General features: G+C 43.9%; 7 protein-coding genes, 2 long non-coding RNA genes, 2 other non-coding genes and 1 pseudogene across 11 annotated transcripts; 7 read left to right on the top strand and 5 right to left on the bottom strand.

The window, feature by feature from the left end:
* Positions 1-15585: 15585 nt before the first annotated feature.
* On the bottom strand, positions 15586-28717 carry LOC123399938 (annotated as a pseudogene).
* A 1009-nt stretch (positions 28718-29726) lies between these two features.
* On the top strand, positions 29727-32330 carry LOC123441853 (endo-1,3;1,4-beta-D-glucanase-like). Its single transcript, XM_045118057.1, has 7 exons — positions 29727-30134; positions 30248-30269; positions 30834-30957; positions 31377-31467; positions 31572-31661; positions 31795-31895; positions 31987-32330. The coding sequence occupies exons 1-7, from the start codon at positions 29855-29857 to the stop codon at positions 32155-32157; spliced, it is 879 nt and encodes a 292-aa protein (XP_044973992.1). The 5' UTR covers positions 29727-29854; the 3' UTR covers positions 32158-32330.
* Positions 32331-32486: 156 nt separating this feature from the next.
* LOC123399928 (carboxymethylenebutenolidase homolog) lies at positions 32487-33253 on the top strand. The gene is made up of 3 exons (XM_045094322.1): positions 32487-32514; positions 32718-32818; positions 32910-33253. The coding sequence occupies exons 1-3, from the start codon at positions 32487-32489 to the stop codon at positions 33078-33080; spliced, it is 300 nt and encodes a 99-aa protein (XP_044950257.1). The 3' UTR covers positions 33081-33253.
* Positions 33254-34610: 1357 nt separating this feature from the next.
* Positions 34611-35017, top strand: LOC123441864. The gene is made up of 2 exons (XR_006630454.1): positions 34611-34665; positions 34757-35017. It is a non-coding gene; the product is annotated as an uncharacterized LOC123441864 (long non-coding RNA).
* Positions 35018-35256: 239 nt separating this feature from the next.
* On the top strand, positions 35257-35941 carry LOC123399923 (carboxymethylenebutenolidase homolog). Its single transcript, XM_045094311.1, has 3 exons — positions 35257-35284; positions 35489-35589; positions 35681-35941. Exons 1-3 carry the CDS (start codon positions 35257-35259, stop codon positions 35849-35851), a joined length of 300 nt encoding a protein of 99 aa, XP_044950246.1. The 3' UTR covers positions 35852-35941.
* Positions 35942-36180: 239 nt separating this feature from the next.
* Positions 36181-36864, top strand: LOC123399913 (carboxymethylenebutenolidase homolog). The gene is made up of 3 exons (XM_045094298.1): positions 36181-36208; positions 36412-36512; positions 36604-36864. Exons 1-3 carry the CDS (start codon positions 36181-36183, stop codon positions 36772-36774), a joined length of 300 nt encoding a protein of 99 aa, XP_044950233.1. The 3' UTR covers positions 36775-36864.
* Positions 36865-38304: 1440 nt separating this feature from the next.
* Positions 38305-38711, top strand: LOC123441847. Its single transcript, XR_006630452.1, has 2 exons — positions 38305-38359; positions 38451-38711. It is a non-coding gene; the product is annotated as an uncharacterized LOC123441847 (long non-coding RNA).
* A 239-nt stretch (positions 38712-38950) lies between these two features.
* Positions 38951-39634, top strand: LOC123399902 (carboxymethylenebutenolidase homolog). Its single transcript, XM_045094289.1, has 3 exons — positions 38951-38978; positions 39182-39282; positions 39374-39634. Exons 1-3 carry the CDS (start codon positions 38951-38953, stop codon positions 39542-39544), a joined length of 300 nt encoding a protein of 99 aa, XP_044950224.1. The 3' UTR covers positions 39545-39634.
* Positions 39635-45493: 5859 nt separating this feature from the next.
* On the bottom strand, positions 45494-45566 carry TRNAE-CUC. Its single transcript has one exon. It is a non-coding gene; the product is annotated as a tRNA-Glu (tRNA).
* A 2441-nt stretch (positions 45567-48007) lies between these two features.
* Positions 48008-48080, bottom strand: TRNAE-CUC. The gene has a single exon. It is a non-coding gene; the product is annotated as a tRNA-Glu (tRNA).
* A 1316-nt stretch (positions 48081-49396) lies between these two features.
* On the bottom strand, positions 49397-51594 carry LOC123441836 (cytochrome b-c1 complex subunit 9, mitochondrial). Its single transcript, XM_045118048.1, has 3 exons — positions 51354-51594; positions 51209-51256; positions 49397-49755 (listed from the first exon to the last, which is right to left on the bottom strand). Exons 1-3 carry the CDS (start codon positions 51444-51446, stop codon positions 49705-49707), a joined length of 192 nt encoding a protein of 63 aa, XP_044973983.1. The 5' UTR covers positions 51447-51594; the 3' UTR covers positions 49397-49704.
* A 3584-nt stretch (positions 51595-55178) lies between these two features.
* Positions 55179-56031, bottom strand: LOC123441828 (predicted GPI-anchored protein 23). Its single transcript, XM_045118042.1, has one exon. It carries the CDS (start codon positions 55882-55884, stop codon positions 55396-55398), a length of 489 nt encoding a protein of 162 aa, XP_044973977.1. The 5' UTR covers positions 55885-56031; the 3' UTR covers positions 55179-55395.
* Positions 56032-69824: the final 13793 nt, after the last annotated feature.

Here is a 69824-nt window from a genome sequence, read left to right as displayed (position 1 = left end):
CGCAGTGAGGGAGAGCCTCCATTAGTGCAAGATGATGTCGCCCCCATCGAAGAAGCAAATGTTGATGATGTAATGGAGGAGGAGGATGATGACGACCCTAACTAGTTTATCAATACCGGCTATGACGATGCTCGGCAATATGACTCAGACTATGAGCATGCAGATGACTTGATGATGCCTGATTTGCCGGAGCTGGAACGTCCGACGGCTGATTGCAAAAGTCTCTCTTCATGCAATCCTCGCAAGAGACGCCTCCAGATGTCGCCTCTACCCAGCAAGAACAACACAAGGGCCGTCCACTGATAATTAGCCCGACGACGCTGGGGGATGTGGTTAGGGAAGGTATGGCGGGCTCAATACCGCCACCCACCAAGAAGCCAAGGAGGAGATCAGAAAATAAAGGTTGTAAAGGCGCCAGAGTTGCTTCAAGCAGCCACCCAAAGCCCCAGGAGGTAGACAGGATACATGTCGTAGGTGCGGAGCGTTTCCATGTTGTCGGCCACTCGATCCTACCTTAGAAAGTGGTAGAGAGCATAATGAACAATGATCTAAGGAGACTTCATGATGATGTGCTGGCCACAAAGATTCAACTTCTCAGCTCGTAAAAACCAGGATACCCGCTTTACCCGGTTCAGGTTCCGGGTGCGAGTGGATACGTCGACACATGGCCCGCGGAGAAGTCCATCCTGCGATTTGACTACATCTACGACATGTTCCACATGACCAAGCTAAATTTTCAGTTCATCCGCCTATATGCGATGCATCTCAACTACATCATCAGTCGCGAGAACATAGAATATACGTGCATCGCGGACCTATACTATATGCACGAGAGCTTCTTGGCACACTACAAAGAGCGTCGTGACTCTGCGAGAAAATAAATCAGCGACTTCCTGGTCGCTAATAAGGACAAGGAAATGATTCTCCTGCCTTATCATCCCACGTAAGTTATCCTCAGATATCCTTTCGTAAGTTTTGATCATTCCTTTGCAAGCATGGAGGAAAATTTGAGCTCCGCTTATTTTGCGCAGCGGGGGGGGTCCTCATCTGTCTGTACCCACAATACTCCTATGTTGTGTATTTGGACTCATCGATGAAAATCAAGAAGAAGGATTACACGCACATAAAGAATGTTCTCGATCGTGCCACTTTCACCTACATCCTTACTGGTGGATATATCCAGGTGAAGAATTACAGGAATAAAGCGCCGGCTTTCGGCCATAAGACCAACTTTTGGTGCATCCAGCAACCAAACGGTAGTAGGGCTGATGGATTCTACCTCATGCATCACATGATCGAGTTCAGAAGGGATAGACAACGCCTTCACATGTCATATAATTCCGGTGATGCCGAGATTCTCAGCTGGGACACAAGCATAGGAAGCACATCGGATCATCGAATCCGAGCTGAGTTTTATAACATCCAGTATGAACTTGCCCAGGTGATCATGAAGCAGGTCGTTGATCAAGGAGGGATGTTCCACCATGGGCCAATGAGGCAGGAGACTGTTCGAGATGTGCTAGTCGCCCAGGGTCTGTACATGAATCCTTTCAAGAAGCTCGGGTGCTTCATCCGTGAATATGAAGATTGGAACTTCGACATGGAATAGTGATTGACGATGACAATGTGTGTGTTCAGTTATAATTAATACTACTAGTCTTTATATGAACTGTCGTACACCGCTCTAGTTAATTAGTTTGTGTATGAGGAACTTCGTTATTTATATATGTTTACTGCTTGTGTTTCTCAAGTACATTATGTTTCATATTATATATCGTTGAATTAATCAAGTTATGATGCAGGTACATAGATCGGAGATGGAGAAGGACGGCTATGTCGTATTCATTGGGAGGGTTCCAGGAGCGTATGACCACTGGCCAGACGCTTAGGCCCAGCTGAATAGGTACTCGGGCGCTAGCCACACAGGGTTCGATAGCAGAGCCGAAGCGGAAATTAGTTACTTGAGGTGGATGCTACGGCAAGAGATGGAGCAAAACTGGTGCCTCAAGAAGTACTACATGGTCGCGCTCTTGCTCATGCTGATTGATCTTCTCTTTTATGTGATGGTTTAGATAGGGATGATGAAACTTGTGGGTATGCCATGACTTGTGTGTATCGCTATTTTTGAAATTTGATGATATTTGTGTTGGATAATGATGATGATGGTATAAATGACGAGCTACTTTATGTGTATGATGTGATGACAATAATACTTGTTTATTATGATATGATGAAACCACTATATAGAGCATGCACAAATACGTAGGGGGCATAAATACGACGGGAATTAAATTGTGAAAGCAGGAAAATTAGCAGTAGCGCTGGAAAATAACAAGTAGCGCTGGATTAGTAGTAGCGCTTTATTTTTTCCAGCGCTACTGCTAATGCGTACACCAGTAGTGCTTTATTTTCAGCGCTACTGCTAACAGGTTAGCTGTAGCGTGATGGTAGTAGCGCTGGCACCAGCGCTACTAGTAAGGGAAAAACCAGCGCTACTGCTAGCATGTCTCCTACTATTGTCCTCTGCGACTTATAGAGCATGTGTACACTTACAAACATATCAGTCTCTAAACCTATAAGTCTTCAAACCACCAAAATTACTAAGGGGCACTAGATGCACTTACACAGATGACCCCATGGAATGACGAGCTGATCATTCAATTCTATGTAACTATTCATTTCTATGGAGATGGTTCTTTAGTCTGGATGACTGATGGTCACAAGTATGAAGCCACAATTGATGAATGGGCTACTATCATTGGTGCCCCCAAGCAGGAAGATCGAGATGTAAATGTGTACTCAGAAGCGAAGGAGAGTCACAACTCAATGGCCAATATGTATAAGACAATTCCACACAACTACTTAGCTAGTCACAAGACTGGTTCTGTGTACTTTCTGCAAGCAGGCATTCCTACTACAAACACTAGTCTGAGACGCACCCTGATTCCTAAATCAGGAGATGAAAAGATGATCAAAGGACATTCCATCAATCTTCTGAGCCTGATAGGCACCCATACCAGATTCAGAGTGATGGATTTGATAGTAGAGACTATCCGGAGGACTGTTGCAGATCAGAAGAGATCATGTGGATATGCTCCTTAGATTCAAATGCTTATCAATGTCAAGCTAGGCAAGCATGCATATCTACTTGATTGTCCCCATCTACCTCTTCAGCCAGAGTTTGAAGACAATGAAGTGGTAATGGATGACAATGATCCCAACTCAGTTGCAGCAAGAATGGCAGCAGAGGCAGTAGAAGATGAGGCTGCTAGAAATAGGCCACCACCGGTTCCACAGCTCAAAACTCAAGCTGAGCAAATCCCATTTCTAGTTAGCTCTATCCAAGGCATGGAGAAGAACATCCATGAGATACTACAAAGTCAGAAAAGCTCTGAGAGAGTCGTGGAAACAAAGTTTCATGACATGGATGTGAAGGTTTGTGAGTTGACAACTATACTCAAACAGCTTCAACATGAAGTTGACTCGGTGGAGATCTCACGCTCAGATGAGGAATATGAAGATTATGATGAGGAGGAGGAAGAGTCTCCTCCTACCACTACTACTCAATTCAGCACCAGTCCTAGGTCAGTTGTTGTACCTGCTCAGGAGACAAGACAAACATCTTCAGCACAAGCTTTAGCACCAGCTCCAGATCAAGCACCTTCTGTATCAACTCCTCCAGCTCCAGGACATTCAGCAGAAGCCTTCGCGGATGCTCTTCTATCGACTCCATCATCAGCAGTCGAGAGAGACGAGTAGTTCTATACTTTTGAACTTTTGGTAACTTGTTGCCAAAGGGGGAGAAATGTATAGATCATAGACTGAGAGAGAGAGAGAGAGCTTTTGACCTTATTTGCTCTCATTTGGTGTTAAAAACTTTGGTCTTTTGGATGACTTTATCCTATCCGTGTGATTGATCATGCGCTTTATATTGTTTGATGCTACACTATTATCTATTAGCTATCTTTGTGATGATCATTCACATATCTTGTTGGTGCCATGTGCATTGTTATTCATTCCTATTTTGTTTACGCACCACCAAGATGTATGTGACATAGAAGAGTGACCCATGATCCTAATCGATTGTGCATTTTCATTCAGACACAAATTTTAAATAATTCATAGATTTAGGGGGAGCTCTTGCTTTTCACATACTTCTCAAAGGGTTGATGCTAATCATGATTATATCTATTGTCGAAACTTTGATCTATATGTTGTCATCAATTACCAAAAAGGGGGAGATTGAAAGCACAACTGCTCCCTAGGGTGGTTTTGATAATTGATCATAGCATATGCATCGTTGGACTAATATGTCTTTCCAAGTATATTTTGGAAGAAGTTCAAAAGATGATATGGCTTAAGGTTTATGTGGACATGCCCCTGGATGCAAGAAAGGAACAATGTTGGCTCAAGCCTCAAGATAGAAGACTCTTCATTTTATATTTGTGAGAAATCACTTTTGAGTCCGACCCACCGAGTTTGACCTCAGACAGAAACCCTAGCCATTCCCACCAAATTGGTGCAACCGAAACCAAGTCGGTGCTACCGAGTTTAGTGTGACCAACCGTCTGTTGCCAAGATACACAAAATCGGAATTTCCGAGTTTGAGTATCGGTACCACCGAGTTTGGCCATCTGGTCGTTATTCACCTTTTCGGTGCCACCGAATTTCATATATCAGTCTCACCGAAATTAAAAAGTTCACACCTTTGTGCTAATCGGTACCACCCAGTTTTCAACTTTGGTGTCACCGAGTTTGCCCTTTTGTGTGTAACTGTTGGATTTTGGTTGTTGCCTATATATACCCTTTTACCCACCTCTCCTTCGTGGGAGAAGCACTCAGAACACACACTTCATTCCCACATCCATTTTCTAAGAGAGAACCACCTACTCATGTGTTGAGACCAAGATATTCCAATCCTATCATTTGAAACTTGATCTCTAGCCTCCCCAAACTGCTTTCCACCAAATCAACCTCTCCTACCCATGCATATTCTATGAGAGAGTGATTTGTGTTGAAGATACTATCTTTAGAACCACAAGAGCAAGGAGTTCATTGATCTACCACATCTATTACCTTTTGGAGGGTGGTGCCTCCTAGATTGGTTAGGTGTCGCTTGGGAACCTCCTACTTCGTGTTGTGGAGTTAAACCAAGATGTTTGTAAGGGCAAGGAGATCGCCTACTTCGTGAAGATCTACTGTGAGTAAGGCTAGTCCTCCGTGGACGGAAGTCATGGTGGAATAGACAAGGCCGCTTCTTTGTGGACCCTCCATGGGTGGAGCCCTCCGTGGACTCTTGCAGCTGTTACCCTCTGTGGGTTGAGGTCTCCACTAACATGGACGTACGATAGCGCCACCTATCGGAACCATGCCAAAAATTGTTGTGTCAACCTCATGTGTTTGATCTCCCTACCTTACTCCTCTACTTTGCACTTGCATGTTTTACTTTCCGCTGCTACACTATTAGAATTGCATGTGTAGGGTGTACTTGACCTGCTATAACTTTCGTAGTTGCCTCTCAAGTAAATTTGGGAAAAGGCAAAAAAATTATCTTGTTGATGTTTGTTGTGTACCCCTGGCAATTGTGCCAGAAATACTCCTACTACGGCATGTTGGTATTCCCTCGAAGCGGAAAGGGTGGTGTAGCACAGCGACGGTAAGTATTTCCCTCAGTTTGAGAACCAAGGTATCAATCCGGCGGAAGAGTATCTCACCAACCTGCACAAACACAAAAGCTTGCACCCAACGCTATGAAGGGGTTGTCAATCCCTTATAGATTGTTTGCCAAGTGAGAACTGAAAGTAACAAAGTAACAAAGCAAAGTAAAAGCGGAGTTGTAAACGATGGATGTGCATAGACCCGGGGGCCGTAGTGTTTACTAGTGGCTTCTCTCATGAAAGCAAGTAGACGGTGGGTGAACAAATTACTGCCGAGCAATTGATATAACTGTGCAGAGTCGTGATGATATCTATGCAATGATTATTTCTATAGGCATCACGTGTGAAACAAGTAGACCGATACTTTCTGCATCTACTACTATTACTCCACACATCAACCACTATCCAGCATGCATCTAGTGTATTAAGTCCATAGGAACAGAGTAACGCCTTAAGCAAGATGACATGATGTAGAGGGATAATCTCAAACCAATGATAAAAACCCCATCTTTTTACCCTTGATGGCAACTGCTTGATGTGTGCCTTGCTGCCCCTACTGTCACTGGGAAAGGTCGCCACATGGCAGAACCCAAAACCAAGCACTTCTCCCATTGCAAGAATCATAGATCTAGTTGGCCAAACAATGCCCAAGACTCGGAGAGACTTACAAGGATATAAAATCATGCATATAAGAAATCAGCAAAGACTCAAATATATATCATAGATAATCTGATCACAAGTCCACAATTCATCGGATCTCGACAAACACACCGCCAAAGAAGATTACATCGGATAGATCTCCATGAAGATCATGGAGAACTTTGTATTGAAGAACCAAGAGAGAGAAGAAGACATCTAGCTACTAACTACGGACCCGTAGGTCTGAAGTGAACTACTCATGAATCATTGGAGGGGCGATGATGATGATGAAGAAGCCCTCCACCTCCAAAGTCCCCTCCGGCAGGGCGCCGGGAAGGGTCTCCAGATGAGATCTCGCGGAAATGGAAGCTTGCGGCGGCGGAAAAGTATTTTCGAGGCTCCCCTGGTTTTTTGCGGAATATTTGGGAATATATAGGCGCAAAACCGAGGTCAGGAGGCGGCCAGGGAAGCCACAAGCTTGCCCACCGCCGCCTCCCCCCCTCGTGGCGGAGTGGGCCCTTGTGGGCTCCTTGGGGCCCACCTGGCCTAACCCAAAGTCTCCCTGTACTTCTTCCGTTCGGGAAAAAATCATTTCGGGGTTTTTCTTCCGTTTGGACTCCGTTCCAAAATCAGATTTGAAAAGAGTCAAAAGCACGGAAAAACAGGAACTGGCACTTGGCACTGAATCAATAAGTTAGTCCCCAAAAAGATATAAAAAGGTACATAAAACATACAAAGAAGACAAGATAACAGCGTGAAACCATCAAAAATTATAGATACGTTTGAGACGTATCAAGCATCCCCAAGCTTAACTCCTGCTCGTCCTCGAGTAGGGAAGTGATAAGAATGAATTTTTGATGCTTTCATGCTACCTAGTATAGGTGTGCTTCGTAATTCCTCTTATGTGACGTGAATGTTTAGATCCATTAGATTCAAAACAATAGTTTGCTATTGACGTGGAAACAATAATAATTCAAGCAAACTAGCAAAGTAATCATGAACTTTCAAAATAGCAAGGCCAAAAGAAAGTTATCCCTACAAAAGCATATAGTCTGGCTATGCTCTATCATCATTAAACAACGAATTTAAATCATGCACAACCCCGGTATTGGCCAAGTAATTGTTTCACACCTTTACTTTCTCAAACATTTTCAACTCTCACGCAATACATGAGTGTGAGCCATGGTTATAGCACTATATATGGTGTGGAGTATGGTGGAGGTTGCAAGACAAAAAGGAGAAGATAGTCACATTAACTAGGCATATCAATGAGTTCTGGAGATGCTCATCAATAGATATCAATGTGAGTGAGTAGGGACTGCCATACAAATGATGCACTAGAGCTACAAGTAAGTGAAAGCTCTTAAAGAAAACTAGTGGGTGTGCATCCAACTTGCTTGCTCACGAAGACCTAAGGCAATTCTTTGAGGAATCCTATCATTGGAATATACAAGCCAAGTTATATAATGAGAATTTCCCACTAGCTATATGGTAGTGAAAAAATGAGAGACTCTCAATCATGAAGATCATGGTGCTCAAAATGCACAGGTGTGGAAAAAGTGGTAGCATTGTACCTTCTCTCTTTTTCTCTCATTTTTTTTATTTTGGTGGGCTCTTTGCCCTCTTTTTTATGGGCTTCTTTGGCCTCTTTTATTTCCTCACATGGGACAATGCTCCAATAATGATGATCATCACACTTTCAACTCAAAACTTAGAGCAATTATAACTCTATATGAAATGCCTTTGGTAGTGTACCGTGGCAACGATCTAGCATGGCATAGTCATCAATGGAAACATCATGCTAGCTATCTTACGATCATGCAAAGGCAAGTAGACGTGGTGGCACATGTCATGGTGGTAGTTGCATGGCAATATATCTCGGAATGACTTTGAAAAAGCCATAGTAGGTAGGTATGGTGGCTGTTTTGAGGGAGGCTAATGGTGGGTTTTGTGCACCGGCGAAAGTTGCACAGCACTAAGAAGATAGTGATGGTGGAAGGTGAAAGTGCATCTAAACCATGGACTCAACATTGGTCATGAAGAACTCATATACTTGTTGCAAAAGTTTTATTAGTAATCGAAACAAAGCATTCAACGCATACTCCTAGGGGAAGGGTTGGTAGGAATAAACCATCGCGTGATCCCGACTGCCACACAAAGGATGAGAATCAATATACTAATCATGTTCAGATTTCATCACATAGCGGTTCACCATACGTACATGCTACGGGAATCACTAACTTCAACACAAGTATTTTTAGATCCACAACACCTTACTAGCATGACTTCAATATTACCATAACCACAACTCAAAACTAATTGAGATGAATCAAACTTCTCCAACTATTCAATGCACATGAAGGAGGAAGTTTTCGTATCCCTTTGGATAACTACCCCTTTCGAGACTACTTTCAAAGCATAGATCAACTACCAAGCCACGCACCGTTGCGCTCTAAAAGATATAAGTGAAGCACATAGAGCAAAAGTATCTAGCTCAAAAGATATAAGTGAAGCACATGTGAGCTGAATTGTCTACCATAAGATATAAGTGAAGCTCGACAAAATCACGGCGTGTGCATGTATCTCTCTCTAGGTGTGCAGCAAGGATGATTGTGACACAATAAAAATAAAAGACTCCTATGATACAAGACGCTCCAAGCAAAAACTCATAACATGTGGTGAATAAAAATATAGCCCCAAGTAACGTTACCGATGGATTGAAGACGAGAGAGGGGATGCCTTCCCGGGGCATCCCCAAGCTTAGGCTTTTACGGCATCCTTGAATCTCTTGGGGTGCCTTGGGCATACCCAGGCTTGAGCTCTTGCCACTCTTTATCTTTTTGTCCATAAGAACTTCACCCAAAACTTGAAAACTTCACAACACGAAACTTAAACAGAAACTCGTGATAACATTAGTACAAGAAAGCACACCACCACTTCCTTAGATACTGTAGCAAACTTAAATTCTACTTGTGCTGATGTTGGGTTACTGTACTTTCAATCTTCCATGGCTAATACCCCCGATACTATCCATAGTTTCATCAAAATAAGCAACCAACACAACAAAAACAGAATCTGTTAATAGCAGACAAGTCTGTAGGAATCTATATGTTTCGTATACCTCTGTTACTTCAAAAATTCTGAACAATTACGAAAGTGTGAAGAATTTGTGTAGCAATCAGCAGCAAAAAGTATCAACTCAAAAGATCTTACAGAAAAAAATGAAAATTATTTTCGTGACCAGAAAGTTTCTGTCTTTCCCAGCATGACCAAACGATCATCCTCAAGACTAATCATAACGGTTTTGCTTGGCACAAACACAAAAAAAGAAACACAAAAAACACAATCATAATAGAATTATGAAAGTGTGGAAAACACAAAACAGAAAGAAAAAGGATAGATTCGTTGGGTTGCCTCCCAACAAGCGCTTTTGTTTAACGCCCTTAGCTAGGCAATCAATGATGCTCTCACAAAAGACAAGAATTGAAGCATAAAGAGAGCATCCTAAAGCATGTGAAAATCACATCTAAGTCTAACATACTTCCTATGCATAGGCATTTTATAGGAAAACAAATTGTCAAGACAACCAATAGTTGCCATATGCAAGGAAGAAGAAAGAGACAAGAGTAATCTCAACATGACGAGAGGTGAATTGGTAACATGAAAGTTTCTACCAAAATATTTTCCTCTCTCACAGCAATTACATGTGGGATCATATTCAAATTCAACAATATTGCTATCCCATAGGATATTTTTTTCATGATCCACATGCATGCAAAGTTGACGCTCTTCAAAAATAGTGGGATTATCATCAAATAAAGTCATGACTTCTCCAACCCCACTTTCAGTATTGTTGCAAATATCATATTCATCATGAGGTTTGAACAAATTTTCAAGATCATAAGAAATATCATCACCCCAATCATGATTATTGCAACAAGTAGTGGACAAAGCAAAACTAGCATGCCCAAGCTTAGGGTTTTGCATAATTTTAGCATGATTTTCACTAATAGGAATTATAGTGAAATCATTGCAATCATGCTTTTCATCCAAGGAGCCCTTGTGAATCACTTCATGAATTTATTCCTCACAATTTTTAGATTCACGCATCTTACGCAAAACTCCAAAGGAATAGGCAATTTCCCTCAACTCAATAGCAATTTGTTCCACACGAGTGGGTCTCTTAAAGAGACTAGCAAGTGGATGAGGATCCATATCACTAGATTTTCAGCAAGCGAAGATGCAAGCATATTGAGGGCACATGGCGCACAAGCGAACAGAAAGCAAGCGAGAGAAAAGGGCGAACGAAAAAGGCAAAGGAGAAAATGGTGAAGGGGAAAGGTGAATGAAAACGGCAAATGTGAAGTGGGGGAGAGGAAAACGAGAGGCAACTAGCAAGAAAAGTAAATGCAAGAGAAGAGTTTGTGAGACCTACTAGGATAGATCTTCATTTCTCCTCCCCGGCAACGGCGCGAGAAATAGGCGTGTTGTCGGGAGAATATTCTTCATGATCCTCCTCGGCAAGCGATCCTCTTCCCCGGCAACGGCGCCAGAAATAGGCGTTTTGTCGGGAGAATATTCTTCACGATCCTCCTCGGCAAGCGATCCTCTTCCCCGGCAACGGCGCCAGAAATACTTCTGAAGTTTGTTGTGTACCCCTAGAAATTGTGCCGGAAATACTCCTACTACGGCACGTTGGTATTCCCTCGAAGCGGAAAGGGTGATGTATCACAGCGACGGTAAGTATTTCCCTCGGTTTAAGAACCAAGGTATCAATCCGGCCGAAGAGTATCTCACCAACCTGCACAAACACAAAAGCTTGCACCCAATGCTATGAAGGGGTTGTCAATCCCTTATAGATTGTTTGCCAAGTGAGAACTGAAAGTAACAAAGTAACAAAGCAAAGTAAAAGCGGAGTTGTAAACGATGGATGTGAATAGACCCGGGGGCCGTAGTGTTTACTAGTGGCTTCTCTCATGAAAGCAAGTAGATGGTGGGTGAACAAATTACTGCCGAGCAATTGATAGAACTATGCAGAGTCGTCACGATATCTATGCAATGATTATTTCTATAGGCATCACATCCGAAACAAGTAGACCGATACTTTCTGCATCTACTACTATTACTCCACACATCGACCGCTATCCAGCATGCATCTAGTCTATTAAGTCCATAAGAACAGAGTAATGTCTTAAGCAAGATGACATGATGTAGAGGGATAATCTCAAACCAATGATAAAAACCCCATCTTTTTACCCTTGATGGCAACTGCTTGATGTGTGCCTTGCTGCCCCTATTGTCATTGGGAAAGGTCACCACATGGCAGAACCCAAAACCAAGCACTTCTCCCATTGCAAGAATCATAGATCTAGTTGGCCAAACAAAACCCAAGACTCGGAGAGAGACTTACAAGGATATCAAATCATGCATATAAGAAATCAGCAAAGACTCAAATATATATCATAGATAATCTGATCACAAGTCCACAATTCATCGGATCTCGACAAACACACCGCCAAAGAAGATTACATCGGATAGATCTCCATGAAGATCATGGAGAACTTTGTATTGAAGATCCAAGAGAGAGAATAAGCCATCTAGCTACTAACTACGGACCCGTAGGTCTGAAGTGAACTACTCACGAGTCATTGGAGGGGCGATGATGATGATGAAGAAGCCCTCCACCTCCAAAGTCCCCTCCGGCAGGGCGCCGGGAAGGGTCTCCAAATGAGATCTCGCGGAAACGGAAGCTTGCGACGGCGGAAAAGTATTTTCGAGGCTCCCCGGGTTTTTTGCGGAATATTTGGGAATATATAGATGTAAAACCTAGGTCAGGAAGCGGCTAGGGAAGCCACAAGCTTTCCCACCGCCGCCTCCCCCCTCGTGGCTGAGTGGGCCCTTGTGGGCTCCCTGGGGCCCACCTGGCCTGGCCCAAAGTCTCCCTGGACTTCTTCCATTCGGGCAAAAATCATTTCGGGGTTTTTCTTCCGTTTGGACTCCGTTCCAAAATCAGATCTAAAAAGAGTCAAAAGCACGGAAAAAGAGGAACTGGCACTTGGCACTGAATCAATAAGTTAGTCCCCAAAAAGATATAAAAAGGTACATAAAACATACAAAGAAGACAAGATAACATCGTGAAACCATCAAAAATTATAGATACGTTTGAGACGTATCACTTGTCAAGTAGTCTAACCACCCCACCCCCCTCTAGAGATACTTCCGATCCTACACCTGGGCTCGTGGTTGCCTGAATTTTTGCCGGAGACCGGCGGCGGCGCTACGGCCACACGCGAGCAGGAGAGGCGGCTCAGGCCAAATTGAGGCGAGGGGGAGAGAGCTTTGGACTCCGGGAGGTTGTTGAACTGCTCAAGGGGCTCGGGGTCCCTTTTATAGCTGATCAAGGTGATTCCGCGGCGGCTCCCGGATAAGAACTCCGACGACATCTTCTGTGGCAGCACAGGAGCGGCAGGCGCAGGCTGGTAGGGAGGGCAGTGCACGGACAATGCAGGGGAGGGACAAAGGGGCAACTGGAGCGCTAGGACTGCTTGGGCGGCTCCGGCCACTGCTGGGGCGGGCTGCTACCGAAGCGTTGTGCGGCACATGATTCGGCGTACACTGGTCGGGGCTGTCAGCAAGGAGATGATCCAGGGGGAAGGTCCAAGGGAAGCTGGCGCATGGAGAGGGCTCGAGCGGTGATGGCCCCAGCAGATGCGGCTAAGATCAATGGCAAGCCGCCAAGGCAAGTACTGCGGCTGCTCTGAGCATTGCAGGCCAGAGGCGACCAATGGTCGGGCATGTCAAGGCGATGTGCGGCTCTGGAAGCTAGCCAAGGGGATCAAGCGGGTGGACGCAACAGCTCGAGCGTGTGCGTGCAAAACGTGCTCTCTGGGCATGCTCTTGGCGTGCACGGTGAGTGTTCGACGAAATGCCAGTGCATGCCAAATGCCAGTTCAAAACACCAAGTGGATCAGAATAGAAAAGAAAATGGTAAGCTCAAATTTTCCAAAACACTTGGTTATGTTTTTGCATAAAATTGATCCACGGACATTACGTGTCACCTACAAGTTTTTGTAGAATTTTTAGAGGAAGTTATCAAAAGGTTGCAGTGTAAAAGAGACCCTTAAAAGAATTGAAAAGCCTTTTTCAAATTAATTAAACTTGGCAAAATATTTAGAAAAGGCCTCCACTGAAATTGTCAAAAGGGAAGAATTGTTTGAATGCAAGCACTCAAGTCCCAACATAATTTTCAAAAACTTCTACTTGGAGGAGAACTTTATAAATAGAGAAAAGGAGTTGTTCTGAAATCAAAGGAAAACCATAAATTAGGATTTAAACAAACATGGTCAAATTTAAAAGAATATCCCCATTTAATTTCATAAATAATTAAAATGATCTCAAGCCATGACTCAAACACCAAATGATCTTTAAAATGCCACTTGAAAAGGAAAGTTTTTGGGAAGAGGCTTTGAAAAGAGCCATGAGACAATTTATTTCTCAAAAAAATATATTCTAGGCAATATTTCAATTTATAAAAATATGATTAAATTTTTGGGGTGTGACAAGGGACAACACGCTTGAACACCACGGTGCAATTTGCACGCATTGTGGTGAAAATGGTTGGACCGGAGTACCTCGGAAAACCAACTCTAGAGGACACCGATTTTTTTGGTCAATTGGAGCATTAAGAGGATTCCCAGGTATACTTTGTCGTGTTGATTGCAGGCACTAGGAATGTAAGAATTGTCCCAAGGGTTTGTGTTGGCACTATCAAGGTCACGCCAAAGGTGCCATCATCATACTTGAAGTGGTGGCATCGAAGGATTTGTGGATTTGGCATGTTCTTCGACATTTCTGGTTCTAACAATGACATCAATGTGCTCCAACAATCTCCTTTGTTCAAGAGATGTTCTGATAAGGAGGCTCCAACGTGCAACTACACAGTTAATGACCACAACTACAACATGAGATACTACCTTATCGATGGTATATATCATCAATGCAGAGTGTTTGTTAAGACTATCCCGATCCTCGTGGTAGGAAACAACGTCTCTTTGCACAAGTGTAAGAAGGTGTTAGGAAGAGTGTGGAGAAGGCATTCAAAGTGCTACAAGCTTGTTGGGGTATTATTCATGAAACTGCAATGACATAGGAACCTGAGACACTTTTGCAGGTCATGACATGCTGTGTAATATTACACATCATGATTGTGGAGGATGTGAACAAAGAGGCAGCCTGGACGCATGATTTTGAGAAGTACAGAGTTCAAGTCCGCCTTCTGGAACAAGAGGGGAAGAATGTTGCCAACTTTCATGAGATGCATCGACAACTTTGAGCTCAACAGGTGCACATGAAACTTCTCGGTGATCTTGTGAAACATACGTGCATCCGTGCTGAAAATCATTTTAGTTATGTGCATTATTCATTGTTTTGATATTTATATGGATGATCGATGTGTATTTGTATGCATGGAGGGTCTTCCGCTTGCTTACGAATAAGGATATTTATGGGCGAGCGTTGTCCGAGGACAATCGTCTCCATGGACATACAAGGAACTGGATTTTCCCAGTCCAATTATAAATGCCTTACATCACGATCCTGTAGTTTAGCTGCCTAATCCGAAAGTAACTTTCTACACCTCAGCTCAAATGCTCATGATGTAAACAGTACAATAAAAATTGAAAAAGATAATACAATTTTGTGGCATATTTTATGAAATATTATTTGTGCATGCAAAATTTCATAAAGAAATCATATTCGTGGAAGTTGTGGCAAAAACAAAACAAAATTAGAGCTCCAAAATGCGTTTGAAAGTAACCTTTTTAAAACATCAATTTTGCTTTTTTTACCACGTCTACCAGTAATATGATTTCGTGATAAAATTTTGCATGCACAACAAAAAAATTCTAAAAGGATGGCACATAAAGGATCAGAATTTTTTTGAATGCTACTTTTTTTTTATTTTACTGTTCACATGAGGAGCATTTGTGTGCAGATGTAGAAACTCCACGTCCTACATAATCAGCTTCGCTAGAGGCTTTCTCTTAACATCCTATATTATTTTGTTGTCTGATGTTGCGAGAAATTTGATTTTAACACACAGTTTACTTTTCATATTGATCATTTGCCCCTCCACCCCAGATTAACGGGTGAGGCCAGGTCCACTGGCCATTGACATAATCCGAGTCAAATCATCAAACTTTTGATAAAATGTGGTAAATCATCTAATCGCAATCGAACTGAATCGAGGCGCGATGAGGTGCTCTTTTTTTTGAGCTTGAAATATGGGGATTTATTCAGCAGAAGCCCCGGCAAAATCTTCCTGCAAGCAAGTTACAAGGAAGCTAGGTTGCACATGCATCCAACACTCCGTCACCTCTCGAGTGCTAGCATGTTTTGCACACAAGTGGGCAGGCGTGTTAGCTGCACGATTACAATGCTGAATACAAAAAGAAGAAAAGAAAGCTACGTTCTCCCCTATTTCATCCATGATAGACGCCACAACTGAACGAGAATTGTCGCGCAAATGCCATAGCTGGACCAGTTCCAAGCTATCTGTCTCCAAAACCACTTTTGAAAAACCACGCAGGCGAGCAAAACGGACACCTTCCCGCAATGCCAAGGCTTCAACTACCAGCAGATCTGTTATTCCTCCAAAAGGTTTGCACCAGGCGGAGATAAAGGCCTGTTCCGAGCGAGCAACCCCTCCACCTCCACCTCTGCTATGCTGAGATGCCACACTGCCATCAGTATTAATCTTGATAGTACCTTGATCTGGTGGCCTCCACCCATGCCCAGGTAAGGTGAGCGCCTGGTTGCGAGGGATGTCCAGCATCGCTAGGGCATCTCTAGTCAAGATCATCGACTGGCTCGGGCTAACAGGACCCCTGTCGTGCGTAATATTGTTGTGCGAAGTCCGAATAGACCACATGATCGACACCAGTTTGGCCCTCTCCGACTCCGAATACCGCTGGTCACATAGAATATCAATCTTCCATGTCTGGGGGTTCACATCAGGTCGAGATACTTCCAACCAATCTGGAGCTATGTCCCAGAATTTCCTTGCATGGGAGCAATCCAGTAAAGCATGTCTGAGAGTCTCGTCTGGATTAAGGCAAAGCTTACATGCACTATCATTAGCTATATGCCGGTACTTGAGGACGGATTCAACAGGAAGAATTCCTCGCAAAACCCGCCACCAAAACACTCTCACCTTTGGAAGCACCTTGAGCTTCCATAATCTTGCCCACATCTGCTGTTCTGACAATGGAGTATCTGTTACCGTCCCCTCTTCTCGAGCTCGAAGCTCAACTTGGGTCATCAGAGATCGGTAAGCTGTTTTAACAGAGTATGGACCAGATTTTTCAGGAGCCTAGGCCAACACATCCTCCCCTCCCTCCGATCGGAGGGGAATATTCAGAATTGCATCCGCTTCGACAGTAGGAAACACCTGCCGAACAAGATCAATATTCCATGTGCCTGTGTACTGATCGATCAACTCAGAAACCTGTCGTAACTGATGATTGTCCAAGCAAACAGGTCTCATTGCTGGCAGGGAAGGGATCGAACAATCATCCCAAATAGAAATTGTAGACCCCGCCCCAACTCTCTTAATCAGTCCTAGTTGCAGCACTTTTCTCCCTTCGATAATAGCACGCCAAGTCGCTGAAGAACTCTTTGGCACCGTGGCCTGCATGAAATCACCCCTCGGGAAGTATCTACCCTTTAGAACACGAGCACACAGCGAGGTAGGGTTTGTCATAAGTCTCCAACCATGCTTCCCCGACAGCGCCAAGTTAAAGCTCTCCAGGTCGCGAAAGCCCATGCCCCCTCTTCGCTTAGGTTCAGACAGTGCATCCCATGACAGCCAGTGCAGAGACCGCCGATCAACGGATGAACTCCACCAGTACTACGCCATAAGCGAAACAAGACCTTTGCAAACCTTCTTGGTCAACTTAAAGCAAGACATACTTTACGTCGGGATCGCTTGGGCAACTATTTTTAGTCTCACCTCCCGGCCTGCACAAGAAAGCATCCGTTCAACACCACCTTGCAACTACGTTCGAATTCTCTCTCGGATATGATCGAAGGTGTTGGGGAACGTCGCATGGGAAAAAAATTCCTACGCGCACGAAGACCTATCATGGTGATGTCCATCTACGAGAGGGGATGAGTGATCTACGTACCCTTGTAGACCGTACAGCAGAAGCGTTAGTGAACGCGGTTGATGTAGTGGAACGTCCTCACGTCCCTCGATCCGCCCCGCGAACAATCCCGCGATCAGTCCCACGATCTAGTACCGAACGGACGGCACCTCCGCGTTCAGCACACGTACAGCTCGACGATGATCTCGGCCTTCTTGATCCAGCAAGAGAGACGGAGAGGTAGAAGAGTTCTCCGGCAGCGTGACGGCGCTCCGGAGGTTGGTGATGACCTTGTCTCAGCAGGGCTCCGCCCGAGCTCCGCAGAAACGCGATCTAGAGGAAAAACCGTGGAGGTATGTGGTCGGGCTGCCGTGGAAAAGTCGTCTCAAATCAGCCCTAAAACCTCCGTATATATAGGTGGGAGAGGGGGAACCTTGCCTTGGGGCTCAAGGAGCCCCAAGGGGGTCGGACGAGCCAAGGGGGGAAGGTCTCCCCCCCCCAAACCGAGTTGGACTTGGTTTGGTGGGTGGGAGTCCTTCCTTCCCTTCCCACCTCCTCCTTTTTTTTCTTTCTCTTTGATTTTTCTTCCAATGCGCATAGGGCCCTTTTGGGCTGTCCCACTAGCACACTAAGGGCTGGTGCGCCACCCTCAACGCCTATGGGCTTCCCCGGGGTGGGTTGCCCCCCCCCCCCCCCCCGGTGAACTCCCGGAACCCATTCGTCATTCCCGGTACATTCCCGGTAACTCCGAAAACCTTCCGGTAATCAAATGAGGTCATCCTATATATCAATCTTCGTTTCCGGACCATTCCGGAAACCCTCGTGACGTCCGTGATCTCATCCGGGACTCCGAACAACATTCGGTAACCAACCATATAACTCAAATACGCATAAAACAACGTCGAACCTTAAGTGTGCAGACCCTGTGGGTTCGAGAACTATGTAGACATGACCCAAGAGACTCCTCGGTCAATATCCAATAGCGGGACCTGGATGCCCATATTGGATCCTACATATTCTACGAAGATCTTATCGTTTGAACCTCAGTGCCAAGGATTCATATAATCCCGTATGTCATTCCCTTTGTCCTTCGGTATGTTACTTGCCCGAGATTCGATCGTCAGTATCTGCATACCTATTTCAATCTCGTTTACCGGCAAGTCTCTTTACTCGTTCTGTAATACAAGATCCCGCAACTTACGATAAGTCACATTGCTTGCAAGGCTTGTGTGCGATGTTGTATTACCGAGTGGGCCCCGAGATACCTCTCCGTCACACGGAGTGACAAATCCCAGTCTTGATCCATACTAACTCAACGAACACCTTCGGAGATACCTGTAGAGCATCTTTATAGTCACCCAGTTATGTTGCGACGTTTGATACACACAAAGTATTCCTCCGGTGTTAGTAAGTTATATGATCTCATGGTCATAGGAACAAATACTTGACACGCAGAAAACAGTAGCAACAAAATGACACGATCAACATGCTACGTCTATTAGTTTGGGTCTAGTCCATCACGTGATTCTCCTAATGACGTGATCCAGTTATCAAGCAACAACACCTTGTTCATAATCAGAAGACACTGACTATCTTTGATCAACTGGCTAGCCAACTAGAGGCTTGCTAGGGATAGTGTTTTGTCTATGTATCCACACATGTAAATGAGTCTTCATTCAATACAATTATAGCATGGATAATAAACGATTATCTTGATACAGGAATTATACTAATAACTATATTTATTATTGCCTCTAGGGCATAATTCCAACAGTCTCCCACTTGCACTAGAGTCAATAATCTAGTCCTCACATCATCATGCGAATTACATTGTAATAAATCTAACACCCATACAGTTCTGGTGTTGATCATGCTTTGCCCGTGGAAGAGGTTCAGTCAGCGGGTCTGCTACATTCAGATCCATGTGCACTTTGCATATATTTACGTCCTCCCCTTCGACGTAGTCGCAGATGAGGTTGAAGCGTCGTTTGATGTGTCTGGACTTCTTGTGAAACCGTGGTTCCTTTGCTAAGGCAATGGCACCCGTGTTGTCATAGAACAAGGTTATTGGATTCAGTGCGCTTGGCACCACTCCAAGATCCGTCATGAATTGCTTCATCCAGACACCCTCCTTAGCCGCCTCCGAGGCAGCCATGTACTCCGCTTCACATGTAGAATCTGCTACGACGCTTTGCTTGGAACTGCACCAGCTTACCGCACCCCATTAAGAATAAATGTGTATCCGGTTTGCGACTTAGAGTCGTCCGAATCTGTGTCAAAGCTTGCATCGACGTAACCTTTTACGGCGAGCTCTTCGTCACCTCCATATACGAGAAACATCTCCTTAGTCCTTTTCAGGTACTTCAGGATATTCTTGACCGCCGTCCAGTGATCCACTCCTGGATTACTCTGGAACCTACCTGTCATACTTATGGCCAGGCTAACATCCGGTCTAGTGCACATCATTGCATACATGATAGAACCTATGGCTGAAGCATAGGGCACGAAGCGCATATGCTCTCTATCTTCATCAGTTGCTGGGCACTGAGTCTTACTCAATCTCGTACCTTGTAAAACTGGCAAGAACCCTTTCTTGGATTGTTCCATTTTGAACCTCTTCAAAACTTTATCAAGGTATGTGCTTTGTGAAAGTCCTATCAGGCGTTTTGATCTATCCCTATAGATCTTAATGCCTAGAATGTAAGCAGCTTCTCCTAGGTCCTTCATAGAGAAACTTTTATTCAAGTAATCCTTTATGCTCTCCAAAAACTCCACGTTGTTTCCAATCAACAATATGTCATCCACATATAATATTAGAAACGCCATAGAGCTCCCACTCACTCTCTTGTAAATACAAGATTCTCCAACCACTTGTATAAACCCAAATGCTTTGATCACCTCATCAAAGCGTTTGTTCCAACTCCGAGATGCTTGCACCAGTCCGTAAATGGATCGCTGGAGCTTGCACACCTTGTTAGCATTCTTAGGATCGACAAAACCTTCGGGTTGCATCATATACAATTCTTCCTTAAGGTAACCGTTAAGGAACGCCATTTTGACATCCATCTGCCAGATTTTATAATCGAAAAATGCAGCTATTGCTAACATGATTCTGACGGACTTAAGCATCGCTACGGGTGAGAATGTCTCATCGTAGTCAACTCCCTGAACTTGTGAAAAACCCTTTGCCACAAGTCGAGCTTTATAAACGGTCACATTGCCGTCAGCGTCCGTCTTCCTCTTAAAGATCCATTTGTTCTGAATAGCCTTGCGGCCCTCAGGCAGTACCTCCAAAGTCCACACTTTGTTCTCATACATGGATCCTATCTCGGACTTCATGGCTTCTAGCCATTTGTTGGAATCTGGGCCCACCATTGCTTCTTCATAATTTGCAGGTTCATTGTTGTCCAACAACATGATTGATAAGACGGGATTACCGTACCACTCTGGAGCAGCACATGGTCTCGTCGACCTGCGTGGTTCGACAGAAACTTGAAGCGGAGTTTCATGATCGTCATCATTAACTTCCTCCTCAACCGGCGTCGCAACGACAGAGGTTTCCCCTTGCCCTGCGCCACCATCCAGAGGGATGAGAGGTTCGACAACCTCGTCAAGTTCTATCTTCCTCCCACTCAATTCTCTCGAGAGAAACTCCTTCTCGAGAAAAGCTCCGTTTTTAGCAAAAAACACTTTGCCCTCGGATTTGAGATAGAAGGTGTACCCAATTGTCTCTTTTGGGTAACCTATGAAGACGCACTTTTCCGCTTTGGGTTCCAGCTTTTCAGGCTGAAGCCTTTTGACATAAGCATCACATCCCCAAACTTTAAGAAACGACAACTTTGGCCTTTTGCCATACCACAGTTCATATGGTGTCGTCTCAACGGATTTTGATGGTGCCCTATTTAAAGTGAATGCAGTTGTTTCTAATGCATAACCCCAAAACGATAACGGCAAATCAGTAAGAGACATCATAGATCGCACCATCTCTAATAAAGTACGATTACGACGTTCGGACACACCATTACGCTGTGGTGTTCCAGGCGGTGTCAACTGTGAAACAATTCCACATTGTCTTAAGTGAGCACCAAACTCGAAACTCAGATATTCACCCCCACGATCAGACCGTAGGAACTTGATCTTCTTGTTACGATGATTTTCAACTTCACTCTGAAATTGCTTGAACTTTCCAAATGTTTCAGACTTGTGCTTCATTAAGTAGACATAACCATATCTACTCAAATCGTCAGTGAAGGTGAGAAAATAACGATATCCGCCGCGTGCCTCTACGCTCATCGGACCACACACATCGGTATGTATGATTTCCAATAAGTCACTTGCACGCTCCATTGCTCCGGAGAACGGAGTTTTAGTCATCTTGCCCATGAGGCATGGTTCGCACGTGTCAAGTGAATCAAAGTCAAGTGACTCCAAAAGTCCATCGGCATGGAGTTTCTTCATGCGCTTTACACCAATATGACCTAAGCGGCAGTGCCACAAAAATATGGCGCTATCATTGTTAACTCTAACTCTTTTGGTCTTAATGTTATGTATGTGTGTATCACTATCAAGATTCAATATGAACAATCCTCTCACATTGGGTGCATGACCATAAAAGGTGTTACTCATAGAAATAGAACAACCATTATTCTCTGACTTAAAAGAGTAACCGTCTCGCAATAAACAAGATCCAGATATAATGTTCATGCTCAACGCAGGCACTAAATAACAATGATTTAAGTTCATAACTAATCCTGATGGTAACTGAAGTGAAACTCTGCCGACGGCGATTGCATCAACCTTTGAACCATTTCCTACGCGCATCGTCACTTCATCTTTCGCCAGCCTTCGTCTATTCCGCAGTTCCTGTTTCGAGTTGCAAATATGAGCAACAGAACCGGTATCGAATACCCAGGCACTACTACGAGAGCCGGTTAAGTACACATCAATAACTTGTATATCAAATATACCTGATTTTTCTTTGGCCGCCTTCTTATCTGCCAGATACTTGGGGCAATTGCGCTTCCAGTGACCCATACCCTTGCAATAGTAACACTCTGTTCCAGGCTTAGGTCCAGCTTTGGGTTTCTTCGTCGGATTGGCAACAGGCTTGCCGCTCTTCTTTGAATTACCCTTCTTGCCTTTGCCGTTTCTCTTGAAACTAGTGGTCTTATTCACCATCAACACTTGATGCTCTTTACGGAGTTCAGACTCTCCGACTTTCAGCATCGCAAACAACTCGCCGGGAGACTTGTTCATCCCTTGCATGTTGTAGTTCAACACAAAGCTTTTATAGCTTGGCGGCAGTGATTGAAGGATTCTGTCAGTGATAGCCTCTTGCGGGAGTTCAATCCCCAGCTCAGCTAGACGGTTTGAGTACCCAGACATTTTGAGCACATGTTCACTGACAGACGAGTTTTCCTCCATCTTGCAAGCATAGAATTTATCGGAGGTCTCATACCTCTCGATCCGGGCGTTCTTCTGAAAGATAAACTTCAACTCCTGGAACATCTCAAATGCTCCATGACGCTCAAAGCGACGTTGAAGTCCCGGTTCTAAGCCATACAAGACTGCACATTGAACTACTGAGTAGTCCTCCTTACGTGCTAACCAAGCGTTCTTAACATCCTGATCAGCCATAGCGGGTGGTTCATCTCCTAGGGCAGCATTAAGGACATAATCCTTCTTCCCAGCTTGTAAGATTAGCTTAAGATTACGAGCCCAGTCTACAAAGTTGCTTCCATCATCTTTCAACTTAGCTTTCTCTAGGAACGTATTAAAATTCAGGGTGACTGTCGCGTGAGCCATGATCTACAACACAAATATATTCAAAGTGGACTTAGACTATGTTCAAGATAATTAGAGTTTAACTTAATCAAATTATTCGCTAAACTTCCACTCAAAAAGTACATCTCTCTAGTCATTTGAGTGGTTCATGATCCACTTACACTAGCTCAAGTCCGATCATCACGTGAGTTGAGCATAGTTTCAGTGGTAGGCATCCCTATGCTAATCATATCATCTATATGATTCATGATCGACCTTTCGGTCTCATGTGTTCCGAGGCCATGTCTGCACATGCTAGGCTCGTCAAGCTTAACCCGAGTGTTTCGCGTGCGCAACTGTTTTGCACCCGTTGTATGTGAACGTTGAGTCTATCACACCCGATCATCACGTGGTGTCTCGAAACGACGAACTGTAGCAACGGTGCACAGTCGGGGAGAACACAATTTCGTCTTGAAATTTTAGTGAGAGATCACCTCATAATGCTACCGTCGTTCTAAGCAAAATAAGGTGCATAAAAGGATTAACATCACATGCAATTCATAAGTGACATGATATGGCCATCATCACGTGCTCCTTGATCTCCATCACCAAAGCACCGGCACGATCTTCTTGTCACCGGCGCCGCACCATGATCTCCATCAACGTGTCGCCATCGGGGTTGTCGTGCTACTCATGCTATTACTACTAAAGCTACATCCTAGCAAAATAGTAAACGCATCTGCAAGCACAAACGTTAGTATAAAGACAACCCTATGGCTCCTGCCGGTTGCCGTACCATCAACTTGCAAGTCGATATTATCTATTACAACATGATCATCTCATACATCCAATATATCACATCACATCGTTGGCCATATCACATCACAAGCATACCCTGCAAAAACAAGTTAGACGTCCTCTAATTTTGTTGTTGCATATTTTACATGGTGACCACAGGTATCTAGTAGGATCGCATCTTACTTACGCAAACACCACAACGGAGATATATGAGTTGTTATTTAACCTCATCCAAGGACCTCCTCGGTCAAGTCCGATTCAACTAAAGTTGGAGAAACCGACACTTGCCAGTCATCTTTGAGCAACGGGGTTACTCGTAGCGATGAAACCAGTCTCTCGTAAGCGTACGAGTAATGTCGGTCCAAGCCGCTTCAATCCAACAATACCGCGGAATCAAGAAAAGACTAAGGAGGGCAGCAAAACGCACATCACCGCCCACAAAAACTTTTGTGTTCTACTCGAGAAGACATCTACGCATGAACCTAGCTCATGATGCCACTGTTGGGGAACGTCGCATGGGAAACAAAAAATTTCCTACGCGCACGAAGACCTATCATGGTGATGTCCATCTACGAGAGGGGATGAGTGATCTACGTACCCTTGTAGACCGTACAGCAGAAGCGTTAGTGAACGCGGTTGATGTAGTGTAACGTCCTCACGTCCCTCGATCCGCCCCGCGAACAATCCCGCGATCAGTCCCAGATCTAGTCCCGAACGGACGGCACCTCCGCGTTCAGCACACGTACAGCTCGACAATGATCTCGGCCTTCTTGATCCAGCAAGAGAGACGGAGAGGTAGAAGAGTTCTCCGGCAGCGTGACGGCGCTCCGGAGGTTGGTGATGACCTTGTCTCAGCAAGGCTCCGCCCGAGCTCCGCAGAAACGCGATCTAGAGGAAAAACCGTGGAGGTATGTGGTCGGGCTGCCGTGGAAAAGTCGTCTGAAATCAGCCCTAAAACCTCTGTATATATAGGTGGGAGACAGGGAACCTTGCCTTGGGGCTCAAGGATCCCCAAGGGGGTCGGCCGAGCCAAGGGGGGAAGGTCTCCCCCCCCCCCAAACCGAGTTGGACTTGGTTTGGTGGGTGGGAGTCCTTCCTTCCCTTCCCACCTCCTCCTTTTTTTTCTCTTTGATTTTTCTTCCAATGCGCATAAGGCCCTTTTGGGCTGTCCCACCAGCCCACTAAGGGCTGGTGCGCCACCCTCAAGGCCTATGGGCTTCCCCGGGGTGGGTTGCCCCCCCCCCCCCGGTGAACTCCCGGAACCCATTCGTCATTCCCGGTACATTCCCGGTAACTCCGAAAACCTTCCGGTAATAAAATGAGGTCATCCTATATATCAATCTTCGTTTCCGGACCATTCCGGAAACCCTCATGACGTCCGTGATCTCACCCGGGACTCCAAACAACATTCGGTAACCAACCATATAACTCAAATACGCATAAAACAACGTCGAACCTTAAGTGTGGAGACCCTGTGGGTTCGAGAACTATGTAGACATGACCCGAGAGACTCCTCGGTCAATATCCAATAGCGGGACCTGGATGCCCATATTGGATCCAACATATTCTATGAAGATCTTATCGTTTGAACCTCAGTGCCAAGGATTCATATAATCCCGTATGTCATTCCCTTTGTCCTTCGGTATGTTACTTGCCCGAGATTCGATCGTCAGTATCCGCATACCTATTTCAATCTCGTTTACCGGAAAGTCTCTTTACTCGTTCCGTAATACAAGATCCCGCAACTTACACTAAGTCACATTGCTTGCAAGGCTTGTGTGCGATGTTGTATTACCGAGTGGGCCCCGAGATACCTCTCCGTCACACGGAGTGACAAATCCCAGTCTTGATCCATACTAACTCAACGAACACCTTCGGAGATACCTGTAGAGCATCTTTATAGTCACCCAGTTACGTTGCGACGTTTGATACACACAAAGTATTCCTCCGGTGTTAGTGAGTTATATGATCTCATGGTCATAGGAACAAATACTTGACACGCAGAAAACAGTAGCAACAAAATGACACGATCAACATGCTATGTCTATTAGTTTGGGTCTAGTCCATCACGTGATTCTCCTAATGACGTGATCCAGTTATCAAGCAACAACACCTTGTTCATAATCAGAAGACACTGACTATCTTTGATCAACTGGCTAGCCAACTAGAGGCTTGCTAGGGACAGTGTTTTGTTTATGTATCCACACATGTAAATGAGTCTTCATTCAATACAATTATAGCATGGATAATAAACGATTATCTTGATACAGGAATTATAATAATAACTATATTTATTATTGCCTCTAGGGCATAATTCCAACAGAAGGTTCCGCTAGTGATTCGACCAACCGCCGTTGGAAGGCCAAGATACCTTTCGCTAAAGGCTTCCACCCCAATATTGAGACAGAGTTTAACTTGTTGGCGAGTCGTATCAAGAGTATTAGGGCTGAAATAAATAGAACTCTTATCCTTGTTCACGGTCTGCCCAGAACACTTTTCATAGATCCCCAAAATCTCATTCAACCTGCATCCACTGGGTACCGAGGCCTGCATAAAAATGAGACTATCATCCGCAAACAAAAGATGATTAATCCAGGGAGACTGATAGCTAACCCTGATTCCCCGATCCACTTGTGCCCCTCCATAAAAGTTCAGTAGAGAGGTGAGGCCTTCTGCACAAAGTAGAAAGAGATATGGCGACACGGGGTCGCCCTGTCGTAGCCCACATGTGGGAGTGAAAAAAGGGAGAAGATCCCCATTGACTCGTACTGAGAAGCGCAACGAGGAGACACACTTCATGATCAGCTCGACGAACTCCACATTAAACCCTAGCCGTAGCATAATCGCCTCCAGATAGTGCCACTCCACGCGATCGTATGCCTTCATCATGTCCAACTTGACAGCACACACCGCATTTTTCCCTTTCTTCCGTCGCCTCATCGCATGCACACTCTCATATGCAATCAGCACATTATCTGTAATAAGCCGGCCAGGGACAAAAGCACTTTGCTCCTCCCCTATAACTTCATCCAAGCACACCCGCAACCGGTTAGCAATAGCCTTTGCCCCAATTTTATACAAAACTGGGCAAAGTGAGATAGGACGAAACTGAGTAATCCGCTGGGGAAATTGTACTTTTGGGATCAGCGTGATCGAAGTGTTATTATTACCTTCAGGGAGGTCTCCCCCATTCAGAAATTCCAATAGAGCTGGCACAATATCAATCTTTAAGAGTTGCCAATGCCTTTGGAAGAACCCCGCCATGAAACCATCAACCCGAGGTGCTTTGGAAGGCGCCATTTGGAAAAGAGCAAACAAAATTTCCTCTTCTGTGTAGGGCTTTGTCAGCGCCTCATTCATGTCCCCTGTGACTTTGACAGGAACCGAATCCAGCAACTCATCCATCGGGTAGTGTCCGCGTGATGTATATAGTTGCCGATAAAACGAGTAGATCTCTTCCTGAATCTCATCAGGTTGTGAGCATCTCGATCCATCCGCTCTCAACAAGCTTTATGTTCTGTTAATTCTACGTCTCTGGGATGCTTGGGCTTGAAAGTAACCCGTATTCCGATCACCATCGCGCAACCACAACACCCGTGACCTTTGATGCATCCAAATTTCCTCCCGCTTCAGCGCCGTTTTGAGCTGGGCTGAGAGATCCTTCTCCTCCGCTGACGGGCCCCTCCCCATGGAACATAAACGGAGACGGTCCAACCGATCCCGTAGTTTCCTTATCTTTCTAGAGAGACAACCAAACTCCTTGGCTCCCCATGACGAAAGAACCTTTTGGAGCACTTACAAGGCGTCAGTAACGTTTTGCAACCTTTGCCCTTCCTGTCCGCATCTCCATTTTGCTAGAACTAGCTGATCATAGTCCATATGAGTCTGCCAAACATCCTCGTAATGAAAAGATCGAGCTCTCCCCGCTCCCTGATCAGCATTCTCTCTCATCTTAATCATCACAAAACAATGATCTGATTCCACGGCCCCCACATGTTTGACCGAGATAGACGTAAAAAGGTTTAACAAAGCTAGATTGCCAACACCACGACTTTCCTTGACATTTGCTATACCTGCTTGAGCATTATCCCATGTGTATGCCATCCCGGACCACCCCAAATCTTGAAGTCCACAGTCATCCAAAACCTCACGAAAAGCCCGCATCTGTCGCTCAGAGCGCTGCGATCGCGAAAAATGCTCTAAAGCATACATTGTTTCATTAAAATCGCCAATGCACAACCAGCTCTCATGCTGAACTGCATGCAATGTTCTCAACAAATTCCACGTGATATGCCGATCCTCCACACGGGGAGCACCATAAATCCCAGTGAGACACCAGCTTCTGCTAGCATCACTCTTTCGCCGCACCTTCACATCAATGTGGCCGGCACTAAAAGTCATCAGATCAACCTCGAATTCTGCCTTCCAGAACAGACCAATCCCTCCACTAAGACCCAAATTGCTAACGGCAAAACAACCTGCAAAACCCAGCTGGTTCTCCAATCGCTCCACTCTTGACGCCGCGATTTTCGTCTCCATAACGAACAGGAGACCGGGGACTTCCTGCTTAACAACATTGCGAAGCTCACGAACTGCCTGAGGGTTCCCAAGCCCTCGGCAGTTCCAACTTAAGCAACTCATTGGGCCGGGCAGGGCTGACCAGCAGCCGCTACCGAAGATTCCGAAGTTACTCTTGGTGTCTCTTTCCAAGTTCTCCATAGCCCCCCCCCCTACTTCCTCCACATCAGCAGGTTGCTCTTGGGGTAGCTCATCTGTCTCACAAACCATAGCATCACCATGCTCAGTAAGAGCAAGCAAGGGTTTAACAACCGGTTTATAGATGTGTGTAGCTTGGGGAACTCCCTTGCGCTTCTGTTGAGCTGGTGCTTTCATACTTATCCGTACTTTTCCTCTTGGCTCATTCGATCAAAATCCATCTTCGTAGCGGTTTCCTTACATCAATTGACACTCCAGCAAGTAGGAAGCCCCCTACTGGATCGATCTGCACCACCGTAGCCGTTTTATCGATTTGTCGCGCGATCGCCAACCCCCACTTGTTGTTGCGAAGATTATAGGGTAGATTGACAACCCGCACCCATACTGGCAAAGTCTCAAACACCAACTCCGATGGCTGCATATGCTCCTCAAGATTCTGCAATATCACCGCATGCTTGTTGATGTGCCACGGAGAGCCGTCCCACACTCGATCGCGATCTCTCTTAGACTCAAACTCCGCTGCAAAAGTATTTTCTCCCAGCCGGGCGCAGGGCACTCTGAATCGTTTGAATATGAAGGAGATTGCGACACAGAACCCTTCCCGCGAGTAACCACTTCGGCTGTGATCCCTCTTCAAAGTCGTCTATGACAAGCGGCGTTGCCTCCTCCTCCGAGATATCCAGCTTTCCCAGTACCTCCTCCATCGTCGCCCTAGCCGAGCGCGGGGAGAGATCACCACTCCCTTGCCGATCCTTGTTCGTGGATGATGAAGCCATCGCCGGTTGCTTTCCAAGCCGATCACCCCGCCGATGGGATCGACGGGCGCCGTCAAGTCCACCTAACCCTAGTCGCCAGAGAGGTTTTAGGGTTTAGAGGAAAACTCGTCTCTCCCGTCCCGCTGACTCGCGTGATGAGGTGCTCGGCCATGGCGTACGAGGCCGGCCCGCGTGTATCGCGTGTGTGTATATATATCTTCTTTGTACTCTACTGCTATCTCGTCCACCCGCTCTATACAAAACTGGAGCGAGCAATGCCGCACATTTCCTGGCGCCAACCACACTGCAAGTGCTCCTACTCCGATCCGTCAATCCGATTGCCACGCTGCACCAACCAAAAGCCACTGACCTCACCCCGCCGGCCATGGGCGCTGCCACGGTGCGGTCGACGTTGCCCCCCTGCCGCCTCCTCCTCCTCCTCCTCCTCCTCCTGTCCACCGCGCTCGCCTCGGCCGCCACCGCGCCCCGGCTCGTGCTCCCGGCGCCGTCCGGCTCGCACCCGTCGTGCCTGGACAACCCGCCCGACCTGACGGCCGCGGGCGACGAGGCGGGCGAGCTCGTCCGCGACCTCGGCGGCCTCCAGGCCTACGTCACCGGATCCCGCGGCTCCACTCGCGCCATCGTCCTCGCCTCCGACTACTTCGGTCAGTGCTCAGAATCATCGTAATTAGCTAGCTACCGGAAGGGACGTCTCGGTTTCTTCTTCGACAATCAGTCCATCGTACGTGACTCCATTAATGGATCCTCTTTTCTGCAGGCTTCGAAGCGCCAAAACTGAGGTGCCTACGTAACGTACCTAGCTACTTACCTACCACTGTTTGATCGACTTGCTATAAGAACCAAATTATGCTTCAAGTTGTTTCTCTCCGAACTTGTTTTGTTTCACCTTGCCTGCATTCTCTCCGAACTTGTGTGTGATGAAGTTAATGTCAGACCTAGCGCTCAAGCTCACACGAGAGGGTAGACGAGGATGTTTGTGCCGCGTTCAACTTGCAGCTTTTCTGCTGTCTCTATTTCTTATTATTCAGCGATTACAACGTCTAACTGAAAACCGAAAGCTAAGGGGAGGAACGGGTCGTGAGCGTTGCCATCCCAACGCTCCCCGCTCATGACCGTCTCTCTGGTGCCATCCCACGATCGGGTCAGGGCCGCTAAGGAAGGGATACATCCTAGTCTACGCCCGAGTCGCTGCTCAGGTTATTCTCAAACCGAAAAAGAAAACGACGATGAACTCTGACGAAACTGACAGAGAACACACCTACACTAAACCTGACGAAACTGAAGAAGCATCAGCAGCTTGTTAACTGACACTTAACAATATGTGTAACGTTTGTGTTCCCAAGGAAAATCGCGGATCAGGTTGCAGAGGATGGATACTTGGTCGTGGTTCCCGATCTGTTACACGGGGACCCTTTCAGTGCTGACGCCAAGATTTCGTTTCAAGATTGGCTGAAAACCCATTCTCCGGTTCGTTCATTTCACTTTTGCCATCCTGCTTTTTGCATTCTTTCTAATAGTTGGTAACTTGGTATGTACTATATGACTATAACGGATGACACAATATTGAACGAAAATGTTAAAAGTCGCTCATATTGAAACTCTATCGCCCTCTCTAAGACTATACTGGATAGGCAGAGCACTTGCCATCCGTTTCCAAAGTAGATTTTGAAGACAGAAAAAAGATGATATCCTGACTCCGCATTTACCACTCCGGCACATTGAAAATGTTCAGCATCCTACGAATGGTATCCAGCACACTCAATTGTATTTTGACAAAAAGCACGCCTAATCATAACAAATGGTGCAGTTGTTCCATCTGAATGCTTCAGTCTCAGGATAGGAAACATAACAGTGCTGGTTTCCATCTTTGTTCGTTGCCGTTGCAGGTGGTGGCAGCTGAAAAGACTAAAGTGCTTATCGCTGCTCTGAAGAAGCAAGGAGTGTCTGAAGCTGGTGTTGGAGGATATTGCTGGGGCGGTGAGTTAACTCACATCAACCACATGAACATTAAGCATTTATCGTTTTAATTTTTACTAGCATTCTTCAACTAAACACACCATTTGTCTTCTCTTTCTTAACAGCAAAGGTGGCCGTGGAGCTATCAAAATCTGAAGAAATTCAGGTGGTTGTCATCTCGCACCCTTCACAAGTGACTGTCGATGACATGAAGGGTGCGTGTCTTATTTCCCTTTCACTTAATTAGGCTTTCCGTACTGATTATTCCTCGTCTACGTTATAAATTCACATTTCAACCTGAAAAATGTGCTGCATATCCTTTTCTCTAACTCCATCTCGCATGCTCAGAGGTCAAGCATCCCATTGAGATTCTTGGGGCAGAACTTGATCAAGCCTCTCCACCGCCGATAGTGCACCAGTTTGAACAGGCCCTAGATCAGAACAACAAGGTAAATTCCTCCTAGTAGCTTCGCTTCATATCTGATCACCGATATAGTTCGACAAAGATTGTCCACTAAACTTTAACCTGGCATTTTGCAGATTGACCGCTTCGTGAAGATCTTCCCGGGCGTGGCCCACGGCTTCGCTTGCAGATACGACGCCAACGATGCGTTCGCCGTCAAAAACGCGGAAGAAGCTCGGGCAGACATGCTCAGCTGGTTCAACAAGTATCTGAAGAAGCACCAAGAGCTTTCGCTCCACGAATCTTAGAAACTCGATAGTCTCCGGCTGTTCTGAATAAGTAGCTTCTTGTTTTGAAACAAGCGTTTTTTCATTGGTTAAGAAGTATAGAATTAAGCATCCCTTGCCTTTCTGAATAAATTGCACGTCAGTGCTGAACTTGTAAGCCCTATCTTGGTCGTGTATGCCTCTAGTTTGATTCAGTTGTGCCTGCCGCTTTGTTCTTCTCTGCATGTGGAATTTGAGTATTTGCCTAGCATATTCATGTGCAGAAACTAATAAATTACAGATCAAGGGAAAGTGACGCAAGTGGTAAATGACGAATCAGATAAATTACAGATCAACAAGGTTCTCGCACAATGATGAATTGTGGAACTGATATAGTAAGTATCACATATTAACAAGGTGTTCCTGAAAAAGATGAAATATTAATAAGTTACAGATTAACATGGTGCCACAGAAACCAAAAAAAATTCACATTTTAATTAGGCTTTCCGTACTGATTATTCCTCGTCTACGTTATAAATTCACATTTCAACCTGAAAAATGTGCTGCATATCCTTTTCTCTAACTCCATCTCGCATGCTCAGAGGTCAAGCATCCCATTGAGATTCTTGGGGCAGAGCTTGATCAAGCCTCTCCACCGCCGATAGTGCACCAGTTTGAACAGGCCCTAGATCAGAACAACAAGGTAAATTCCTCCTAGTAGCTTCGCTTCATATCTGATCACCGATATAGTTCGACAAAGATTGTCCACTAAACTTTAACCTGGCATTTTGCAGATTGACCGCTTCGTGAAGATCTTCCCGGGCGTGGCCCACGGCTTCGCTTGCAGATACGACGCCAACGATGCGTTCGCCGTCAAAAACGCGGAAGAAGCTCGGGCAGACATGCTCAGCTGGTTCAACAAGTATCTGAAGAAGCACCAAGAGCTTTCGCTCCACGAATCTTAGAAACTCGATAGTCTCCGGCTGTTCTGAATAAGTAGCTTCTTGTTTTGAAACAAGCGTTTTTTCATTGGTTAAGAAGTATAGAATTAAGCATCCCTTGCCTTTCTGAATAAATTGCACGTCAGTGCTGAACTTGTAAGCCCTATCTTGGTCGTGTATGCCTCTAGTTTGATTCAGTTGTGCCTGCCGCTTTGTTCTTCTCTGCATGTGGAATTTGAGTATTTGCCTAGCATATTCATGTGCAGAAACTAATAAATTACAGATCAAGGGAAAGTGACGCAAGTGGTAAATGACGAATCAGATAAATTACAGATCAACAAGGTTCTGGCACAATGATGAATTGTGGAACTGATATAGTAAGTATCACATATTAACAAGGTGTTCCTGAAAAAGATGAAATATTAATAAGTTACAGATTAGCATGGTGCCACAGAAACCAAAAAAAATTCACATTTTAATTAGGCTTTCCGTACTGATTATTCCTCGTCTACGTTATAAATTCACATTTCAACCTGAAAAATGTGCTGCATATCCTTTTCTCTAACTCCATCTCGCATGCTCAGAGGTCAAGCATCCCATTGAGATTCTTGGGGCAGAGCTTGATCAAGCCTCTCCACCGCCGATAGTGCACCAGTTTGAACAGGCCCTAGATCAGAACAACAAGGTAAATTCCTCCTAGTAGCTTCGCTTTATATCTGATCACCGATATAGTTCGACAAAGATTGTCCACTAAACTTTAACCTGGCATTTTGCAGATTGACCGCTTCGTGAAGATCTTCCCGGGCGTGGCCCACGGCTTCGCTTGCAGATACGACGCCAACGATGCGTTCGCCGTCAAAAACGCAGAAGAAGCTCGGGCAGACATGCTCAGCTGGTTCAACAAGTATCTGAAGAAGCACCAAGAGCTTTCGCTCCATGAATCTTAGAAACTCGATAGTCTCCGGCTGTTCTGAATAAGTAGCTTCTTGTTTTGAAACAAGCGTTTTTTCATTGGTTAAGAAGTATAGAATTTAGCAGCCCTTGCCTTTCAGAATAAATTGCACGTCAGTGCTGAACTTGTAAGCCCTATCTTGGTCGTGTATGCCTCTAGTTTGATTCAGTTGTGCCTGCCGCTTTGTTCTTCTCTGCATGTGGAATTTGAGTATTTGCCTAGCATATTCATGTGCAGAAACTAATAAATTACAGATCAAGGGAAAGTGACGCAAGTGGTAAATGACGAATCAGATAAATTACAGATCAACAAGGTTCTGGCACAATGATGAATTGTGGAACTGATATAGTAAGTATCACATATTAACAAGGTGTTCCTGAAAAAAGATGAAATATTAATAAGTTACAGGTTAACATGGTGCCACAGAAACCAAAAAAAAATCACATTTTAATTAGGCTTTCCGTACTGATTTTTCCTCGTCTACGTTATAAATTCACATTTCAACATGAAAAATGTGCTGCATATCCTTTTCTCTAACTCCATCTCGCATGCTCAGAGGTCAAGCATCCCATTGAGATTCTTGGCGCAGAGCTTGATCAAGTCTCTCCACCGCCGATAGTGCACCAGTTTGAACAGGCCCTAGATCAGAACAACAAGGTAAATTCCTCCTAGTAGCTTCGCTTCATATCTGATCACCGATATAGTTCGACAAAGATTGTCCACTAAACTTTAACCTGGCATTTTGCAGATTGACCGCTTCGTGAAGATCTTCCCGGGCGTGGCCCACGGCTTCGCTTGCAGATACGACGCCAACGATGCGTTCGTCGTCAAAACCGCGGAAGAAGCTCGGGCAGACATGCTCAGCTGGTTCAACAAGTATCTGAAGAAGCACCAAGAGCTTTCGCTCCACGAATCTTAGAAACTCGATAGTCTCCGGCTGTTCTGAATAAGTAGCTTCTTGTTTTGAAACAAGCGTTTTTTCATTGGTTAAGAAGTATAGAATTAAGCAGCCCTTGCCTTTCTGAATAAATTGCACGTCAGTGCTGAACTTGTAAGCCCTATCTTGGTCGTGTATGCCTCTAGTTTGATTCAGTTGTGCCTGCCGCTTTGTTCTTCTCTGCATGTGGAATTTGAGTATTTGCCTAGCATATTCATGTGCAGAAACTAATAAATTACAGATCAAGGGAAAGTGACGCAAGTGGTAAATGACGAATCAGATAAATTACAGATCAACAAGGTTCTGGCACAATGATGAATTGTGGAACTGATATAGTAAGTATCACATATTAACAAGGTGTTCCTGAAAAAAGATGAAATATTAATAAGTTACAGATTAACATGGTGCCACAGAAACCAAAAAAAATTCACATTTTAATTAGGCTTTCCGTACTGATTATTCCTCGTCTACGTTATAAATTCACATTTCAACATGAAAAATGTGCTGCATATCCTTTTCTCTAACTCCATCTCGCATGCTCAGAGGTCAAGCATCCCATTGAGATTCTTGGGGCAGAGCTTGACCAAGCCTCTCCACCGCCGATAGTGCACCAGTTTGAACAGGCCCTAGATCAGAACAACAAGGTAAATTCCTCCTAGTAGCTTCGCTTCATATCTGATCACCGATATAGTTCGACAAAGATTGTCCACTAAACTTTAACCTGGCATTTTGCAGATTGACCGCTTCGTGAAGATCTTCCCGGGCGTGGCCCACGGCTTCGCTTGCAGATACGACGCCAACGATGCGTTCGCCGTCAAAACCGCGGAAGAAGCTCGGGCAGACATGCTCAGCTGGTTCAACAAGTATCTGAAGAAGCACCAAGAGCTTTCGCTCCACGAATCTTAGAAACTCGATAGTCTCCGGCTGTTCTGAATAAGTAGCTTCTTGTTTTGAAACAAGCGTTTTTTCATTGGTTAAGAAGTATAGAATTAAGCAGCCCTTGCCTTTCTGAATAAATTGCACGTCAGTGCTGAACTTGTAAGCCCTATCTTGGTCGTGTATGCCTCTAGTTTGATTCAGTTGTGCCTGCCGCTTTGTTCTTCTCTGCATGTGGAATTTGAGTATTTGCCTAGCATATTCATGTGCAGAAACTAATAAATTACAGATCAAGGGAAAGTGACGCAAGTGGTAAATGACGAATCAGATAAATTACAGATCAACAAGGTTCTGGCACAATGATGAATTGTGGAACTGATATAGTAAGTATCACATATTAACAAGGTGTTCCTGAAAAAGATGAAATATTAATAAGTTACAGATTAACATGGTGCCACAGAAACCAAAAAAAATTCACATTTTAATTAGGCTTTCCGTACTAATTATTCCTCGTCTACGTTATAAATTCACATTTCAACCTGAAAAATGTGCTGCATATCCTTTTCTCTAACTCCATCTCGCATGCTCAGAGGTCAAGCATCCCATTGAGATTCTTGGGGCAGAGCTTGATCAAGCCTCTCCACCGCCGATAGTGCACCAGTTTGAACAGGCCCTAGATCAGAACAACAAGGTAAATTCCTCCTAGTAGCTTCGCTTCATATCTGATCACCGATATAGTTCGACAAAGATTGTCCACTAAACTTTAACCTGGCATTTTGCAGATTGACCGCTTCGTGAAGATCTTCCCGGGCGTGGCCCACGGCTTCGCTTGCAGATACGACGCCAACGATGCGTTCGCCGTCAAAAACGCGGAAGAAGCTCGGGCAGACATGCTCAGCTGGTTCAACAAGTATCTGAAGAAGCACCAAGAGCTTTCGCTCCACGAATCTTAGAAACTCGATAGTCTCCGGCTGTTCTGAATAAGTAGCTTCTTGTTTTGAAACAAGCGTTTTTTCATTGGTTAAGAAGTATAGAATTAAGCAGCCCTTGCCTTTCTGAATAAATTGCACGTCAGTGCTGAACTTGTAAGCCCTATCTTGGTCGTGTATGCCTCTAGTTTGATTCAGTTGTGCCTGCCGCTTTGTTCTTCTCTGCATGTGGAATTTGAGTATTTGCCTAGCATATTCATGTGCAGAAACTAATAAATTACAGATCAAGGGAAAGTGACGCAAGTGGTAAATGACGAATCAGATAAATTACAGATCAACAAGGTTCTGGCACAATGATGAATTGTGGAACTGATATAGTAAGTATCACATATTAACAAGGTGTTCCTGAAAAAGATGAAATATTAATAAGTTACAGATTAACATGGTGCCACAGAAACCAAAAAAAATTCACATTTTAATTAGGCTTTCCGTACTGATTATTCCTCGTCTACGTTATAAATTCACATTTCAACATGAAAAATGTGCTGCATATCCTTTTCTCTAACTCCATCTCGCATGCTCAGAGGTCAAGCATCCCATTGAGATTCTTGGGGCAGAGCTTGATCAAGCCTCTCCACCGCCGATAGTGCACCAGTTTGAACAGGCCCTAGATCAGAACAACAAGGTAAATTCCTCCTAGTAGCTTCGCTTTATATCTGATCACCGATATAGTTCGACAAAGATTGTCCACTAAACTTTAACCTGGCATTTTGCAGATTGACCGCTTCGTGAAGATCTTCCCGGGCGTGGCCCACGGCTTCGCTTGCAGATACGACGCCAACGATGCGTTCGCCGTCAAAAACGCAGAAGAAGCTCGGGCAGACATGCTCAGCTGGTTCAACAAGTATCTGAAGAAGCACCAAGAGCTTTCGCTCCACGAATCTTAGAAACTCGATAGTCTCCGGCTGTTCTGAATAAGTAGCTTCTTGTTTTGAAACAAGCGTTTTTTCATTGGTTAAGAAGTATAGAATTTAGCAGCCCTTGCCTTTCTGAATAAATTGCACGTCAGTGCTGAACTTGTAAGCCCTATCTTGGTCGTGTATGCCTCTAGTTTGATTCAGTTGTGCCTGCCGCTTTGTTCTTCTCTGCATGTGGAATTTGAGTATTTGCCTAGCATATTCATGTGCAGAAACTAATAAATTACAGATCAAGGGAAAGTGACGCAAGTGGTAAATGACGAATCCGATAAATTACAGATCAACACGGTTCTGGCACAATGATGAATTGTGGAACTGATATAGTAAGTATCACATATTAACAAGGTGTTCCTGAAAAAAGATGAAATATTAATAAGTTACAGGTTAACATGGTGCCACAGAAACCAAAAAAAAATCACATTTTAATTAGGCTTTCCGTACTGATTTTTCCTCGTCTACGTTATAAATTCACATTTCATCATGAAAAATGTGCTGCATATCCTTTTCTCTAACTCCATCTCGCATGCTCAGAGGTCAAGCATCCCATTGAGATTCTTGGCGCAGAGCTTGATCAAGTCTCTCCACCGCCGATAGTGCACCAGTTTGAACAGGCCCTAGATCAGAACAACAAGGTAAATTCCTCCTAGTAGCTTCGCTTCATATCTGATCACCGATATAGTTCGACAAAGATTGTCCACTAAACTTTAACCTGGCATTTTGCAGATTGACCGCTTCGTGAAGATCTTCCCGGGCGTGGCCCACGGCTTCGCTTGCAGATACGACGCCAACGATGCGTTCGCCGTCAAAACCGCGGAAGAAGCTCGGGCAGACATGCTCAGCTGGTTCAACAAGTATCTGAAGAAGCACCAAGAGCTTTCGCTCCACGAATCTTAGAAACTCGATAGTCTCCGGCTGTTCTGAATAAGTAGCTTCTTGTTTTGAAACAAGCGTTTTTTCATTGGTTAAGAAGTATAGAATTAAGCAGCCCTTGCCTTTCTGAATAAATTGCGCGTCAGTGCTGAACTTGTAAGCCCTATCTTGGTCGTGTATGCCTCTAGTTTGATTCAGTTGTGCCTGCCGCTTTGTTCTTCTCTGCATGTGGAATTTGAGTATTTGCCTAGCATATTCATGTGCAGAAACTAATAAATTACAGATCAAGGGAAAGTGACGCAAGTGGTAAATGACGAATCAGATAAATTACAGATCAACAAGGTTCTGGCACAATGATGAATTGTGGAACTGATATAGTAAGTATCACATATTAACAAGGTGTTCCTGAAAAAGATGAAATATTAATAAGTTACAGATTAACATGGTGCCACAGAAACCAAAAAAAATTCACATTTTAATTAGGCTTTCCGTACTAATTATTCCTCGTCTACGTTATAAATTCACATTTCAACCTGAAAAATGTGCTGCATATCCTTTTCTCTAACTCCATCTCGCATGCTCAGAGGTCAAGCATCCCATTGAGATTCTTGGGGCAGAGCTTGATCAAGCCTCTCCACCGCCGATAGTGCACCAGTTTGAACAGGCCCTAGATCAGAACAACAAGGTAAATTCCTCCTAGTAGCTTCGCTTCATATCTGATCACCGATATAGTTCGACAAAGATTGTCCACTAAACTTTAACCTGGCATTTTGCAGATTGACCGCTTCGTGAAGATCTTCCCGGGCGTGGCCCACGGCTTCGCTTGCAGATACGACGCCAACGATGCGTTCGCCGTCAAAAACGCGGAAGAAGCTCGGGCAGACATGCTCAGCTGGTTCAACAAGTATCTGAAGAAGCACCAAGAGCTTTCGCTCCACGAATCTTAGAAACTCGATAGTCTCCGGCTGTTCTGAATAAGTAGCTTCTTGTTTTGAAACAAGCGTTTTTTCATTGGTTAAGAAGTATAGAATTAAGCAGCCCTTGCCTTTCTGAATAAATTGCACGTCAGTGCTGAACTTGTAAGCCCTATCTTGGTCGTGTATGCCTCTAGTTTGATTCAGTTGTGCCTGCCGCTTTGTTCTTCTCTGCATGTGGAATTTGAGTATTTGCCTAGCATATTCATGTGCAGAAACTAATAAATTACAGATCAAGGGAAAGTGACGCAAGTGGTAAATGACGAATCAGATAAATTACAGATCAACAAGGTTCTGGCACAATGATGAATTGTGGAACTGATATAGTAAGTATCACATATTAACAAGGTGTTCCTGAAAAAGATGAAATATTAATAAGTTACAGATTAACATGGTGCCACAGAAACCAAAAAAAATTCACATTTTAATTAGGCTTTCCGTACTGATTATTCCTCGTCTACGTTATAAATTCACATTTCAACATGAAAAATGTGCTGCATATCCTTTTCTCTAACTCCATCTCGCATGCTCAGAGGTCAAGCATCCCATTGAGATTCTTGGGGCAGAGCTTGATCAAGCCTCTCCACCGCCGATAGTGCACCAGTTTGAACAGGCCCTAGATCAGAACAACAAGGTAAATTCCTCCTAGTAGCTTCGCTTCATATCTGATCACCGATATAGTTCGACAAAGATTGTCCACTAAACTTTAACCTGGCATTTTGCAGATTGACCGCTTCGTGAAGATCTTCCCGGGCGTGGCCCACGGCTTCGCTTGCAGATACGACGCCAACGATGCGTTCGCCGTCAAAAACGCGGAAGAAGCTCGGGCAGACATGCTCAGCTGGTTCAACAAGTATCTGAAGAAGCACCAAGAGCTTTCGCTCCATGAATCTTAGAAACTCGATAGTCTCCGGCTGTTCTGAATAAGTAGCTTCTTGTTTTGAAACAAGCGTTTTTTCATTGGTTAAGAAGTATAGAATTAAGCATCCCTTGCCTTTCTGAATAAATTGCACGTCAGTGCTGAACTTGTAAGCCCTATCTTGGTCGTGTATGCCTCTAGTTTGATTCAGTTGTGCCTGCCGCTTTGTTCTTCTATGCATGTGGAATTTGAGTATTTGCCTAGCATATTCATGTGCAGAAACTAATAAATTACAGATCAAGGGAAAGTGACGCAAGTGGTAAATGACGAATCGGATAAATTACAGATCAACAAGGTTCTGGCACAATGATGAATTGTGGAACTGATATAGTAAGTATCACATATTAACAAGGTGTTCCTGAAAAAGATGAAATATTAATAAGTTACAGATTAACATGGTGCCACAGAAACCAAAAAAAATTCACATTTTAATTAGGCTTTCCGTACTGATTATTCCTCGTCTACGTTATAAATTCACATTTCAACATGAAAAATGTGCTGCATATCCTTTTCTCTAACTCCATCTCGCATGCTCAGAGGTCAAGCATCCCATTGAGATTCTTGGGGCAGAGCTTGATCAAGCCTCTCCACCGCCGATAGTGCACCAGTTTGAACAGGCCCTAGATCAGAACAACAAGGTAAATTCCTCCTAGTAGCTTCGCTTCATATCTGATCACCGATATAGTTCGACAAAGATTGTCCACTAAACTTTAACCTGGCATTTTGCAGATTGACCGCTTCGTGAAGATCTTCCCGGGCGTGGCCCACGGCTTCGCTTGCAGATACGACGCCAACGATGCGTTCGCCGTCAAAAACGCGGAAGAAGCTCGGGCAGACATGCTCAGCTGGTTCAACAAGTATCTGAAGAAGCACCAAGAGCTTTCGCTCCATGAATCTTAGAAACTCGATAGTCTCCGGCTGTTCTGAATAAGTAGCTTCTTGTTTTGAAACAAGCGTTTTTTCATTGGTTAAGAAGTATAGAATTAAGCAGCCCTTGCCTTTCTGAATAAATTGCACGTCAGTGCTGAACTTGTAAGCCCTATCTTGGTCGTGTATGCCTCTAGTTTGATTCAGTTGTGCCTGCCGCTTTGTTCTTCTCTGCATGTGGAATTTGAGTATTTGCCTAGCATATTCATGTGCAGAAACTAATAAATTACAGATCAAGGGAAAGTGACGCAAGTGGTAAATGACGAATCGGATAAATTACAGATCAACAAGGTTCTGGCACAATGATGAATTGTGGAACTGATATAGTAAGTATCACATATTAACAAGGTGTTCCTGAAAAAGATGAAATATTAATAAGTTACAGATTAACATGGTGCCACAGAAACCAAAAAAAATTCACATTTTAATTAGGCTTTCCGTACTGATTATTCCTCGTCTACGTTATAAATTCACATTTCAACATGAAAAATGTGCTGCATATCCTTTTCTCTAACTCCATCTCGCATGCTCAGAGGTCAAGCATCCCATTGAGATTCTTGGGGCAGAGCTTGATCAAGCCTCTCCACCGCCGATAGTGCACCAGTTTGAACAGGCCCTAGATCAGAACAACAAGGTAAATTCCTCCTAGTAGCTTCGCTTCATATCTGATCACCGATATAGTTCGACAAAGATTGTCCACTAAACTTTAACCTGGCATTTTGCAGATTGACCGCTTCGTGAAGATCTTCCCGGGCGTGGCCCACGGCTTCGCTTGCAGATACGACGCCAACGATGCGTTCGCCGTCAAAAACGCGGAAGAAGCTCGGGCAGACATGCTCAGCTGGTTCAACAAGTATCTGAAGAAGCACCAAGAGCTTTCGCTCCATGAATCTTAGAAACTCGATAGTCTCCGGCTGTTCTGAATAAGTAGCTTCTTGTTTTGAAACAAGCGTTTTTTCATTGGTTAAGAAGTATAGAATTAAGCAGCCCTTGCCTTTCTGAATAAATTGCACGTCAGTGCTGAACTTGTAAGCCCTATCTTGGTCGTGTATGCCTCTAGTTTGATTCAGTTGTGCCTGCCGCTTTGTTCTTCTCTGCATGTGGAATTTGAGTATTTGCCTAGCATATTCATGTGCAGAAACTAATAAATTACAGATCAAGGGAAAGTGACGCAAGTGGTAAATGACGAATCGGATAAATTACAGATCAACAAGGTTCTGGCACAATGATGAATTGTGGAACTGATATAGTAAGTATCACATATTAACAAGGTGTTCCTGAAAAAGATGAAATATTAATAAGTTACAGATTAACATGGTGCCACAGAAACCAAAAAAAAATCACATTTTAATTAGGCTTTCCGTACTGATTATTCCTCGTCTACGTTATAAATTCACATTTCAACATGAAAAATGTGCTGCATATCCTTTTCTCTAACTCCATCTCGCATGCTCAGAGGTCAAGCATCCCATTGAGATTCTTGGGGCAGAGCTTGATCAAGCCTCTCCACCGCCGATAGTGCACCAGTTTGAACAGGCCCTAGATCAGAACAACAAGGTAAATTCCTCCTAGTAGCTTCGCTTCATATCTGATCACCGATATAGTTCGACAAAGATTGTCCACTAAACTTTAACCTGGCATTTTGCAGATTGACCGCTTCGTGAAGATCTTCCCGGGCGTGGCCCACGGCTTCGCTTGCAGATACGACGCCAACGATGCGTTCGCCGTCAAAAACGCGGAAGAAGCTCGGGCAGACATGCTCAGCTGGTTCAACAAGTATCTGAAGAAGCACCAAGAGCTTTCGCTCCACGAATCTTAGATACTCGATAGTCTCCGGCTGTTCTGAATAAGTAGCTTCTTGTTTTGAAACAAGCGTTTTTTCATTGGTTAAGAAGTATAGAATTAAGCATCCCTTGCCTTTCTGAATAAATTGCACGTCAGTGCTGAACTTGTAAGCCCTATCTTGGTCGTGTATGCCTCTAGTTTGATTCAGTTGTGCCTGCCGCTTTGTTCTTCTCTGCATGTGGAATTTGAGTATTTGCCTAGCATATTCATGTGCAGAAACTAATAAATTACAGATCAAGGGAAAGTGACGCAAGTGGTAAATGACGAATCAGATAAATTACAGATCAACAAGGTTCTGGCACAATGATGAATTGTGGAACTGATATAGTAAGTATCACATATTAACAAGGTGTTCCTGAAAAAGATGAAATATTAATAAGTTACAGATTAACATGGTGCCACAGAAACCAAAAAAAATTCACATTTTAATTAGGCTTTCTGTACTGATTATTCCTCGTCTACGTTATAAATTCACATTTCAACATGAAAAATGTGCTGCATATCCTTTTCTCTAACTCCATCTCGCATGCTCAGAGGTCAAGCATCCCATTGAGATTCTTGGGGCAGAGCTTGATCAAGCCTCTCCACCGCCGATAGTGCACCAGTTTGAACAGGCCCTAGATCAGAACAACAAGGTAAATTCCTCCTAGTAGCTTCGCTTCATATCTGATCACCGATATAGTTCGACAAAGATTGTCCACTAAACTTTAACCTGGCATTTTGCAGATTGACCGCTTCGTGAAGATCTTCCCGGGCGTGGCCCACGGCTTCGCTTGCAGATACGACGCCAACGATGCGTTCGCCGTCAAAACCGCGGAAGAAGCTCGGGCAGACATGCTCAGCTGGTTCAACAAGTATCTGAAGAAGCACCAAGAGCTTTCGCTCCACGAATCTTAGAAACTCGATAGTCTCCGGCTGTTCTGAATAAGTAGCTTCTTGTTTTGAAACAAGCGTTTTTTCATTGGTTAAGAAGTATAGAATTAAGCATCCCTTGCCTTTCTGAATAAATTGCACGTCAGTGCTGAACTTGTAAGCCCTATCTTGGTCGTGTATGCCTCTAGTTTGATTCAGTTGTGCCTGCCGCTTTGTTCTTCTCTGCATGTGGAATTTGAGTATTTGCCTAGCATATTCATGTGCAGAAACTAATAAATTACAGATCAAGGGAAAGTGACGCAAGTGGTAAATGACGAATCAGATAAATTACAGATCAACAAGGTTCTGGCACAATGATGAATTGTGGAACTGATATAGTAAGTATCACATATTAACAAGGTGTTCCTGAAAAAGATGAAATATTAATAAGTTACAGATTAACATGGTGCCACAGAAACCAAAAAAAATTCACATTTTAATTAGGCTTTCCGTACTGATTATTCCTCGTCTACGTTATAAATTCACATTTCAACATGAAAAATGTGCTGCATATCCTTTTCTCTAACTCCATCTCGCATGCTCAGAGGTCAAGCATCCCATTGAGATTCTTGGGGCAGAGCTTGATCAAGCCTCTCCACCGCCGATAGTGCACCAGTTTGAACAGGCCCTAGATCAGAACAACAAGGTAAATTCCTCCTAGTAGCTTCGCTTCATATCTGATCACCGATATAGTTCGACAAAGATTGTCCACTAAACTTTAACCTGGCATTTTGCAGATTGACCGCTTCGTGAAGATCTTCCCGGGCGTGGCCCACGGCTTCGCTTGCAGATACGACGCCAACGATGCGTTCGCCGTCAAAACCGCGGAAGAAGCTCGGGCAGATATGCTCAGCTGGTTCAACAAGTATCTGAAGAAGCACCAAGAGCTTTCGCTCCACGAATCTTAGAAACTCGATAGTCTCCGGCTGTTCTGAATAAGTAGCTTCTTGTTTTGAAACAAGCGTTTTTTCATTGGTTAAGAAGTATAGAATTAAGCAGCCCTTGCCTTTCTGAATAAATTGCACGTCAGTGCTGAATTTGTAAGCCCTATCTTGGTCGTGTATGCCTCTAGTTTGATTCAGTTGTGCCTGCCGATTTGTTCTTCTCTGCATGTGGAATTTGAGTATTTGCCTAGCATATTCATGTGCAGAAACTAATAAATTACAGATCAAGGGAAAGTGACGCAGGTGGTAAATGACGAATCAGATAAATTACAGATCAACAAGGTTCTGGCACAATGATGAATTGTGAAACTGATATAGTAAGTATCACATATTAAGAAGGTGTTTTTAACATGGTGCCACAGAAACCAAAAAAAATTCCGTCGCCAGGACTTGAACCCGGGTCTCTCGGGTGAGAGCCGAGTATCCTAACCACCTAGACTACGACGGAGTTTGCTCTTAGAAATCGAGCACGACCTTCAATTACGTGTGAAGGGAGGGCTATAAACGGAAAAATCAGGAGATGGGAGTTGGCAGCGGGTACGCGGTGCGCGGAGGCCCAACACATTTGCTGTGGGAACCTTTGCTATGTGAGAAACACCAGGTGAGACGGCCACACGCTCCCTTCCGTCTTCCTTCTCTTCGCCTCCCCCTCCGCTTGAGAGTCGTTCAACACAACCCGATTTAATCCCACGTCTCGATGATGAATAAAGAGATGCGATTGGAATCTCCTTCTCCTTGTATATATAGTCATGCGGTCGTTGGCTAGGTGCCGCTATTTGGTGTTGTGTTGTTGGGATGCCAACCACCAGAGCTTGTCAGAGTGGCCAGTGGTCGTCTTGTACTTCGACTCCAAGGTGGAGGGAAGTGGAAGGTGCCGAATCCAACAGAATCCTCCTCAAGATGTGAAACTACGAAGAAGATAGACGGCCCGTTTCAATGAAGGTGGATTTGGAGAGCCTATGACACCCACAATGGTTGGCTAGTCTTCTTCTCTTGAATCTTATTATGGTTGAAGGGCAGCCCGTTTTATTTCCCTGACCCGGCCATCTCCTTCTATTTCCTTGACCATCATACCGCAGAGGAAGCAATGCGGCTTCTGTGCGGATCCCATGTTATGCAACTGCATGGAGCACGTGGGACCAAGTGGGCTCATCCCCGGCATCGATGGTCTTTGTTATGCATGGAAGTTGTTTCGGATCCGGTTATATTTCCCTTTTGCATCTTGAGGTTCTTGCAGAAATCGGGATTAAGCATTGCAAACAGTCACGTTTTCATATCGTCAGGGGCGCGCACTCCCTCCTTCCCTCCCTCTGTCGTCGTCGGGCTATGCCTGGGGGCCGACGACGGTGGCGAGGGACTCCCTCTCTCCCGTGTCTCGGGGGTGGTGCGGAGCCCCTACAAGTGTGGAGGCGCGGCTGATCTAGTGGAGCGGCGGCGATGGCTGCGGCGACGACGGCGATGGTCGATCCTGCCTCGGGCGACGACGGCTGCAGGCACGTCGGACAACCCGGTCATGGGTGGCGGTGTGCGGCGGTTGGCCTGGTTCAGGCGGCGATGTGATGCGCTCAGCAGCAGTGACGTGCCACGTGGTTTCGGATGGGCGGAGGCATGGAGAGCCTGGTGAACAATTCGATCAGATCTGTTTTGGTCGGTGTAGCCGGCGGTGGAGATGTAAGTCATATCTGGCCGACAGGTGCTACGTTGTTGCATGCTTGCTCGGTAGGTGCTACGCACGAGAGAACTTCTAGAGTTTCCGCATCGGGATGGAGAAGCGCAGGTCGGTGGCCTCGACCGGTGCAGGACTGACATGGATGATGCGGATCTCTCTCCTGAAGATGGGACAACGACTCAATGATGATGACAGCTTCTAAAACGTGTGTGTACGTTTTAGTTTTGCTGCACCAGTTGTTAGATCCGATACATTATATAGATGGATCGGCAACGAAATCTGTTTCAGATATGGGGAATGATAGCATACAACTCAAGGTTGTAGGTGTGAGTGGTTACTTCAGATGGCTTGATGTATGTTTTATTTAGATCTTTACGAAATAATTAACAAAGATGGTTCTATGCATCGATTGATGCACAGGACGGGTGTCGTTGTTTTGTCACGATAAATATCCTCGTGAGAGAATGTAACAACCACTCTAGCCCAGTATTCTGCATAGATGCAATATCTGGCAAAGACCACACCTCAGCCATTGTTTCCCAAAGAACTCGTCATCGACAAAGTGCATGAAAAGAATCCTCCATCTCAACTGCACAAACCGGACAAAAATCACTAGTTTCTACTCTAGTCCACGGCTATGCTTGTTACTCCAAGCAGGTAGGGAATTTGTTGCAGCTCTCCAAGCAAAATCACGGACCGATAGTGATACCACACACTAGACCAAATTAACTTTCAACAGGAGCGGCGTCCATCAGGATGTGCGCTCAATCCAATCGCCGTATCTCGATGGGATTCCTCAAACCCGAATTGGTAAGCATCTTTAACTGAGAACAAGCCGTACTTACCACTTACCAGGACGGCAGGGCCCCAAACAAGAGTGTCCCCTTCAAGCCGCGGCGCGACGTTTGGATTTTCAAGATCTTCTTAACATCTGCAGCCATGAAATATCGTTCCAGGAAGTTTATATTCCCAGAACCATACTCTTCTCGTTTAGAAGCTCAGAAACAAAGCGAATCCTGCAAGTACCTTTAAGAGTGATTGGTTTGTAAGAGCGATGTGCAGCGTGTCACCGTACTAATCTTCCAAATTAGTAAAGGCAAGCTATCCAAGTCCATTCCCTCTCACATGAGAGCAGCCCATCCAGAATGCCTGTGACCGTGACATGGCTTGAGAATGCCCCTGACGGGTCTGGCTCAAAAGAACTACAAAAAAAAAAAACCTTCCGTCGCCGGGACTTGAACCCGGGTCTCTCGGGTGAGAGCCGAGTATCCTAACCACCTAGACTACGACGGATTTTGATTTCTTGCAGAATGTTGCGTTGAACAGCTATATCCTTGTGTCTCCATTGAATAGCTAGGTTCGTTTTGCCAGGTAACGGATTACAGAATTTGCATGCCTGCACAGAAATGTGAATTGAGATATAAACTTATGGCCGATCAGATGAATCAGGTCAAGGCGTGAGCATATCAAGTTATCAACAATGCATGTTAGTTTAGATGAAAGTTTCCAACAGTAATAACACGCTTTCCTTTTTTCAGATGATACCAAGCATCCAAAGAAATAGGCACTGAATCTAGTTTTCCAGCAACACTGAAGTGTACCAAGAGGCAAGGAGTAACGAAATAATAGGCGTGCACCAGAATTGCCAACTAGGACCTGTTCGGATCCAGTCCACTCCACAACTCCGCTCCGGGAGCGGGAGGAGCGCGCCAAACGCTGCAACTCCACGGAGTCAAAAGAGTGGAGCGGAGCCGATCCCAGTCAGATTTGGCGGAGTCCCTAAAGTCCGACTCCCTCCCCGAAACATACCTGTTCGATCCCCTTCATCCTCCCTAAAACAACTCGAGACATGGAACCCTAGCTCTCTGCCGCCGCTACCCCTGCCGCCAGATATTTGCGAGGGAAACCGAAATATATTGGGGTTCAAAAAATAAGGAATTCATGTGCCTTTAATTGGACATCAAACTTTTCTTTAATGAACAGGGGTGCAACCACAGTTCCATTTTCATTGAAAAGCGAAGCCACACCGGTATAAAAGCATCTCCAACAGCCGTCCAAAAAATACCCCGCACGCTAAAAAATTCTTATTTGAACGCCGGAGGCTGAAAACAGCGCTCCAACAGAGGCTATAAAATAGGACACGCACAAAAAGCGTCAGCGCACGCTGCAAATGTTGGATGCGCTAGCTTCCAGTCTGCATATTTGGGGCGCCGAGTTGTGCCCTTTAGATTGAGCGCCATATTTTGCAGATCCTGTTGAAGCAAACATTATTCCGTACGCTAAAAACACTATTTTAGCGCTGATTAATTTTTTTTAGCGCGTCTGTTGTAGATTCTCTAAGATTACACAGTTCACCCTGCAGGAATGAAAACTACCAAACAACTGAAAACTAGGGAATGCCCATCTGAAGTACCAATCTGCGAACACCCGGGTACCTAAAGACAATAACCAGAACTGGGCCAGCAGAGATGGGGCGACAATAGCTCAGAACCCAGAACATTAGCTCATGGCGTGATCATATCAAGTTGCAACAATTGATGTCAAAAGGTTGACACATAATGTTGCGGACAACTACAGCACAATCTCCTTCAGATGAATGCAAGAAAAAATATATACCACCCAAATCTTCATTAGCTTGTCCAAAAGAGATGAGCAACAACATGGCAATTACATATAAGACATTAGAAAGAAGTCCAATTCATAATTTGGATAGTATTGAACAGGTTCCAGAGCGACCAGAAATAGCAATCACTTTGCTGTGGAACAGGTTGGTGCCATAGTGCTCAAAGGGGGTGAATAACACCCAGCAAGAGAGTTTTACAATATTATTGTGCCGAAGGAAAATGCCAAAACATGGAGCTTTATAAGGAGACTAATTTCACTTCAAAGACCACGGGAAGTTCGGGCTTCAGTGTCTTCACTCCTCAACCGGCCTTTGCCCCAGAACTGATATGTCTTGATACCGTTTCTGCATTTCCAAAGAATGAAGAATTATAAGCCATGTGGCCCCAGCATTTGAAGCATTTAGCATATGAATTAACTAAGCAACACAAAGTCATACACAATCCTACTCAATGAATGAACAATGAGGTAGCTTAACTAACTAACATACAGCAAGAATGAACAAGTTTCCTGTAAAAGATCCACCAGCATCCTTTGCTAAGCTAAAATGTGTAGACAATCGTTTCTGTTCCATTGTGCAAATTTATACAAGAGATTGCACATATGAACTATTGAAAGTAGACAGATTCAGAAGATATGCAGCTCACAGTCAGAAATATAGACTGACGGGAGTTTAAGAAAAAACTGCAGAAGGTTCGCTAATTGGAATAATATGATGCTGAGTTAGGTTACTGAAAAAACTCCTTATATTCTACTACTACATAAGTGTGAAACAAGCATAGAGAGGACATAAAATAAATATTACTCCCTCTGTCCCAAAATAATTGTAGTTGGGGAGAATTAGAAATAACTGTAGTTGGGAAGAACTAATCTAGTTCTGCCCAACTACAATTATTTAGGTACAGAGGAAGTAGTTACCATATAGGTAATCGGAAAACAGTGTGCAAAATATGCTGTGCCAACACATCATGAATATGCATCCATATAGTTGTTCTTCGTGATTGTAAAAGCTATGAACAAATTTGTGAGTCACACTCATCTATTATGTATCCTCGGTCAATATGCTATCTGATGTAAATCTGTATGGAATGTGCATTCCTCTCACCCAAATTGTTAGTCATACGTGAAAAGAATATATATGATCTGTGGTCCAGGACATCATTAACATCCCTAATACACACAATACACAATTACATAGCTTGCCGAATTTAGCTATTTACAATATATCACCAAGGCAATCCACATTGTCAAGAAATTACTGGAGACATTACACACAAAACAACATAAATAAGTATCCACATGCAGAGAAATCATGCATTTAACGAGTATGAAATGCCGTGCCTACTAAACCAATACTCACTTTTGCTCAGTGCTACAAGATCGAAAGAACATAAGAAAACCCTGACCTTGGAATGAACAATTGGCAGAGCATACCACTTTCAATGCGTTTTTCAGAAGAAGAAATTATAAACCTAATGTACTTTTCTTAACGATTTGGTTGATGCAGCAAAGATCAAACACAAACAGGTGTAATTCATATGTCAAACAAAGTAAATCAACAGAAGTAAGAAATCAAACAATGTGAAAATGCCCTCATTTCACAGGAAAAACAAGAACCACACAACATTATTCCAACTTGATCTTCAAAGCCAAAAAAAATACGAGAAACATGTCCCTGGCATAAGAATGAGGACTTTTTCCGTACTATCCGAATCAGAGATGCAAGATCTGGCATCCCACGGATCACGAAAGGTCAAACGAACAAACGATAGAGGAAGGCCCCGGAGAGAGAATATTACCCCGACGTTGTTCATCTCCCAGACCCTGTTGACGCCGTAGTCCACCAGCTGCAGCCAAATCAAACCCAAGAGATTACGACGCCGAATCGAACAGCGCGGGTGGGCGCGCAGATCTGAAGATGGGGATCGGGAAGGGAGGGGTTACCCGCTCGCCAGCGAAGGCGCCGGCGACGACGAAGGTGACGTACACGCCGTTACGGCGCATGACCACGCGGTACATGGCGTCCCAGAGACCCATCGTCGTCGGCGGAGGCGGCGGCGGCGCGCGCGGGGGACGGTGGAAGATTCGGTACGCGACGACGGACGAACCAGTTGCGATTGACGAGCGTTTCTGATGGGAGTTTCGGGGGACCTCAGGCCATTTCTACGGTGTTATCTCTTAGATGGGCCCATCCTGAGGCCATCCGGGCCATTTCGTGTTTTCCAGCTCGTTAGCCACGTCGAACACGGGCGGCCCACTATCACTGCGTGATTGGACGCGTCTACGTTCATTTTACTTTAACGGAAACACTTGCCTCACTGGATATCTCAAAAAAAAAAACTTGTCTCACTGGACTGATAATTTCGAGGCTTGCGCCTTGCAAAGCACGCTTCCTCATTAGGTATTGGTCGTCATGTTTGACTCTTTTTTTTTTTACTTGCGATTCTTTACAACCCTATTTTTCCTGTAATCTGTAAACATCCTTTTGATTGAACTAGTAAAAGGGTCCGTGCGTTGCAACGAAAGAAAAAAAATCATACGCTTTTAATTTATAAAAAATGGTCTCTAATCTGAGTCTTCGTAGTTACGGCACAAACAGATATAGTCTTATCCTACAAAAGTTCAGTTTAAGATTCCACAGGTCTTCTATTTTAACACGGTTTGCATATAGATTTAATACATATAAAAAAAGGGCAAGTGACTTCAATTTTATCTCCAATCCAGATTTTGTTGACGTGTTCATCCCCAATCGGGATTAGTATCGCTATGAAAGAAAGACGGATAACAAATTATTTATTAAAATTGCATCCTAGATAACTTTTTTATTAAATGTTTAACATGTAAAATAACATCATATTCAAATTCTACATATTTTTTCTAATCATGATTTAGAAAATATGAGTATCTTAAAAAATATTTAATATATACTACGGGTTTAATGTTAGAAACATCAGGGGTTTTCTATAAAGTAGCAGGACGGGCTAAGAATACCTATTCTTTTTATTAATAGGTATATTGAATAATAAAGTTGCATGTTCACCTAAAAAAATGGCCCCACTGAACAGATAATTGATCTCCACAACCGTCCGATTAGATTTTGGTTGTGCAGCGAACATACTTTATACTTCTCTCTTTCAAAAAAAGAAGCAGCAAACCTACCAATCGTGTCCTCGTTGCAAGACATGCGAGCCCAACACGGGTCTATTGCAGACCGGGAAATCAATCAAGTCCATGGTATTTGGACATTCAAGAAGCCTCGGTCTCACGGTCATGACAAAGAAAAAAAAAATGGTTGTAAAAGTTTCTTTTCAAAAAGAGCATTATTTGCACCCCTTTATTTGAGACTAGAGATCCTCAAATGGCCAAACACTACGAAATTTTGCACGTTCAAATGAGCATTTTCGATGCCAAATGTTTAGATTTCTCTATTTTTACTGTTCATCGAATGTAGATGACCCAGGGCTCAGACTCGAATTACTGACTATTTTGATGCTTCTTCTTGTGACATGAATTTGAACATTTTTTGTGACGTTCAAAGATAACTGAAAAAACATCCTCTCCCATGAAGGAAGAATGAAGGCACATAAATGAATTCTATTTAGGTAAAGATGATTCATAACCTGGAGATGGAGATATAAAAGAGGAACTCATCTATAGCCTGATCTGGCCCCAGGAAGCCATGTCAACATTGCATATTCGCTTGTACATCATAGTCAGCACACACAAAATGTATGATAATCATCAGTCTGCAATATCCACTTACAAATCGGCAATCTGTGCCAGGCACAGACATAGGTAACAATAACAGATACTCCCTCTGTTCACTTCTGTAAGATGTTTAAGACAGCTGAAATTGAGCTGTTTTAGGTGTTGTCTTATATGTCTAAAACGCCTTACAAAAGTGATCGGAGGAAGTAGGCAAATTAGGACAGCTCTATTCTTAAGAGGAAATAATTTGTGTGAAGCACAAACAAAGGTAATGATCTGACTACCATTGAAACTGGGCAATGGTTTTGCCTAGACAAGGACATGCATACATAATATCCACAGGAAATCCAAATATATGTGCAATGGTAAATGTAGCACAGAATCTAATGTGCCTCCGGAACACTGGTGTAGCCATGGCTGACTTGCGACTCATAAAAAATCGATGGCTCTGCTCAGCGAGCTGGTCTACTCGAAAATCCTAGTTGCAATCACTTTGCGACTCATAGACTAGTCCTTCGACTCATAATCGTTGGTCAGAGCTTAGATATCTAATTTTAGCCCTACCAATTAAACATTATGTGATATCTCTGAACTGACACTTAACCCATTAAGCAAGGTCTCTTTGGCTAAATAACATAACAAACTTTAGAATTCCTACAAACCAAAGGAGGCCCATGTCATCTTCTAGGCCACTGGAAAAAACATAACCGAGTCCAATAGCACCACTAAAATTCTTGGGTGTTCCAAAAAAAAACTAAAATTCTTGGTTTATTCCGTGACACTATACCTCTTTTTAAACGTAACCGCAACATTACACTTAACTTCCACTTGCTGACAAGTTTACAATTTCGACCATGCAACCACCCAGATATAGCCATAAGCAATTTTTCTAAAGTATCAATTGCTTTGCACCAAACTACTTTCTACTCCCTCCGTTTCAAAATATAAGACCTTATAGAAATTACACTAGGAGACTACATGTGGAGCAAAATGAATGAATCTACATTCTAAAATATGTCTATGTACATCCGTATGTAGTTCATAGTGCAATGTCTAAAAGGTCTTATATTAAGGAACGGAGGGAGTATATAATATGCATCAGCAATTTTTCAAAAATACTCTATCGATTATATAATTGCCAACTGCCCAGATATAGCCATAAACAATTTTTCAAAAGTATCAATTGCTTTGCACCAAAACTACTTTCTATATAATTAGCATTAACCAAGTTTTCAAAAATACTCTATCAATTAGTATATACTCCCTCCGTCCCAAAATTCTTTTCTTATCTTTATATAGAAATGGATGTATCTAAGTACTAAATTTGACTAGATACATTCGTATCTAAACAAATACTCCCTCCGTCCCAAAATTCTTGTCTTAACTTTGTCTATAAATGGATGTATCTGAATACTAAAACTTGACCAGATACATTCATATCTAAACAAATCTAAGACAAGAATTTTGGGACGGAGGGAGTATCAGACAAGAATTTTGGGACGGAGGGAGTAATTGCCAACTGCCCAGATATAGCCATAAACAATTTTTCAAAAGTATAAATTGCTTTGTCCAAACTACTTTCTATATAACTTGCATTAAGTATCAATTGATTTGCACCAATTTTTCAAAAGTTTCAAATGCTTTGCACCAAACTACTTTCTATATAACTTGTATCAAGTATCAATTGATTTGCACCAATTTTTCAAAAGTATCAAATGCTTTGCACCAATTTTTCAAAAGTATCAAATGCTTTGCACCAAACTACTTTCTATATAACTTGTATTAAGTATCGATTGATTTGCAGCAATATTTTAGAAGTATCAATTGCTTTGCACCAAACTACTTTCTATATAACTTGTATCAAGTATCAATTGATTTGCACCAATTTTTCAAAAGTATCAAATGCTTTGCACCAATTTTTCAAAAGTATCAAATGCTTTGCACCAAACTACTTTCTATATAACTTGTATTAAGTATCGATTGATTTGCAGCAATATTTTAGAAGTATCAATTGCTTTGCACCAAACTACCTTCTATACAGTTTGCATTAAGCAATCGGTGTTGGTCCAAGAAAATAGAAGGTCTTGTTCATATGTTATTCCATTGCAATTCGACAAATAGGTTTCCACGGATCGCCAGAGCAAGGATCCTAGTCCCCCAGCCCCAAATTCACAGGTACGCACATATATACACAAGCAGAATTCGGGTAGAGGAAGCAGATCCTACATCAGGAGAGACGGGTCAGTAGGCGACTGAACCGTCCGACCGGATCCCCGCCTCAGCAGACTCTGGGGACGAAGCGCAGCGCGGCGACGCGAGCAGCGAGGAGCCCCGCGAGCCTCCGCACGGCGAACTGGGTGCAGTTGGAGAGCGCGATGAGGCACATGAGCTCGTAGACCACCCCGAGCGCCACCTCAGCCGCCGATCGGCGGGGCGCGGGGACGTCAGGCTCCGATGAGTCCCAGCCTTGACCAGATCCGGATCCGAAACCATAGTTCCACCCGCCGCCGCCGCCGCTCCCGCCACTGCCGGGTCCGAAGGGGACGTCCCCGTCATCGCCGGATAAAGAGTCGCCCGCGCCGGATGTGGTCTTGGAACGTCGGGTGCGGGGGCGCGTGCGCGCGCCGCGGCGGACGGTGGCCGAGGCGGAGGCGGGGGAGCGGCGGCCGATGGTGGTGGTGGTGGAGGAGGTGGCCTGGGGGCGGAGGAGGACCGTCTTGGCTGGCGGGGAAGAGCCGGCGGTGGCCGTGGCGGCTGAGATCTCCATTGTTTGTTTGGTGGCCGGCGGGCTAGGGTTGTGTGCGGAGGAAGGCAGGCGATCGGAAGTGGGGACGTGGGCTCGTGGTCGCCCGTTTTTACGTGTTGTACTTGTGACTGCCAAGCCGACGCGCGGACACGAAAGGAGGAGGGCGCACGGCCGGTCGGTGCCGAGGGTTCAATTCAACACTTGCACTCCTTGGGACCGACTCGGGATTCGTTCGTTCGTTCGCTCGCTGCGGTCCACGGAGGGGTCGAACGGCCAAAATGCTCCGGCTGCTAACGTGCACAAGGACGCAATGCGTGTCACCATCTCTACCTAATTTTGTTTTGTTTTATTTTCGTTTTTATTTAATACTCCCTCTGTCTTTTTACTTCGCATATAGGATTCGAGGTTAAATTACACGGAGTTTGACCGATTTTATATTGAAAAATATCAAGACTTATCTCTCTCTAATAATAAAGCAAATTCGACGTCCGTCATGAAGATTAACCTTATAGTTTGCATTTATTACCCATCATGCCACACGTAAGTAATACAAAACGTTTCAGAAAGCAAAAAAAAACTTGGACTGGGCCGGCCATGTAAAAACCTCCTATATTACGCTCTGCGCGCTGGGAGAATATCCAGCACACCGTATGGGCCGGCCCATGTACAGGCGCCTGCTTTTAGTTTCGTTTATTTATTTATTTTCATTTCCGTTTTATTTATTTTATTTTAAATAATTTAGAACTTCAAATAATCTTTAAAATTTTAATAAACTGAAAATTATAAATCAACATATTTTAAAAAGTAAAATGTTTGTGATTTCAAAAATTGCTCGGAGTTTTGTAAAAAAATATCGCATATACAATAAAATATTTGTACAATAAGAAAAGACCATGATTTCAAATACAATTCCATGTATTAAAAATTATTAAAGTCATTTAACAAAATGATTTATAATTCAAAATATGATAATGCATTTAAAAAATGTCCTAAAATTTTAAAAATAGCTAATGCCTGTTTTGATACTTTCTTTTTTTTATTTAAAATTTTCCGTTCCATTTTTTTATTTCTAATTTAAATAATTTAGAATTAAAAAAGCTTTTGCATATTAAAAAATAGGAATTTTGAATTAAATTTTGACGAAAACATAAAATGTTTGTGGATTCAAAAAAAGCGCCGGATTTTTATAATTTTTTTGTAAATTCCAAAACAATGTCCATTAATTTAATAAATATATTACTGGTTTATAAAAATGTGTGTTTATTCAGAAAAACTTCATGTGTTTCAAAAAATGTTTGTGAATTTAAAATAAAATCCTCCAACATAAAAAATTATGTTCGTCTTTTCTTGAACTGGTCGCCAATTCAAAAGAAAAAATTTAAACCTGTTCGAAATATAAAAAATATTCACGATTTTTAGTAAATGTTTGTAAATTGTAAAAAATGTTCTCGATTTTAAAATTGTTTCCATATTTTTAAAATTCTTCACGAAAGATCTAATGGATGTAGTTAAACATTAATACTTCTAAGTCTTTGTGACAATATACCTGTGTGAATTTTGAAAAATTAACTGTTGAATGGATCGAATTATTATTGTATGTTTTTTTAAAAAAAATATTGAAATTCAGAATAAATCTTTGAGTTACTAAGATTTTTGACAACCATGATATATATTTTTTGAAAATGTAAAGATTGCTTCAACTTGTGAATAAATTTAAAAGAAGAAACATTTTCTTGCATTTGTGCATAAAATTTCAAAATCAAGCGATGATATGTGAACATTATGTGGTCACCATCGTTGGAGATTATGTTTTTTATTTCGTGGCAACGCACGGATCATTTTGCTAGTACAACACTAAAGTTAGATAGTAGTACTTCCTCCGTCTTAAAATAAGTGTCTCAACTTTGTACCAGCTCTGATTTAAATTTGTACTAAGCTTGAGACAGTTATTTTGAGATGGAGGGAGTAAGTAAATTAAAGTGATATTGATTTTGTATTTTGAATGTTGATGATTTTTATATAAAATTGATCAATCTTCATAAAGTTTGAATTCAAACAAATTTTGTAGGCGGACTATTAAAAGGAAACATGGGAGTACTAAAGGAAGATGAGTTTCATGGTCCGTGCTTACAAAGACGGATTTATCCTTTTATCAGACTACATGTTACCATCATTTTGCCACGAAAACAATTCAACACTCCACTAATAAACGAAAATAACCTAATGCAATCATGAGAAATTTTCGTAATTCTTGAGGAGAGTGCGACCTCGAGGATATGGGTTGTATTGGTGGCCCTTTCACTTGGAGAAGAGGCGACACTCGTAGAGACTTGACCGTGCGGTTTGTAATGTGAAATGGACAAATAAATTCCCTCACGCTATGATCATTAATGAGGAGCAAGTTCATTCCAATCATCATCCACTCATTCTGGATACAAAATATTTTGACAACAATATTTTAAATTCCCCAAGGGATGATTAAAATAATTTAAAGCTCGATGGCTCAAAGAGGAGACAGTTGTTAAGATTGTACGTACTGTGTGGGAAAAGGCAAAGAAAATGGGTATGGGGCCATCTCTCGTTGATCCTACTCGAGTGATATAGACGGATTTGCATAATTAGGACCGGGAGCTCTCGAAGGACCAAATAAGAAAATAGAAATCTCAAAAAAAGAGTTGGAAAAGATGCATAGGGGACCTACGAATGGGAAATCCCAAGCGCGATAAAAGGAGATTTTTGGTTCTTATTAAGAATTTGTTAGAGCAAGAGGAGATATACTGAATACATCGTGGTCGTGCAAATTTTGGCTATTACATGGGGACCGTAACCAAGCTTCAAAATATCAGATATCGAGTTCATATCGATTTGGCTTCGACATATCGTGTCTCGGATATCGGGTGATATATCGGAGAAAAAATGTCTAGTTTTTTTGGTTACTCTTTTTCACAACATTTATTTTTAGTAAAACAAAATATGTATGATGTCAATGCATTAACGTAACACTTTTCGATTCCTAGTTTATTAACTTGTTGATTAAGAAACTATTAAGGAAAGATTCATAAAATCCTTACTCTATGACTAAAAAAGTACGATATATATGCATTTCTACGAAATATTGTGCATGCCTTTGATAATACATAATGAAGTACTAAATTCATAATTTTATTTCACTACTTCCTAATAAAGAATTATTGTCATCTATGTATCGTTCTATATCGGTGGCCATGTCGGGCTAGATATTGGTCATATCGGGCTAGATATCGGTCCATATCAGATGATATCTTTTAAAAATAATATTTACAAAATGGTATGTTATGTTCATATCGGTAGAGCCCTAGAAGTGATATATCGACCAAGATTTAAATGCTTGACCGTAACACCTTTTTTACCATAACGTGGCAACAACTAGAAAGAAAAGATATCAAATTAAAAAATTGCTTCGGGACAATGGGGTCTAGTTGCAAGATACGGAGACGAAAAAATACACTAGAGGAGTTTTTTCAAACCTCTTTACGTGAGAAGTATCACAACCAAACTTGAAAGTTCTTTCTATGGTCAAAACAAAAGTGACAGACGAAATGGATAATGCCTTACGGCTCCATATACGACGGAGGAAGTTCGGAAGGCCTTATTCGATATTGGTGATTTGAAAGCACCATGCACGGATGGTCTACACGCTATTTTCTTAAAAGAGATTTTGGTCTATGTTGGGAGAGTACCTCACACAAGAGGTCCTCCAGGCGGTTAATAAATGTTCAATACCAGCAAGATGGAATGATACTTCAGTTATTATAATCCCAAAGGTGAACTCTCTAGAAAAAATACTCAATTTAGACCAATCACTTTATGCAATGTGGTGTATAAGGTTATTTCAAAAGTGATTGCAGCGCAGTTGAAGATAATTCTGTCAGATATTATCAGCCCAACTCATAGTGCTTTTGTCCCTGAGAGAATGATCACACGTAATAGTTTAGTGGCATATGAGTGTTTCCACACAATAGAAAAAGAAATTTTGTCGAACCTGGGTTTTAAAGAGGAAGGGGTGAATTTAATTTTGCAATGTGTGTCCTCTTTGAATGCATGATTCGTTTTAATGCTGATGAGACTGATAGATTTAAACCCACTAGAGGACTAAGGCAGTGGGGTCCTTTGGCTCCCTACTTGTTCTTGTTATGCACATAAGGCTTGTGTGCTCTCTTAGCAAGTGCGAAGGAGACATGTAATATATCTGGCATAAAGGTTACCAGAGAACCCCCTTGAATTTCCAACCTACTTTGAATTATTTAATTGCCCAATAAGCTTTATCTTCTAACTCAACAAGTAAATGGCATGCTTTTTCATAGACCATTTTATACAAGGATATTCCCATGGGATTTTTGTAAGCCCGTAATGCATCATCAAGTTTATTAGACCAATTTTTTTAGATGTATTAACAGTCTTTTGCAAAATCAACTTTATTTCTCGATTACTCAATTCAACTTGGCCACTAGACTGGGAACGATAAGGTGATGCAATTCTATAGTTAACATCATATTTAGCTAGAAGTTTACGAAAAGCACCATGAATAAAATGTGAACCATCACGAGTCATTAAATATCTAGGGACTCCAAACCTCGAGAAAATAACTTCTTTAAGCATTTTAGTGGAAGTATTGTGATCAACACTACTAGTTGGAATAGCTTATACCCACTTAGTAACGCAATCAACATCAACTAAAATATGACTATACCCATTAGAGGAAGGAAAATGTCCCATATAATGAAAACCCCAAACATCAAATGGTTCAATAACAAGTGAATAATTCATAGGCATTTCTTCATGTCTACCAATATTACCAATTCCTTGACTTTTATCATAGGAGAGGATAAACTTACATGCATCTTTGAAAATCGTAGGTGTCGGTGCAGGCGTGCACATGATCACCTATGGGACCTTCAGGCCCCTTGTGGTTCGACGGGGAGCTCGTATCGCACAAAGTGCAGAGACTACGAAACAACACGATAATGATACTCGGGGTTTTTACCCAGTTTCGGGCCGCTGTGAAGCGTAAAACCCTACTCCTACTTTGGTGGATTGATTGGGGAAGACGAAGTTTGCACGGAGCTATGCCCCGACAAGGGTTGCTCGGGAGAGCTAGCACGCGCGTACACTTACACTTGGCTCTAATCCCACGGGGGACCTAATCTACCAAGTGTCGAATCTCTAAGTACTTGAATACCCAAAGATCCGAATTGCCAAAGATCTGAATCGCCAAAGATCCCTCCTCTGCTAGGTTGCCTGGGGCCTCCTTTTATAGCTCAAGGGCCGTCCACAGTGGCAACTGACATGATCAGATAGCTAACAGTGCTTACCTAACTTTGGCACTTAAGATAGAGCGTCATAAATGTGGCCCTAGGTGGCGAGCGGGGGTGCGTTCCCGGCAGGCATCCGCCACCTATGAGTTGGCCATGGCTTGAGGTCTTGACACGCTTCTGGATGGGTGTCAACAAGTTGTGACCTTTCTTTCGGCACGGCGCCACGTAACTAGTGAGAGCCACCTAGCCGTCTGGGGGATCGACACCTCGTCGACAAGTGACTGGTGTAGCAATGAGGTGGAGTTGTAGCAGGCTGGCTCACGCGTGTCGGGGAGGCGCCTTGCCGGGTCTTGGTGAGGATGATTGCGCCTTCGCCCCTGGTAGGTTCCAGGGGTTCTTGGCGCGTGTTGGGCTGTTGGAGTTGGTCTTTCCGGCGTAGACTGCCATCGGGGGCCGCGTCTGCCGGAGTCTTGGTCTTCTTGATGCGCTCCTTGACTCATCATAGAGAGGCTTCTCTGGCCCTGGCCAGGCCTTGATGAAGTGGTAGCATTCCCTGATAGCGGTATGTTGCATGTCCGGTGGCTCGTCGTCCATGCACAAGTCAGGGGAAATAAACACCCATGTTTGTGTACCCCGACAGAAGCCCCCGAGCCTAAGTCATACATGCCACTGGGCATGTTTGGTTAGGCTCCCTTAATGCACGAACACGTGTCTAGGAACCGCTACTCCTCCCTGGACTAACTCTTGCTATCGCTGCGTCGTCCTGTAACTTAAGATGCAATATGTATATCGTATTAGTCCATGCACTATTTTTGCTTTGTGTTGAAGTAACATCTGTATATAAACGCACGCTGCCCCCCTTTGCTTTACTTTCGGTATTTGTATGGCTACTTCTTTTGTGTGCTCTGGTTACCCGCCAACAACAAGCTGCCACAATTGCTTCGAGGAACGGGTCCTGAGCATTCTACACGCGAAGACACGCTGCCGGCGAGTTTTTTGTCACCAGTCTTTGATGCTGCCGCGGGTTTTGTTGAGCACGCTCAAAATAAAACAGGGGCATGACCAAGGAGACAACGAGGTCCCATTGTGTAGCAGGTTCACCATAGAAACAAACCTTTGTCGTGATGGGGAATATGCGAAATGTAGGCTTTTTAACGAAAAAACGACGGGTGTGTCGACTTATCTTTTGTTAAGGCCTCCCCTTTATATTGGCGCTCGTTTGCCCACATTCACTGTTCCCTCCTCCCTCTCCATCAGTGTTCCTTCCCTTTGTGCTCCCCGGCATTTGTAGGGCGTAAACCATGGATGTTCTGAGAGGGAGAGAAGGACAAATAGAGAGGAAAAAAGGGGTACTTGGGGAAACATTAGTTATAAGCATGGTTTGCGGCGAGAGCTCGCCGCACCAATGGAAGCGTCCACAATTTGGCCGGAAGGGAAGGAATGGCGAATATGCCTGGCTGAATCTTCCTTCTTGCCCAACGGTCCCGTAACTACCCCAACGCCGGATACGTTGGGTAATGGGACCTTGCCGTGGTCCGTTCGCCGGGGTCGTAGACCAGCGGATCCACTCAAGCGTTTTGCATGGGATTTACCAACGTAGGGTAAATGCAGGACCTAGCCGCACGCGAGCTCATCGACGTTGGCGGCTCCACCTTGACGCAGAACCAACCACAGGTGGTGACGGAGAAAAGAGGAAGAATGTCGGCATGTTCCATCTCCTTCTTCCCTGCCCCTTTAATCGCGTCCGTACCCACCCATGGTCTAGGTAGGTCGGTAGGATGATGGTGATAGGGATAGCGCCCTTGTCTAGTGTGCTTATTACTCGACGCCTCAGATGGAGGGAATGCTGATGAAAATTGATGCAGCGTGCCGCAATCTCGGGTTTGCGTGAACGAAGCCCCCCTACCTGGCGCGCCAAAGATGTCGGTGCAGGTGTGCACACAGTCACCTATGGACCTTCATGCCCCTTGTGGTTTGGCATGGAGGTCGTATCACACAAAGAGCAGAGACTATGAAACAACACAATGATGAGACTCGGGGGTTTTACCCAAGTTCGGTCCACTGTGAAGCGTAAAACCCTACTGCTGCTTTGGTGGATTGATTGGGGAAGATGAAGTTTGCACACAGCTATGCCCCGACAAGGGTTGCCGGGGAGAGCTAGCACGCGCGTACACTTACTCTTGGATCCAATCCCACGGTACCTAATCTACCAAGTGTCGAGTCTTTAAATACTTGAATACCCAAAGATCTGAATTGCTAAAGATCTGAATCGCAAAAGATCCCTCCTCTGCAAGGTTGCCTCGGGCCTCCTTTTATAGCTCAAGGGTCGTCCATAAAGGCAACTAACATGATCAGATAGCTAACAGTGCCATCATACAAAACTCTGGCACTTAAGACAGAGCGCCACAAATGCGGCCCTAGGTGGCGAGCGGGGGGCGTTTCCGGCAGGCCTGTGCCACCTATGAATTGGCCATGGCTTGAGGTCTTGGCACGCTTCTGGACGGGTGTCAACAGGTTGCGTCCTGTCTTCGGGCGTGGCGCCACGTAGCTAGCGAGAGCCACCTAGCCGTCTGGGGGCCTGACACCTCATCTACAAGTGATTGGTATAGCCATGAGGTGGAGCTGTGGCAGGCTGGCTCACTCGTGTCGGGGAGGCGCCTTGCGAGGTCTTGGTGAGGATGATTGCGCCTTCGCAACCGATAGGTTCCAGGGGTTCTTGGCCCGTCTCGGTTTGTTGGAGTTGGTCTTGTCGGCGTAGAAGGCCATCGGGGGCCGCGTCTGCCGGAGTCTTGATCTTCTTGATGCGCTCCTTGACTCATCGTAGAGCGGCTTCTCTGGCCTTGACCAGGCCTCGATGAAGTGGTAGCATTCCCTAGTAGTCGTATGTTATCGGGTCGATGGATCTTCGTTCGTTCACAAGTCAGTGGAAATGTCCTTGACTCTTTCTCCATCGCAACTGTCTTGCAGATCAACTATCACAAGTCATATATGTATCCAATCGATGTAAGGGAAGAAGTATCTATTAGTTTAGCAACTCACTTTGGATGTTAGTTGGGCAGCATGCCTTTCACTTATTTAGGTCTGCCTGTGGGAACTACTAGGCCTAAAATTATAGATCTAATGCCACTTGTTGATTGCATGGAGAGAAGGCTGACAACTAGTTCTTGGTCTTATCATAAGGAGGAAGACTTCAACTAGTTAACACTATCGTTTCTTCTCTGCCTATCTTCTTCCTGTGCAGCTTATCTATCCCACCTGGCATGTTAAAGCAATTGGAAAGATTTCAAAGACAATGTCTTTGGAGAAAATATGGGGAAGAGAAAGGCCACTCACTAGCTGCTTGGCCACTAGTGTTCAGGCCCAAGCTCAAGGGAGCATGGGGATCCTCAATCTTGGTCTGCAAAATGAGGCTCCACTCATGAAACACCTCAACAAGTTCTATAATAAAGTTGATGTTCCATGGGTTCATTTGATCTGGGACTCCTATTATTTTGATAGAGTACCTCATGACACAACATTGTGTGGCTCTTTTTGGTGGAGAGATGTAACCAAGCTCATGGAGAAATTTAGGTCAGTTACATGCATCAACGTGAACAAAGGGGATACTGTACTCTTCTAGACAGATCACTGGCAAATTGGCAATCAATGTGGATTTTTACAAGAGAGATTCCCAAGGCTATTTTCTTATTGTCGTGATAAATTTCTCTCGATAAAGGAGGTCCTATAGGCTACTGACATTCATGATCTTTTCTCCTTGCCTCTCTCTGAAATGGCTTTCAATGAACTAAATCATTTGAACTCACTGCTTGCTTCCACCAATTTTGATTCTGAGATCAATGACTCTTGGTGTTGGAGACATGGGAAGGTCTGTGAGTACTCTGCCAAAAAATATTATGTTTTTGTGCATCAACCAATTGTGTCCAACCTCATTCTTTGCTGGATGTGGAAGAGTTGTTGCACCATGTCAATCAAGATGTTTGCATGGTTAGTAATTATGGACCGGATCAACACAAAGGACATGATTCAATGCAGACATTGGAGAATCAATGATGGACCAGAACATGTCCTGTGTCCCACCCATACATTGGAAGATAGAAATCACCTTTTCTTCCAATGCAACTTCAATGTTAGAATATGGAACTATCATCAAATTACCTGGATTGATAGCATTGACATGGTACAGATTGCCTATCGCACAAGAAAGGAGTTTGACAAACCTTTCTTTACTGAAGTGGTTTTCTTGATGGTGGAATATTTGGAAAGTCACGAACGATAAGGCTTTCAGGCACATCAAACCATCTTTCAGGCAATGCAGAAGTGGTTTCATTCATGACATTACCCTCCTCACTCACATGGAGCAAATACATAGAGGCCATCCTTAGATGGATTGATTTCCTTCCACCTTGAGCTACACACTTGTACTCTTTTTGTTTTTGTTTTTGTTTTTGTTTTTGTTCTCTTTCCCCTCTTTTGAGGACTTTTTTGTACATATGCTTCTTTTATGTCTCAGTAAAATGTTGTGGGTCGTAAGCCTTGCAGTCTTCATGGTCAAAAAAAACTATCCGCTTTTCTGTCAATCTCCCATCAGTAATTTGTTTACCCACCGTATGCTATTTCTCATGAGAGATGCCACTAGGGAAAGCTATGGGCCCTGGGTCTATTCACAACATATTGATAAAACCTTCAATACATTGCTGCCATTTACTTGTTTTTATTTTATCTTGCTATCTACAATTATCTACACACCTCACTTGCTTGCAAATAACAAGACAAGAGGATTGACAACCCTCTTGCCCATGTTGGTTGCAAGTTGTTTGTTCTTTCGTGTGCAGCCGTCGGAGACGGTTGTGGTTGATATTCCTATTGGTTCGATAAACCTTGGTTTCATAACCGAGGAAAATACTTACCCACATTATGTTGCCATAACCCGTTCCTCTTCACGGAAAACCCAACGCACATCACGAGTATCAGAGACGTACTCATCGATGAACTACTTTGGAAAGGACTAGAAATAAAGATATGCATAAATTTTGTTCTACAAATTGAAATGTCGCAAAGGGAAAAAGGACAAGGTAAAAGAGATAGTACCATCCTATAGTTGATTGATGTTTTCTTCATTGTGCAGATAAACACCTTATTATTTTTCGTTGCCAGTTTCTTTATCTTAACAATGTTTCTGTGTTTCTTGATTTGACTGATATTCATGAACAACTCATTTTCCCACATGGAAAATGGTTCGAACATTGGGTCTAAACCTCTTACAGCGGGACCTACATGTGCAATACCATATTATTAAAAACCTAAATATTAGAATGGTTCATGCAATTGCATAATAATATGCCATTAACCAAAGGATCATGAATATGCAAACGTCGACGGTAAACTTTAGTGTCTCCCATTGTTCCCTGTGTGACATATTTAAGATAGACATTGATCGGGTTATAAGTGAGATTTGGCGTGCTATTAGTAAAATATATTAATGAAAAACAAATGTCTTGCAGATCAAGCATATTAATTCGAGCCACATGGAAACACCAAGTGTGCTAAGAACTATGAAATATAGTAATTGTATGTTTCACATGTATTTAGTATATCCAAATTGGATTTACTTCCCACATGCATAACAATACAAAATTGTACCAACAACAATGAAACATCACATTGCAGGTGATCACAGATGACCCACAAGTATAGGGGATCAATCGTAGTCCTTTCGATAAGTAAGAGTGTCGAACCCAACGAGGAGCAGAAGGATCTGACAAGTGGTTTTCAGCAAGGAAAAATCTGCAAGCACTGAAATTGTCGGTAACAAGTGATTGTGTGGTGAGATGATTCGTAGCAAGCAACAAGTAACAAAAGTAGCAATGGTGCAACAAAGTGGCCCAATCCCTTTTGTAGCAAGGGACAAGCCTGGACAAAGTCTTATAGGAGGAAAAACGCTCCCGAGGACACACGGGAATTTCTGCCATGCTAGTTTCATCATGTTCATATGATTCACATTCGTTACTTTGATAGTTTGATATGTGGGTGGACCGGCGCTTGGGTACTGCCCTTACTTGGACAAGCATCCCACTTATGATTAACCCCTCTCACAAGCATCCGCAACTACGAAAGAAGAACTAAAACAAAGTCTAACCATAGCATTAAACTAGTGGATCCAAATCAGCCCCTTACGAAGCAACACATAAACTAGGGTTTAAGCTTCTGTCACTCTAGCAACCCATCATCTACTTACTACTTCCCAATGCCTTCCTCTAGGCCCAAATAATGGTGAAGTGTTATGTAGTCGACGTTCACATAACACCACTAGAGGAAAAACAACATACAACATATCAAAATACCGAACGAATATCAAATTCACATGACTATTATTAGCATGACTTATCCCATGTCCTCAGGAACAAAAGTAACTACTCACAAAGCATAATAATAATCATGATCAGAGGTGTAATGAGTAGCATCAAGGATTTGAACATAAACTCTTCCACCAAGTAATCCAACTAGCATCAACTACAAAGAGTAATCAACACTACTAGCAACCTTACAAGTACCAATCCGAGTCGCGAGACGGAGATTGGTTACAAGAGATGAACTAGGGTTTGGAGATGAGATGGTGCTGATGAAGATGTTGATGGTGAAGAGTCCCCTCCGACGAGAGGAGTGTTGGTGATGACGATGGCGACGATTTCCCCCTCCAGGAGGGAAGTTTCCCCCGCCAGGATCGTCCTGCCGGAGCTCTAGATTGGTTCTGCTCAAGTTCCGCCTCGTGCCGGCGGCGAAACCACAAAAAAGCTCCCTTCTGATTTTTTTTCTAGACAAAACCCTTGATCTGCAATCTCTGGCGTTAGCTATACGAATGCTTATGAAAACAAACCTTCTCCTGTAACGGCACCAGAAGAATGCTGATAGCACTCCCTAGTAATGAAACTAGAAGAATGTTGTTGACGGCCCACTAGCGCGTGGGTTCGCAACAGTTTTCGAGGGTAGAGTATTCGACCCAAATTTGTTGATTCGCACGACGGGAGGTGAGAGAATACTCTCAAGTATTAGTAGTTGAATTGTGAGATTCAACCACACCTGAAAGATTAGTATCTGCAAGCACAGTAGTAACAACAAAGTAGCGAGTAACGACAGTGTAACAAGCAATAGCGACGGCAAGGAACAACAGTAGTGACAGCAGTAGCAAGTCGCAACAGTAGCAAGCGACAGTAATAGCAAAAGTAGTAGCAGCAGAGCAAAACAAGTAACAGGAGTAGCAACAGTAGCAGCAGCAGCAGAGCAAGACAAGTAACATCAGTAGGACAAACTCGTAGGCAATGGGTCGGTGATTTGTTTGGATGATATTCATCATGCAACAGCTATAACACGGAGAGATATATCGCTAGCTCCCGTTCGTCAATGTGATGTAGGCATGCATTCCGTGTGTCGTCATACGTGCTTAGGGAAAAGAACTTGCATGACATCTATTGTCCATCCCTCCCGTGGCAGCGGGGTCCAAAAGGAAACTATGGGATATTAAGGTTCTCCTTTTAATAAAGAACCGGACCAACGCATTAGCACTTGGTGAACACATGAACTCCTCAAACTATGGTCATCACCGGGAGTGGTTCCGGTTATTGTCACTTCGGGGTTGCCGGATCATAACACATAGTAGGTAACTACAACTTGCAAGATCGGATCTAAAACACACATATATTGGTGACAACATAATAATTTCAGATCTGAAATCATGGCACTCGGGCCCTAGTGACAAGCATTAAGCATGGCAAAGTAGTAGCAACATCAATCTCAAAACATAGTGGATACTAGGGATCAATCCCCATCAAAACTAACTCGATTACATGATAGATCTCATCCTACTCATCACCGCCCAGCGAGCCTACGAATAGATTACTCACGAACGACGAAGAGCTTCATGGAATTGGAGAGGGAAGAAGATTGATGATGACGATGGCGATGATTTCCCCTCTCCGGAGCCCAAGACAGACTCTAGATCTGCCCTCCAGATGAAGAACAGGTGGTGGCGGCGCCTCCATATTGAAAACGCGACGAAAACTTCTCTTCTTATTTTTTCTGGGACGAAAGGCAACTTATAGAGCTGGAGTTGGGGGCGGCAGGGCCGTGTGGGCCCCACAAGCCTGCCCACCGCCACCAGGGGGGTGGTGGCGGAGCAGGAGCTTGTGGCCCACTGGCCCACCCCCTGAGGTGGAGCTTGGCGCAGATATTTTTGATATTTTCCAAAACTGCTCCCCGTAAATTTTCAGGACGTTTGGAGAACTTTGATTTCTGCACAAAAATAACACCAAGGCAATTCTGCTGAAAACAACGTCAGTCCAGGTTAGTTCCATTCAAATCATGCAAATTAGAGTGCAAAACAAGGGCAAAAGAGTTTGGAAAAGTAGATACGATGGAGACGTATCAACCCTCCATATAGCAAAAGAGGGGTCAAGTGGCCAGCAGGGTGCCCACAAGCCCCCATGGCGCGGCCTGGGGGGTGGCCGCGCCGTGCAGGCTTGTGGCGCCCCCTGGCGCCCCTCCGGTACTTCTTCGGCCCATTATTTTTTTTATATTGGGAAAAAATCTCCGTTGATTTTCACGGCGTTTGGAGTTGCGCAGAATAGGTACCTCAACTTTGCTCCACTTTCAGGCCAGGATTCCAGTTGCCGG

This window comes from Hordeum vulgare, chromosome 1H (assembly GCF_904849725.1).
Source record: "Hordeum vulgare subsp. vulgare chromosome 1H, MorexV3_pseudomolecules_assembly, whole genome shotgun sequence".
In the NCBI taxonomy this organism is placed as follows: domain Eukaryota; kingdom Viridiplantae; phylum Streptophyta; class Magnoliopsida; order Poales; family Poaceae; genus Hordeum; species Hordeum vulgare.
This window is presented reverse-complemented; position numbering and strand designations above follow the sequence as displayed.

Coding starts and splice junctions, on each gene's coding strand:
- LOC123441828 (XM_045118042.1), bottom strand. CDS start 55,884: ATGGAGATCTCAGCCGCCACGGCCACCGCCGGCTCTTCCCCGCCAGCC.
- LOC123441853 (XM_045118057.1), top strand. CDS start 29,855: ATGGGCGCTGCCACGGTGCGGTCGACGTTGCCCCCCTGCCGCCTCCTC. Junction 30,958..31,376: donor GGCTGAAAACCCATTCTCCG/GTTCGTTCATTT, acceptor TTGCCGTTGCAG/GTGGTGGCAGCTGAAAAGAC. Junction 31,662..31,794: donor GACTGTCGATGACATGAAGG/GTGCGTGTCTTA, acceptor TCGCATGCTCAG/AGGTCAAGCATCCCATTGAG.
- LOC123399913 (XM_045094298.1), top strand. CDS start 36,181: ATGATGAATTGTGGAACTGATATAGTAA. Junction 36,209..36,411: donor TTGTGGAACTGATATAGTAA/GTATCACATATT, acceptor TCGCATGCTCAG/AGGTCAAGCATCCCATTGAG. Junction 36,513..36,603: donor CCCTAGATCAGAACAACAAG/GTAAATTCCTCC, acceptor GGCATTTTGCAG/ATTGACCGCTTCGTGAAGAT.
- LOC123441836 (XM_045118048.1), bottom strand. CDS start 51,446: ATGGGTCTCTGGGACGCCATGTACCGCGTGGTCATGCGCCGTAACGGC. Junction 51,257..51,353: donor GCGCCTTCGCTGGCGAGCGG/GTAACCCCTCCC, acceptor ATTTGGCTGCAG/CTGGTGGACTACGGCGTCAA. Junction 49,756..51,208: donor GGGAGATGAACAACGTCGGG/GTAATATTCTCT, acceptor TTGGAAATGCAG/AAACGGTATCAAGACATATC.
- LOC123399928 (XM_045094322.1), top strand. CDS start 32,487: ATGATGAATTGTGGAACTGATATAGTAA. Junction 32,515..32,717: donor TTGTGGAACTGATATAGTAA/GTATCACATATT, acceptor TCGCATGCTCAG/AGGTCAAGCATCCCATTGAG. Junction 32,819..32,909: donor CCCTAGATCAGAACAACAAG/GTAAATTCCTCC, acceptor GGCATTTTGCAG/ATTGACCGCTTCGTGAAGAT.
- LOC123399902 (XM_045094289.1), top strand. CDS start 38,951: ATGATGAATTGTGGAACTGATATAGTAA. Junction 38,979..39,181: donor TTGTGGAACTGATATAGTAA/GTATCACATATT, acceptor TCGCATGCTCAG/AGGTCAAGCATCCCATTGAG. Junction 39,283..39,373: donor CCCTAGATCAGAACAACAAG/GTAAATTCCTCC, acceptor GGCATTTTGCAG/ATTGACCGCTTCGTGAAGAT.
- LOC123399923 (XM_045094311.1), top strand. CDS start 35,257: ATGATGAATTGTGGAACTGATATAGTAA. Junction 35,285..35,488: donor TTGTGGAACTGATATAGTAA/GTATCACATATT, acceptor TCGCATGCTCAG/AGGTCAAGCATCCCATTGAG. Junction 35,590..35,680: donor CCCTAGATCAGAACAACAAG/GTAAATTCCTCC, acceptor GGCATTTTGCAG/ATTGACCGCTTCGTGAAGAT.